General features: G+C 38.8%; 4 protein-coding genes and 1 long non-coding RNA gene across 7 annotated transcripts; 4 read left to right on the top strand and 1 right to left on the bottom strand.

The window, feature by feature from the left end:
- Positions 1 to 9451: 9451 nt before the first annotated feature.
- Positions 9452 to 10951, top strand: LOC130462957 (uncharacterized). The gene is made up of 2 exons (XM_056831955.1): positions 9452 to 10378; positions 10418 to 10951. The coding sequence occupies exons 1-2, from the start codon at positions 9452 to 9454 to the stop codon at positions 10949 to 10951; spliced, it is 1461 nt and encodes a 486-aa protein (XP_056687933.1).
- Positions 10952 to 12028: 1077 nt separating this feature from the next.
- LOC110800692 (putative lipid-binding protein AIR1B) lies at positions 12029 to 12397 on the top strand. The gene has a single exon (XM_022005998.2). It carries the CDS (start codon positions 12029 to 12031, stop codon positions 12395 to 12397), a length of 369 nt encoding a protein of 122 aa, XP_021861690.2.
- An 8816-nt stretch (positions 12398 to 21213) lies between these two features.
- LOC110805274 (cysteine-rich receptor-like protein kinase 29) lies at positions 21214 to 51866 on the top strand. Of its 2 annotated transcripts, none has more exons than XM_056833708.1 (7): positions 21214 to 22198; positions 48090 to 48218; positions 48343 to 48467; positions 49140 to 49350; positions 49869 to 50106; positions 50227 to 50377; positions 51005 to 51863. In XM_056833708.1, the coding sequence occupies exons 1-7, from the start codon at positions 21349 to 21351 to the stop codon at positions 51290 to 51292; spliced, it is 1992 nt and encodes a 663-aa protein (XP_056689686.1). In that variant the 5' UTR covers positions 21214 to 21348; the 3' UTR covers positions 51293 to 51863. The 2 variants fall into 2 exon arrangements, with proteins under 2 accessions (XP_056689686.1, XP_056689687.1); XM_056833709.1 differs by lacking the exon at positions 21214 to 22198 and adding an exon at positions 45803 to 46017 and having other exon boundaries at positions 51005 to 51866.
- LOC130464240 (uncharacterized) lies at positions 27327 to 34579 on the top strand. Its single transcript, XM_056833711.1, has 4 exons — positions 27327 to 27701; positions 33962 to 34080; positions 34192 to 34290; positions 34392 to 34579. Exons 2-4 carry the CDS (start codon positions 33973 to 33975, stop codon positions 34488 to 34490), a joined length of 306 nt encoding a protein of 101 aa, XP_056689689.1. The 5' UTR covers positions 27327 to 27701; positions 33962 to 33972; the 3' UTR covers positions 34491 to 34579.
- An 833-nt stretch (positions 51867 to 52699) lies between the features above and the next one.
- LOC110805267 (uncharacterized) lies at positions 52700 to 57188 on the bottom strand. 2 transcript variants are annotated; one of them, XR_002537965.2, is made up of 4 exons: positions 56897 to 57188; positions 55138 to 55282; positions 53666 to 53963; positions 52700 to 52913 (listed from the first exon to the last, which is right to left on the bottom strand). It is a non-coding gene; the product is annotated as an uncharacterized lncRNA (long non-coding RNA). The 2 variants fall into 2 exon arrangements; XR_002537964.2 differs by lacking the exon at positions 52700 to 52913 and having other exon boundaries at positions 53625 to 53963; positions 56897 to 57170.
- Between the last annotated feature and the right edge of the window lie 3760 nt (positions 57189 to 60948).

Below are 60948 nucleotides of genomic sequence, written 5' to 3' on the forward strand. Positions count from 1 at the left end.
AGATCTCACCTATCTGTGGCATTGTCGATTAGGCCATATAAACTTGAAACGCTTAGAAAGACTTCAAAGGGAAGGAATTCTAGAACCATTTGACTTAGAGGATTATGGTAAATGCGAATCATGTTTACTTGGCAAAATGACAAAGCAACCTTTCTCTAAAGTTGGAGAAAGAGCAAATGAACTATTGGGTTTAATCCATACAGATGTATGTGGACCAATGAGTACAAATGCTAGAGGTGGTTTCAGCTACTTTATCACTTTCACTGATGACTTCAGTAGGTATGGTTATGTCTACCTAATGAAGCATAAGTCTGAATCCTTTGACAAATTCAAGGAATTTCAGAGTGAAGTAGAGAATCAATTAGGCAAGAAGATCAAGGCACTGCGGTCTGATAGAGGCGGTGAATATCTGAGCTATGAATTTGATGACCATCTGAAAGAATGTGGAATTCTATCAGAATTGACTCCTCCTGGAACACCACAATGGAACGGTGTGTCAGAACGGAGGAACAGAACCTTGCTAGACATGGTCAGGTCAATGATGGGTCAGGCCGAACTTCCATTAGAATTTTGGGGACATGCACTAAATACAGCTGCACTCACTATAAATAGAGCTCCGTCTAAAGCTGTCGAAAAGACTCCATACGAATTATGGTTTGGAAAGCCTCCAAATGTGTCTTTTCTTAAGATTTGGGGATGTGAAGTATACGTCAAACGATTAATTTCAGACAAACTTCATCCAAAATCTGACAAATGTATCCTTGTGGGCTATCCAAAGGAAACAAAGGGGTATTACTTCTACAATACATCTGAGAACAAAGTGTTTGTTGCTCGAGATGGTGTCTTTTTGGAGAAGGATCATATTTCCAAAATGACAAGTGGGAGAAAAGTAGACCTCGAAGAAATTCGAGTCGAACAACAAACTCTAGAGAATGCTCAAGATGACATTCAGGATGAAACTCAGAGATCTTTAGAAGAATCTGGTGAGAATCATGGTCAATCTAGAAATGTTACCCCGCGTAGATCGCAAAGATATAGATCTCAACCGGAAAGGTACTTAGGTATTTTGACGAACGAGAGCTATGACGTTCTATTACTTGAAAGTGATGAACCTGCGACTTACAAGCAAGCTATGACGAGCCCTAGCTCCAAGCAATGGCAAGAAGCCATGCAATCTGAATTAGACTCCATGTCTGAAAACCAAGTATGGGATTTGGTCGATTTGCCAGATGGCTACCAAGCCATTGGAAGCAAATGGGTTTTCAAACTGAAAAAGGACAAGGATGGGAAACTTGAAGTTTTCAAAGCTAGATTGGTTGCAAAAGGTTACAGGCAAGTCCACGGTGTGGATTACGATGAAACCTTTTCACCAGTTGCAATGCTAAAGTCTATTCGAATAATGTTAGCAATCGCTGCATATTACGATTACGAAATATGGCAGATGGATGTCAAAACTGCTTTCTTAAACGGCGTTTTAACAGAAACTGTGTTTATGACACAGCCTGAAGGTTTTGAGGATCCAAAGAATGCTAAAAAGGTATGCAAGCTAAAGAAGTCAATCTACGGATTGAAGCAGGCATCCAGGAGCTGGAATATACGTTTTGATGAAGCAGTCAGTGACTTTGGTTTCATCAAGAACGCGGACGAATCTTGTGTATACAAGAAGGTCAGTGGGAGCAAAATTGCTTTCCTAGTATTATATGTCGACGACATATTGCTTATCGGAAATGACATTCCTATGTTGAACTCTGTCAAGATTTGGCTTGGGAAATGTTTTTCGATGAAGGATCTAGGAGAAGCACAGTACATATTGGGCATCAAGATTTACAGAGATAGATCTAAAAGGATGATTGGACTTAGTCAAAGCACTTATATCAATAGGGTGCTTGATAGGTTCAAAATGGCGGACTCCAAGCGAGGCTACCTACCCATGTCTCATGGAATGACTCTAAGCAAGACTCAGTGCCCAAAAACACTTGATGAGCGTAGACGAATGAATGGGATTCCATATGCATCATTGATTGGTTCAATAATGTATGCTATGATATGTACACGCCCGGATGTTGCGTACGCACTCAGTGCTACGAGCAGATACCAGTCAGACCCAGGAGAGGCGCATTGGACTGCTGCCAAGAACATTCTGAAGTACCTGAAAAGGCACAAAGATGACTTCCTGGTCTATGGTGGAGATGATGAATTAATTGTTAAAGGCTATACGGACGCAAGTTTCCAAACCGACAAAGATGATTTCAGATCACAGTCTGGGTTTGTCTTCTGCCTCAACGGAGGAGCAGTAAGCTGGAAAAGTGCTAAGCAAAGCACCATTGCGGATTCTACAACTGAAGCGGAGTACATTGCTGCACATGAAGCAGCAAAGGAAGCTATATGGCTAAGGAAGTTCATAGGAGAACTTGGTGTAGTCCCCTCCATTAAAGGACCAATAGCCCTGTATTGTGATAATAACGGAGCTATTGCACAGGCAAAAGAGCCTAGACACCACCAGAGAGTCAAGCATGTACTTCGTAGATTTCACCTTCTACGAGAGTTCGTTGAAAGAAAAGAAGTCGAGATAAGCAAAATTGGAACTGATGACAACATATCAGATCCATTAACTAAACCTCTGCCGCAAGCGAAGCACAACTCGCACACTGCAGCTATGGGAATCAAGCATATTGGAGAATGGCTTTGATGTCTCTGTTTAATGTTTTAAAGTTTTAGAGTTTAAATCTTTGTAAAACATTATTGGTTAATCATTCACAATAAATGAAAGGAATTCATTTTTCCATTTAATTTGTGGTTTATTAAATGATGAGTCCCTTCAACTTGACGATATATTCAAGATAGACTGTCAGGACCAGTCCTGTGACTAAGAAATGTCTATCAAGTGAACTTGAATGTCAAAGGTTGAAAATGGTCCCTAGTCGGAGTTTTCTATAAAATTGGACGCATAGAAAACGTTAGACGATTAGAATGCAAGATGACTAGTAGTTCTGTTTCTTGAACTATGTGGACATGGCAATGTCATAATCATTTGCATAGATACTTACTTTGGGAAGACTAGTATCGGACAAGACCTATGAAACTTTACTGTAAGAGATGAAAGTCTGTCATAAGTAAATTTCATTAAATTATTAGACACTAAATCCTCAATACCTGAGTGATTTGAGATTACTTGTTTGAGAACTGGTTGCTTTGACGTTGACCAACCGTCGCACCGTAAAAGGAGGCTATAAAGGCAACGCTCAGGTAATCACCTATCAAACGAAGTCTAATCTCAAGATCGCAAGATTGGGATTGTCCTCCCATAAATCGGGATGAGATGCTTAAAAGTTGTACAAGGCCACTCGGAGAGCTAGAAACTGTGAAATGCATGGCCGTGCTCGGATGAATCATAGGCTATGATTATCTGTTTATTTGATCAGTTGAACTCTGAAACCGAGGAACACCTCTGGACATAATAAGGATGACAACTCTTACCTTATGTTCAAGAGCAAGCATCGAGCGACAAAGGAATTAGGAAATGCACACTTGTCCCTAAGGACAAGTGGGAGACTGAAGGAAATAATGCCCTTGGTCCAAGTATGCATTCTATGTTAAGTCTAATAAATGCGGTTCAGTATTAATTAACAAGTTAATAATTCAGTGAGATCAAGTGAGCTGAATGCCTAGCTAGAGGCCGCTTCAGTTCAAGTGGAATTAATGATATTAATCCACAGCTTACTCTTGACTGAACCCGTAGGGTCACACAAATAGTACGTAAACGGATCAAGTATTTAATGGCATTAAATACTCCATCTATGAATATTCGGAACCGACGGATCTTGGTTTCAGTGGGAGCTAAGATCGTCACAGGCAAGAAATGAATACTCCGGAAACGATGATATTGCCGGAAACGGAAATATGGATCGTATCGGAAATATGAATATTATCCAAGTCGTAGATGTTGCCGGAAACGGAAACATGGTACGTATCGGAAAATATTGTTGGAAATGGAAATATTACCAGAATCGGAAATATTGCCGGAAACGGAAATATTGTCAGAATCGGAAATATTACCGGAATCCGAAAATAATTCCGGAAACGGAAATATTAAATATTTGTTCGAAACGGAAATTAATTCCGGAATCGGAAATATTGAATATTGTTCGTATCGGAAATAGATTCCGGAAATGGAATTTTAATCGGAAGCGTATCGTACGAATTAGCATCGGACGAGGCCTGCCGGACGAAGGCCCAGCACGAAGCCAGGCCATCGCCCAGCAAGCACGCACGCCACAGCCCAGCGCGCACAAAGCCACGCATGCGTGGGCCGCGCTGCGTGGGCTGCTGCTCGCATGCGTGGGCAGCCCTTGTGGCTGCCGTGTGTGTGTGAGTTTGAGCTCATGCGAGATTCCTGAATCTGCAAGAGTCAGTGTATGATTAAATGTCTATTCCTATTGGATAAATTGATTAAGTAGAATTCATGTAGAATTCTAATTCCAATTAATTCGCATCCTACTAGGATTACGATTCCTTTTCCATAACTCTATAAATAAAGGCCTAGGGGTCATAATTTATACACAAGTTTCAAAGTATTCAAAAGTGAGTTTTTGAGAGAAAATTCAAACACCCATCTTGCCCCAAAAGTGCCGAATTTTCTGAGTACCTTAAGGGCGATTCTAGTTGGTCAATCTTAAGGCGGATCCGGACGTGCTGTGGACTTTCTACGGAGGGACGACACTTGGAGTCCTAAAAGACTTGTTCTTGTTCGGTTCGGGCGCAGCTAGGGAAGGCACGCAACAAAGAGTATGCATCTAAACTATGCTAAATGATTATGTGTAAATAATATGTTTCCTGGGTTAATGGTTGTTTCCGCATGATCTATGTAATGTCATATGTATCATAACCTAACATGATCATGTACAACGAACCTTAGAATGGCTACAACCCCTCTCAAATTCTAAACACTACTTAGAATACATAAAGTCACCCCACTAACAAGGGTAACTGAAAATCGCGAGTCACCAAAACTCCGATCAAACTACTGCACATAACGCTCGCCCTACAAGCGCCCGTTACACAGTCTACCTCGTTCCAAAACAAAAGCGAAAGAAAAATCAAGGATAAGAACTGTCAAAATATACCCATAGATAATTTTCAATGCCCAGAGCTGGGCGCCGATATCTTTAACGCCCCAGCATGGGCGCTGATTCTTTCTGCTAGCCAAGTTTTGCCCAGATATAAAAACAAGAAATAAACATCTATGAATCCTCGCATCGAACGAAGTAATAAGCCGTGCAAACCCACGCAGAAGGTGCTACACTTGTTCGAGCACCTGAACAAGGCGTGATGAAATACTCCAATGAAAAAAATAATAATGATATCCCAACACCTGGAGGAATGTTCTAAGACACGCCGTTAGGCCACACAAGCCTACGTTGCACCATAAGTTCAACCGTCCCACAGTACAAGTCTAAAAAAGAGTAAGGCATATCGCACTAATGCGGGCACGACCAAGAGCATGTGTAAAAGAGGCAAAGACTACTTATCGCCCAAGTTCAAAATGCAAGCCACGTGACTTTTACATTAAGGATTAAAGGTAGCAAAATATTACCAACCACGGAAGGGATAGCTCGCACCTACACGAGCGGAACCCCAAGGCATCTTTCTCAAAAAACCTACAAAATCGTACGCCAAAAGGAAGCATCCCAACATGCATACTTATTCGCACACACATCAAGCAAACTGATTAATGGACCGCACACCACGGCCATTCTATGAACGCTCGTTCGCACACACATATCATCTTTTCTAAGTATCGAACATTTACGAACGCGTTCAAAAGAAAAAAAGGGAAAACGGACGAACAAGAGGCCGGCTGTGTCATCAAGAAACCTCGCCAGAAATTATTTTTAGCGCCCAGCGCTGGGCGCCGAAATCATTAACGCCCAGGCATGGGCGCCGAAAATGATTCCAGACCCAAAAAACAGCTCTGACTTCTATAGGGCCCTGCCATATTTATTCGACTTGAAAATTGCCGATTCCTTTACTGAAAGTCGCACCTCACGACTTTGTTAAGAGTAGCACACCATTACAAAGATCGCTCGCACTTACGAGCACAATCCCAAACACGATCAAGGACATTACAGAATGTGTATCCCCAAGGAACCTCTTTGACAAGAAATGACCGTCAAGCACGAATGCTTGGGGGCTCGAAAGAAAATATATATTTTGCAAAGTAAAAACAATATTCCCGGACTACGCTACACGCCGTCCCATGTTTGGACAATCTCAAAAGAACAGGTTCGACCTCAGAAAAGGGTCGTCATTGACATTTTTACATGGTCCTCTGATCAAAGACCAAGTAGTGGCAAAAATCGAGCCATAAAGACTAGCTCAAAACCACGAAAGCAGACGGTCACAAGACAAAGGTCCGTCCGAACACGTTGTCAGCCCACGTTCAGGTTACAACTAAATTCGAGCATCCCTCGTAAGAATTCGCTCTTGCAAGAATGAACAAAGGAAGTTCTCAAAAAAAAAGAGAAATCACAATGAACAAAAAATAAAGACTTGCCCACCTCAATCAGGCAAGATCGCGCCGCGAACCACGCAAGTTCCAAATCAAGGAAAAAAAACGAATTCAGGGATGTCCACCCTTAGCGGACAGGGCTCGCCCACCTTCAGCGGGCGGGGTCTGCGTCACTAGCCGCGCAGGTCCTCAGTTTTCCAAAAATGAAATTTTCAAAGTTCAAAATAAAACAGGCTCGCCATCTTCAGCCGGCGGGGTCTACGTCACAAGCCGCGTAGGTCCTTATTTTCAAATTTCAAAAACAAGATTCGTCCAGTTTCTCGGACGGGGTGTCCACCCTTAGCGGACAGGTTCGCCATCTTTAGCCGGCGGGGTCTACGTCACAAGCCGCGTGGGTCCTTATTTTCAAATTTCAAAAACAAGATTCGTCCACTTTTTCGGACGGGGCGTCCACCCTTAGCGGACAGGCTCGCCATCTTTAGCCGGCGGGGTCTACGTCACAAGCCGCGTAGGTCCTTACTCGCTGCAGCGATAACCTTTATCGGTTTTCCCTTTTTCCAAAAATTAAAGGATCGTTTTCCCTTTTTCCAAAAATTAAAGGATCGGTTTTCCCTTTTTCCAAAAATTAAAGGATCGGTTTTCCCTTTTTCCAAAAATTAAAGGATCGGTTTTCCTTTTTTCCAAAAATTAAAGGATCGGTTTTCCCTTTTTCCAAGAATTAAAGGATTGGTTTTCCCTTTTTTCCAAAAATTAAAGGATTGGTTTTCCGTTTTTCCAAAAAAGAACGATGAGATTGGTTTTCCCCTTTTTCCAAAAATTAAAGGATTGGTTTTCCGTTTTTCCAAAAAAGAACGATGTGCTGGATTTTCCTTCGTTTTACGTCCCATAAAAACAAAGGGGTTTTCTCGTTTAACTAGCCTTGAAAATGAGAATCTTTAAAAACATTTTTACCTCGTGGTTGGGCTTGGCCAGGCCCAATTACACTTTATAGCTTTGATTTCGAAAACATCTGTAGCTACTCCCAATGACAAAATGAGGGAGTTTCTACACTTCTTTAGATCCTTCCAATGACAAAGTGAGGAAGTTTCTATACTATCCGTTGACAAATCCCAATAACACGTGAGGGATATGTCGACACTCAAAGTGATGACCCTTAAGTCAAATGTTATCACTCGGGGGCTCGTGAGACCCTCGCAAAGACAGGTCGCCATGACTTGTGTGACGCACTCCGTCTAATACTTTGACCATCGTCTTACTCCAAGACTCAGTCAAAGTGGGGGCTAACTGTAGACACCTACTTTTGTCCCCATTCCCGAAAGGGAAGGTTCGATGATGAAAACGTAAATGTCCACATCACAAAGCATCTCCTATAAAATAACGAATCTCAATTCTCCTTTTCATTTCACTCGAAACCTGCTATTTATGGAAACCTGCTAAAAATAGTAACTGCCGTAATGGGTAGTTGTTAAAAGTGGCAAGTCATAAAAGATAGAAACCTGTCAGAATTAGGTGTTGCACTCCAACATAAATCCTAAATGAGATAGAAATTACGAGAGAATCCTATTCCTAATACGATTCAAAAATAAGAGTTACGTATTAATTAAAATCCTAACGAGCCTAGAGTTCGTAACGGGCCCAGACGCATCCCGTCACAAGTTTAATACGCACTAAAAGACTCAATTAAATCTCAAATACTCCGGATTCTAGGAATCCGAATCTGACAAAGAAACGGCCCAAACATCAATTTCAACGCCCAGCCCTGGGCGCTGAAATTGCATGGATCCTATTTTCAACGCCCAAAGCTGGGCGCCGAAATCTGTGACGCCCAGCCCTGGGCGCTGAAAATACCTGGTACGTGTTTTTTCCTAATTCCTCGTGGATTAGAGTTCTACAATTCTATCTTTCCACGAACTCTTTTCTATAAATAGGGCCTTAAGTTCGACGTGAAAAAAGGAACACACAACACACAATTATATTCTGAGTATTAACTCTAAACCCCTAAGCCTAAGCCTCACGCTGCAAAATCGATCACACGTTCTGTCGCAATCGATCCATAAATCGAACAGAACGTATCATGTCCCATAATTTGAGATTCGTTAAATAAAAAGGAGAAATAGCAAAGTCAAAGTGGTTAGTTTTCTGAGAACCGTGACGCACCTCTCAAGGGTGCGTCGTAATGTGTCCCTTTTCCATGGTTTAATTGCTTTCCTCGCCCTTTTATGAACTGTTAAACTAACTAAAATCTGATTGTTCTATCACGCTTAATAAATATGATATTTTTGGGAAATTGGATTATCATGCTAGGTCCCTTAAAACAATGTAAATAGGATAATCGCGCTCGATCTAGTACTATATGTTGCATATTGTTAAAACCAACTCAGATTAGTTTAATAGTTAACGCATGTCCCTTCAATTATTTATGCTGAGCTAGTAAGGATATCCTGCCTCTGGAGTTATCGAAGAGCGAGTACTCCTCTCGGTAGTTACAGTCCCCCGAACCCTCAATCTCTACCCTGCGGGTGTACGTTGAGCGATCCCCACCACCAGGGATCACAAGGGAACCTACGGCCATCGTGGTCAAACATAATTGCACTCCCTTTATGTCACGATAACCGGGTTTTGTCAGTTTTTCTCATTGTCGTTAAAAACTGAATGGTGACTCCTATATTACTAGTCAATTGGGTGTAAACTCACAGGAAATCCAATTACACTTGATTTGACAAAAAGAAGCGTCACACCCACGAGGGACGAGGTCACGCATTAGCCTCGTGCTTTTTCGACCCCCTCACAGGAGGAAATGGGTGAAGCCTAGCTGTTTGATGAAGATTGACCTTCGGATGGCTTATGATACTATTGATTGGGCTTTTCTAAAGGACATGTTGATTTATCTGGAATTCCCTACTCACTTTGTTAATCTAGTCATAGAGTGTGTTTACTACTCCAATGTTCTCTCTCATGCTTAATGGCTCAATGCATGGTTTCTTCAAATCTCAGAGGGGTCAGAGACAAGGGGATCTGATCTCTCCTCTCCTATTTGTTATCTGTATGGAGGACCTGTCAAGAGTCCTTCATAAAATGAGTGATATGAGTCAGCTTCAGTTTCATCGAAGGTGCAAAGAGCTTAGACTCACACATATGTGTTTTGCTGATGATCTGATCTTATGTTGCAAAGGTGACTTCCCTTCTTCTTATCTTATTCTTCAAGCTTTCAAATTGTATTCCACTACCTCTGGACTGAAGGCAAATCAGCAAAAATCTTCTATTTGCTGCCATGGAATGGATAATGATGTCATTCAGAGAATCATTGATGTTTCTGGTTTTACCATAAGTAATCTGCCTTTCAAATATCTTGGTGTTCCTATCTGTTCCAAGAGAATTTATGTTGCTCAATGTGATATGCTAGTGGATAAAATGACAGCTAGAATTAAGATTTGCAGCTCTAGGAATCTATCTTATGTTGTCAGAAACCAGCTTATCAATTTTGTGCTTTTGAGCTTGCACATGTATTGGGCTCAAATTTACATCCTCCCTAAGAATGTATTACAGGAGATCACTAAGATATGCAGGGCCTTTCTGTGGAGTGGGCATGCTTACAGCTCAAAGCCTAGTAGTGGAGCTTGGCACAAAACTTGCAGCAGTAAGCAAATAGGTGGTCTAGGTTTTAGAGATGTTGTTCTTTGGAACACTGCTAACATGGGTAAGTATGTGTGGGGTTTAGCCACTAAGCAAGACAATATTTGGGTTAAATGGGTCACCTCTGCTTACCTAAAGAATGGGGAATGGTGGGGATATCAGCCAAGCAATTCTGCAAGCCGGTATTGGAAGAAGATTTGTGAGATAAAAGGGCTTCTGAAACAAGCCTATTATGAGGTTGAATTCTGTAATATGCCTCACTAATCTGTGAAGCAGATATATGAGAAGTTAGCCGGGGATAAACCTAAAGTGCACTGGGATAGGCTAGTGTGGAATAGACTTAACACCCCAAAACCTAGATCCATTGCTTGGCTTGCAATTCAAGCTAGACTTCAAACTACAGCCAAACTTGCAAAAATAGGGATCAGTAACTCTGCTAGATGTCTGATTTGTGGCCAAGGTGATGAGGATCATGATCATTTATTTTTTTGGTGCCCTTATAACAGCAAATCCTTGTTGGAAATGAAGAATTGGATGGGTTTGCAGTGTTCTGGTAACAATCTGCATCATCTATTCAGGGGTATCAGTCAGAGTAGAAGTACTAAGTTCATAAAACAAGTGTTTTTTGAAGCATTGGTAGCTCTTGTGCACTTGATTTGGAAATGCAGAAATACAAGTTATTGGGATCAGACTATTCCCACTGTCAAAAGCACCATCAGTAACATGATGCAAGTTGTAAAGAGTAGAATAAAAGCAGTGTTGCCTAAGAATGTTAGCATGTCTGATAGCCATTGGTTTTTGGCTTTGTAGGTTGTATATTGATTGTGTGTTTGCCTGATGGCTAGATTGTTTCTGCTAGTTCCTTGGTGAAATGGCCCAACCTAGTTGGTTCGTTTCTCTTGGAGCTAGTTTAGCTTGTATTTGGTTTTGAGCTTAATAATATTATTCTCACTTGCTTAGCAAAAATAAAAAAAACGTTGAATAGAGTAATAGACCATCTTCCATATAAAAAAATTGGACTTTCATATAATTATTAAACGTTGAATAGAGTAATAGACCATCTTCCATATAAAAAAATTGGACTTTCATATAATTATTAAACGTTGAATAGAGAGTCTTCCACATAACGTTGAAACATTTAGCCTTTTTCTACTGGTTAGGTTGTCATTATATTCTTTATTTTATAAGTGTGGATGATATTTTAGTAATCCAAGAGGAACACCAAAAATAAATTTATTAAAATAACCTTAGCTTTTTACTTATATAATAGAGATTTGTAATCCGTGTACGTAAATGTTTGTTTATGGTCAAATGGAATATTCCAAACAAGATTAATCAAGATTTTTTTTTTTTATCGCAAGTAGGCATTGTGATAATTGTAAACCACCTAATACATACGCATAATATTTATTTTTATTTTGGTGAATACATACGCATAATATTACACGTACTTGAGAATTGAGATCTAATTAATTTAAGTAGATGATCGAGATAACATACGAATATACTATATTGTACAGACTAATAATACAAAAAAATGCTTACTTATTTGGTACTTGGGCAATATATGATCCAGTTGTTTTGAATTGAAATCGCCGGCGGTGTTATATAGTCCAATAACAACCATGTGCGCACAACCTTCCGACCCGTGATACGCTCAGAATTATTGTATCTTTCCATAATTTATAATCCTACAACTCAATTTGGTACTCCTCACAATATTCCCTCAATGATTATATAAACTAATTAATCCTAGAATTGTATCTATAAATAGCTTAATATTGATGTTAGTTTCATCATCCAAACACAAACTAGCTATTTATTACTTCTTTCTTTGAAGTTCGCATTTAAGAAGTAGAAGTATAAATATATAGTTTGTGAATCAAAATGGCTGCCTCAAAAAGCATATCCTCCATTGCTCTCTTTCTTGCATTGAACCTTGTTTTGTTCAACATAGCTTTCGCTAATTCATATGTTGCCCGACCTCTTAAGTCATGCCCTTTAGATACCCTTAAGTTAAACGTCTGTGCCGATGTACTAAATATAGTTCACCTTCGTGTTGGATCTCCTAAAAAGGCTGAATGTTGTAGCCTTGTTGGTAACCTAATTAACCTCAATGCTGCTGCTTGCCTTTGCACTGCTGTTCATGCTGATATTTTAGGACTTGTTCACCTCAACCTCAAAGTTGATCTTACAGCTCTTGTCAACTATTGTGATTGCAAGCTCCCTACTGATTTCATCTGCCCTTCCTACTGATCGAATGATCGATCTATTTTATCTTTTGTCTAATTTACTTCTGATCGATTTTTATATTTGTAATTTCTTCATGTGTGTTTTCCAACATATTTTGTTATTCTGTTTAACCGTACCATTCGATCTACTGTCATCCATTTTATTGGTTCATCATAGAAATCAAGGATACTTTTTGCTAAATTACGCAATTTGTATGTGATCTTGTATGATCAGTTAATAATAATAGGGCTTCTTTTATATCGTCTACTCTACTACCTTGTATATTTATTTTACGGTTTTTTCATGAAATGCCCCTGAGGTTTCACGAAATTCACCAAATACCCCTGCGCGTTTCAAAATACATAGTATACCCCTATTTTTTTCATACTGTTCACCAAATACCCCTATTATGACTTTCCGTTAGTCCTCCGTTAAGTCATGTTTATAATTCACCAAATGCACATATTTATAAACTTTTTGCATAATATACACTTATTTGTAAACTTGCTTGAACCAAATACCCAATCTGCTTTTAAACTGCAAAATTTGAATCTAACGGCTAGTTTACATATCTAATTTTCTTCGCAATGAAGTAGAGCAGTTTGTAAAAAAATTCCAGCAATAAACATAGATTATATTCCATCAATAAACAGGGATATTACAAAGTTAAGCCTCCTGTAAATTAAGAAATTGAGTATTGTATTCTTCCAAGATCACTTTAGATACATGACATTGCTTAAAAAGCTTTACAAAAATCTTCTTTAGGTTCGTTAACAAGATAAGTAAGACTAATGTTGGTGATAATCCAAGAACTTCTAGGCCTGCTGTCATGAAGACTGCAGCTTCCTCGACTGCCAAATTGTCTCTAAGGACTTCGAAAGTGGAGGTGAATAATCTTAAGGATCAAAAGCTGAGAAGCCAAGCTTTTTTCAAGAATCAGATAATAGCTAAAAGCTAAACTAGTGTTTCCTAACGATGACAAGGGTGAGGAAAAAACATTGCATAGAAGGAGGACTACTTATCAACTACCCCAAATGAAGGCCTCTTGGATCAATCGCTTTGGTCGCCAGAGTCACTCAATTTATCCTCCCAAACAAATTCTCTCTCTTTAACTTCTCATGGGTGAGATTCGGAGTACACGGACAGTGTGGCTGAGGTCTCGGTGTCCAACTACAGTAGTTCTGGTGATTCAAAAGCAGCCGATAGCTTAAACAAGGGAAAAGAATTGACCCACGCCTCTTTGGCAAACCACCACCACCTCGCAAACCTGGCCATCGACTTAACCTCGGCCCTCCCAGAATTTCCCAAAGCTGAAATAACCGAAATCAGCATGGCAGTTTTAGGACTCAACCCATTCCCTGAACCACACCTAAAACCCACAATGCCCTATCAACATCCCCTGATTTCAAAAACCCTATAACTAAATCATTCAAAAGCTGAAAAGATCTCAGCCAAGTTACAAATACCACCAAAGAAATCACCTCACTGCCATCTTCAGTGGGACTCGTTGGACCAGAGTTCATCTCCTTCTCTTCCCTCGAATTCTGTACAACATATGAGACAATTGTGCCAGAATTCATCCACAATTTAAAAGGAAGAGATGAAACTGAAGAAGAACTGGTGAACGAGCCGCCTCACAATACCCTCATTCGTCCACAATTTGGGCACCGATAATGCCATATCATCCCCCAATAATCCCTCATCTTCGCGGAAATACTCATCGGACGATTGATCAGAAGCCGTCAAATTAGCAGCAGCCGAAACAGGCGGAGATAATAAGAGGCTGAATGAGAGTGTAGCAGCAGCTATGGTAACACCAATTGAAGATTTTTGAGGCGATTCTTGATGACTGGAATTGAAATTAGGGTTGTAATTGTTGGTGTAGTTGTTGGATACTCCGTCATTTTTTGTTGTTGCCTTGTTGGTGATGATAATGGTGGTGTTGCAGGGGTAGGGTGAAATGAGAGAACAAAGGCTCATCTTTGGAAAGTTAGGAAGAAGCGACGGTAGCAGGGGAAGGTGGTGACGACGGTGAGGAGTGGTTTTGGTTCAGTGGGAGGAGAGAGAGAGAGTGTTTTGGTGGGTTGGGTGGGATGAGAGAGAAAGTTTGGGTGGGTAGAGCTGTTGAGTGGGGATTTAAGTAAAGAATTGTACCAAACAACACATAAGGGTAAAATGGTAAATTGCAACTAACGGAGGACTAACGTCCGTTAAGTCTAGGGGTATATTATGAACAATATGAGAAAATAGGGGTATACTATGTATTTTGAAACGCGCAGGGGTATTTGGTGAATTTCGTGAAACCTCAGGGGCATTTCATGAAAAAACCGTTATTTTTATCAAAGATGACGACATTATTTTGCCCTGTTTTCCCTTTTATACAAGGACGACTTTGTTTGCGCCTTTCCATTTACAAAATAATCGCCCTCGTTGATACTGATTCTTGTAGTGATACCCATCTCCTTATTCTCCTTATGTCCACCAGAAATCTCTTTGAACCCCAATTCCTCAGAGAGCACACTGAAAGGGTTATTAGGGGTCAAAGTTCTCATTTTAGAGAGACCTTTAGTCCTCCTAGTCACAATCTTCCAAGGATTTGGTTTAGGCACAACTGAACTAGTCATTACAGGGGGAGTGTGCACACCAGTAGGAAGATTATCTTGATGGCTCACTACTGGTTGCACTTTTTGAGTTGCTTTAGGAACCCACGCTCTTTTAGTTACTGGTTTTAGAACTGGTGGAGTAATCTTCTTATCACAATCATGCCCTGCAGTACAACATACCTTATAATATGTTGGTTTCCAATCATACCTCACAGGTTGCTTGAACACCCTTCCAGAGGAGTCCTCAATCCAGACATGGTCAGGTAAGGTGGTGGTGATGTTCATCTCAGTCAGAACTCTAGCAAATGAGACTCTATATTTCCTAGTTGTACATTCATCTGCAAACAAAGGAACTCCCAACAAACTGCTTATTCTACTGAGAGATTCACTCACCCAACAGTTAAGAGGTAGATTAGGAAACTTCACCCACAGGGGAATCACCTTAAGAACCTCCTCATAGAAATTGAAATCAGTTATCCAAGGCTTAATAATCACAGGTTTCCCATAGAATGTGTAAGGTCCTCCTGAGATTATCTGATTCCTATCCTCTATATTTAATCTGACTCCTATCCTCTATATTCTTAAACTTGATAATGAAGTGACCCTCATCATGGTAAAACACATGTGGTGGTGCAACTGAATTCCACACACCCTCTAGGAATCTCTTCACAAAACCAATGGTGGGAGATTCACCCACTACATACATCACCATTGAGGATTTCCAATTCTCAGTCAAATCCTCCAATTCATTATGTTTTAAATGAGAAATTTTCCTTCCCTCCTGGATTACAGGGGTAACAAACGACAATGAGGCCCTTTTGCAGCCATTTTGGAACCAGTGAACAAGTTCTTCCATGGTTCCTTACTAGAAACAGGCACCACTAATTCAAGTGTAACAAGTTTTTCAACATTGCTAACCACCACCCCCCCCCCATTACCCTGATTTTGTTTGGTATTTCCAATCACATGATCATTACCCACAAGCCCCAAATCACGATTCAACCGGAGAATAGTATTATGAAGTTTTCGCGAAATCATACCAGCCGTCGGGTGAACAAGAGGAGAGTGCATCAGTTCCTCGCCATCAGAATCGAAAACTAGAGCATTGTTATCTAGGTATGAGTTTTGGTCTCCATTTTGTTCGAAACTGGTATCTTGAATACGCGGAATCAATGGAGAAGCATTCATAGCAACTTTTGCAGTAACAATTTTAGGCGTAGCCTTCTTCTTCTTCGCCATCAATGGAGGGTGGCATATGTTAGTGAGAGCTCCTTAAAGTGCGCCCAAGCTCGAGAGAGAGAGAGAGAGAGAGAGAGAGAGAGAGAGAGAGAGAGAGAGAGAGAGAGAGAGAGAGAGAGAGAGAGAGAGAGAGAGAGAGAGAGAGAGAGAGAGAGAGAGAGGTTTTTTTTGTATATACAAATCTAGTTTTTATTTATGACAAATTTATTACTACAAAAAATACTTTTAAAAAATATATATTGCCAATCTAGCATCTTATTTTTGTTGATTGCGACAATCTATCATCCATAAAACAAGAAAAAGTATATGACCAAAGAAATTATGTTTTTTATAATTTTTTTAGTTAATTAATTATTTTTTAAACAATAATCATATTGCATTCTTAATGTTAAACCCAATATGGCAATGCGTTTCAGTTTTAGTATATTACTACATATTTATTTAGGAGATATATTATGTTATTGTATTCCTATTTTACGAGTTGTATTTTATGGATAGATTTGTTAGTATATTGGTTTCTCCTAAATTGTAATATTCTAGTAATATTGTGTTTCCTAATACTAGGGCTAGGGTTAGGAAGTTGAGGTATATAAATAGGGATTTATATACCATTATGATTGACATGATTGAAATCCTGAGCTTGAGCATAGTTTGAGAGAAACACTTGTGAGGTTGATTGATTGTATTGTTAATAACAGTTTTGATTAATAATACAAGTTGGGACGTGAGTATACCACGTTATTTATATTGTGTGTGCTTTGTCTAAATTGTTATCTCGTACTATTCCTAAAAAGTGGTATCAGAGCTAAGGTTTGTGATGGAGAAATTTGGTGGAAGGTTCGAGATTCAATTGTTCAATGGAAGGAACAATTTTGCCTTATGGCAGAGCACGGTGAAAGATCTCCTAATCCAGCAAGGGTTGTATGAAACCCTTGAAGACAAGAAGCCTACCGAAGTAGAAAAGGCAAAGTGGGAAGACATGAAGTTACGTGCAGCATCGACAATCCAGTTGGCCCTTGCACCGGAAATCAAGTATGATGTTCTTGAGGAAGATAGCCCTAAAAGTTTGTGGGAAAAGTTGACAAAGACATATCAGTCCAAGTCTTTGGCCAACAAGTTATTTCTCAAGAAATATTTGTTCGGACTCGAGATGGAAGAAGATGGAGATTTGAGAGATCATCTGAATCGTTTCAATGGCTTGATCAACCAACTAAATAATTTGGATGAAAAATTAAAGGATGAGGACAAAGCTATTCTTCTACTTGTGTCTCTACCAAAGAAGTATAATACTGTGATTACTTCTTTGTTGTTGGATTTGGAAGAGACTATTGTTGTTCTTCTAGAGAACGAAAAATTGATGAAGCAAGGATCGGGTGACTCATCAGATGGAGGAGCATTCGTGGTAGATGCACGTGACAAGAGAAATAAATTTGGTAAGAAATATAACCCAAATATTAAGTGTTTCTATCGTGGAGAGTTGGCATATACAAACTATGTGTCCCAAAGAAAAAGAAGACTTGAAGGAGTTGAGGAAAAATCGCGAGAAGGGACGTGTTTTGTATGCGGAAGAAGATGATGATGCTGTTGGTGATGCTCTTTTGGTTCAAGAAGATAAGGGACCAAAAGGACGGTTGGGTGCTTGACTCAGGAAGTTCTCATCACATATGTGCTAGGATGGAATGGTTCTCATCCGATGAAGAGTATGAAGGGAAGATGGTTACTTTACCGGATGATAAGAAGGTAAAAGTTGACGGTATTGGTAAGGTGGCGATCAAACTTTGCAATGGTCGTATTCAGAGGTTAGCTGAAGTGAGGTACGTACCAAAGCTAGAACGGAATCTAATTTCATTGGGTAGATTAGATGATTTGGGTTATACTGTTATGGCGAACTACAGTAGTTTGGAGGTCACTAAAAAGGTTTCGGTGATACTCAAAGGTCGAAAGAACAAAAGAAATCTATTTGTGTTAGATGGAGATGTTCTTATTCGAGGGGAGGCATTGTCGGATGGACGACGGTGTTTCAACTGTGACTGTTAAATCGGTTGTGGAACCATATTGGGTTGAAGGGGAAGAATTGTTAATATTAAACCCAATATGGCAATGAGTTTCAGTTTTGGTATATTACTATATATTTATTTAGGAGATATATTATGTAATTGTATTCCTATTTTACGAGTTGTATTTTAGGGATAGATTTGTTAGTATATTGGTTTCTTCTAAATTGTAATATTCTAGTAATATTGTGTTTCCTAATACTAGAGCTAGGGTTAGGAAGTTGGGGTATATAAATAGGGATTTATATACCATTATGATTGACATGCTTGAGATCCTGACCTTGAGCATAGTTTGAGAGAAACACCTGTGAGGTTGATTGATTGTATTGTTAATAACGGTTTTGGTTAATAATACAAGTTGGGACGTGGGTATACCACCTAATTTATATTGTGTGTGCTTTGTCTGGATTGTTATCTCGTACTATTCCTAACATGCATGAAGCATAATATATACCACTTTACCTCAAATAATTGTTAAAACTTTTATTTGACAATAAGTATCACTTATAATTGGATTGTAAGAATTTTTTAACTTTTTTGTTAACTTTTCTATTAGACATTTTTGATGAGATCTTGTAATGGGTATTAAACAATTGGTTTGCATGCATTCTAATTAATGTTGGTTTGCATGCATTCTAAAATTCAGGCACGCATCGCGTGTATAAAAGACTAGTATTTTATATTCAAAGACGTCAATAAGAAAGTATATGTGATACGTGGCCGACACTCTGCTTATGGGTCGTTCGTTCCATGTAATCTTCATATGCATAAAAAAAAAATATAAAACATGGTTTGCTTAAGGTTTGAACCCATGACCATGATTTCAAACAATAATTCTTTTACCACCAAGCTATTACATGTTATCATAGCTAACAAAAATATAAGTAAATGTGAATGTTATTAAAGTAGTAATTGGGGGCATCGCCCGTGCCAAAAAAACTAGTTGCATATTTATATTATGTTGTTAAATATGATTCAAATATTTAAAGAAGAAATAAATATATCCAATTCCCATATGTAATAAGGATGTATGGTGCATTTTAGGAGCTCGCACTATGAATAAGGGCCCCTTTATTAGTGATTCGCCCCGAGACCCTAAAATGTTAGGAACAACCCTGACTACAGGGTGTTTGGTTATAAGAGGTTTGAGATAAAAAGACCTATTTGGAGTGAATTAGAGGCTTGACTTTTAGAGAAAGCTAATTGAAAGTGTTTGGTTAAGAGAGGTTTGGAAGAGAGTTTAAGGGTGAAAAAGCTAATTTTGAAAAAGCTTAATATAAGAGTTTTTTATAATTAGAGGTTTGAGAAAGTGAATGAAAATGACTATTTTTTCCTACTATTGTCTATAATTACAACAACTACCAACCTTGATACTCCCTCTGTCCCTTAATACTTGCACCGTTTTCCTTTTCGGGTCATCCTTTAATACTCGCACCGCTTCTATAAATGAATTTTTTTTACCAATATTATATATATATTATTGCTCACACTTACCTATTAACCCACCTATACCCTTACTCAGGGGCGTGGCAAAGAAATTGGGGGCCTTGTGCGGTTTTATAAAATTGGGCCCTTTTTCACGATTCAACATACGTTAATAATATTTAGTTCAAAATAATACGGGAACAATTTCTTTGATTGTATTAGTACGTAGCACTAGGGAAAAAGATCAATCAATTGAAAAATAAAAATTATTATTTTAAAAAAAGAACTTAAAAAGAATAAAATATTTGCATTATTTACTACGAGACAGTGAATTCATATATAATGTTATCCCTCAAAAATAAAATTTATACATTGTTATGAAGTATTGAATTCTAGAAATTAGGATGGATATAAAAATATAGGAAAAAGAAACAAAACAGGAGGAAACATTAAGAGAAAAAAACCCCAAAATTAAAGAGAAAAGAGAAGGACAAAGTATTAATGGGCTCAATTGACTAATTGACTGCTTTTATTTCAAAAAAGCACGCCCAAACATGCTTAAGAGGGAATCGAACCCCGACCATTTGCGTGGTATCATTCAGCACCTACCACTAAGTCAAGTTAACTTCTGTTTGTTATATGCACCTTAATACTATATATACTTATTTTAGGGGGCCCTTTTTATCGGGGGGCCCTGTGCGATCGCCCCACTCGCACCCCTTCTCCGCCGCCCCTGCCCTTACTCCCTACAAAAAATCATTTAAAATTTCACACCCCCACTACCTCCTTACACATTTCCCACCAACTATATTAAAAGAATACCCCATCATCATGCAACTACCACCCAATAAATTAATAAGTCAATTCAAGTGTCTTAAACTCCGCACCGGTCAAACCAGTGCGAGTGTTAAGGGATAGAGGGAATACCATAGATTATTTTTCTCCTAAAAACATCACTCACAGATCTTCATTTCTCCCAATTTACTAGACTGCTTTTTTGTTGTATAAAATTTTATATTAGTACTTTAAAGTAATTGAAAGTTATTGCAATCACGTTCGTAATGTCTTTAATAATACTTATCTATTTGCAAATATTATATAATTTAAATTAAGAATAACTTTCTTTTAATAATATTATTTATTTATTTAATGTTTATTCAAAAAGTAAAAATAAAATAATTAACACAATAAACTTTTTCTACTATTAATATGAAACAAATTATGTCAATGTTCTTAATGATCATTTTACATATTAAACATCTAAAATTAACAACTAATTTAATTTCTAAAATTTTACACATGTAGCTAATTCAATCATCTAGTTATCCTAGCTACTAGAAATAGGTAATCATTAACAGCTAGTCAAATCAGCTACTAGCTCCAAACCAAACAGGGCCTACACGTATACACTTTTACAATATATTATAAGAAGTGTCATTGACTGCATAACACCTACCTACTACCACGCCAAATGAGTGATGACTATATACCACGCAATTATTAATTTTTAGTGTTTACACCTAAAATACATAAAATAAAATTTTCCTCCTAGATGCGAACGTGTTGAATAAATTTTCTTTAATTCCACCCTTTTTGGGTTGCATGTATAAATGATCCATAGCTCTTAATTAAAGTCTATCTTATCGTCTTTCAAATGGGTATGTTTAATGTTCAATATTTTTACATTTTAATCCAATTCCACTTGATTTCAATCACAATTTGCCAGCCAAATTTCTTAGTTAATTACTGTTCAGACACCTACGGTAACTATACAAACACAAGCACATACCAAGCCAATCTCAACACTTTGTTCTCATCGATATCATCCTACACCCAAACACAAGCCAATACCAGTCGTCAACCAATCAACTCCCGCTTCTATAACTTCCCAGTTGGCGAGGGGTCCAACCGTGTTTACGGGAGTGCGCTTTGCGGATGTGATATGACGTTCCAAGATTGTCATCGATGCCTCAATAACTCAATCAGTATGCTTCGACGACTTTGCCCAACACAAAGGGAAGCTGGTGGGTGGTACGACGACTGTATGCTAAATTATGCTAATAACACAATCGAGGTAGTCACAGACAGGCAACCTGCTTATTACTTACAAAGCACGGATGTAGTGACTGCTGATAATGTTGTTCAGTTTAATCAGGGGCTAGGATCATTATTGAGCAGGCTTCAGAATGAAACCGCTCGACTTAAGTATGCAACCGGAAATGATACGTACGGCGACTTTCAGAGTACTATTTATGCACTTGCTCAATGCTTACCGGATTTGTCGTATCGAAACTGCTTCAATTGTCTTGGGGATATTATAAGTAGTGTGTTTCCTTCTTGCTGCAATACCAGCGTAGGTGCACGGGTTGTTGGGTCAAGTTGCAGTATGAGATACGAGAGTTATGTGTTTTACAGCATAACTACTGCATCATCATCACCTCCGCCACCGTTGCCAGCGTCGGCATCTCCTCCACCTTTGCCAGCACCGTCTCCTCCTCGATCAGGTAAATACATACATACATACTCCCTATGATTAGACGAACTTGTGAAGCCTCAAACATGTGTTTTACAAAAAGGACTTTTTCATAATTATCACCTTAGTCTAGTTTTTCAAACTTATCCCCTTATAAACTTTTATTTAAAAATTAATCACCTTGAATTTTTCTAAATTTTTCAAATTACCACCGTTAAATTTTTTGTTACGTGGTAGTAATTTTAAAAGTTAAAACAAATTTAAGTGGTAATTTTGAAATAAATTTTTAAAATTACGACCTTAAATTTGTCTAAACTTTTACGGCTTAACTAATTATTTTCATTGTTTAACTAATTGATTTCAGTGCTTAACTAATTAGTTCAAGGGTTTAACTAAATGATATCATTGCTTAACTTATACGACATCAAGTTAGTCTTTTGTGTAAGACCGCCTTATATAAAAGTTTGTAAATTTTTTATTATTACCACCCTTAACCGAAAATTTAACGGTTTTGATTAGGTGGCGGTAATTTTTCAAATTTGGGTAAATTTAAAGTGTTAATTTTTAAATAAAAGTTTATAAGAGGATAAGTTTGGAAAAACGAAACTTTAAGAAAGGGTAATTATGAAAAAAATCTTTACAAAAAGGCCCAAACACCAAAAACTTACTGTCCAACTACACATACAAGAGAACAACTTTTGAAAATCCATCAAAACTTTGAATTATATTGGATAGTAGACTAGTAGTGGTTGTACACGTATTGTACACCGGTGGAGCAGTTATAAACACGTCATAATTGAAAAGCGTTTTGAAGTTATGCTAACTTGCTGATGGGGACAGTGTGATAGGAATTGTTTATTATTGGGCTGCATTTTTGGAATTTAGGCATTTATTTTAGCATTATTGCTATATCTAGTAATTCATTCGAGAGAACTTTTTTTTTTTTTATCAATTTGAAATATAATGGTCAGAGGATTGTTTCATGATGTTATTACTGCGTCAAAAAGAGTAATTTCACTTATCCTCTATCCCGAAATACTCAAAACGCTTTTTTTATAAGGTCTTCTCGGATTATTTGCAATGTTTCTAAAAATAGAAACTTTTATTAATGTTGTATCAATTTCTCACTTACTCAAGGACCCACCTACATCTCTACTACCTAGAAAAAAAACATTAAAAAATTCCACTATCCCCACCCTCACCCCCTCTCCCCTTTAAAAGTTTAACACACATCTCACTACCTATATTAAAAAATACACCACTACCAACTACCATCTAATTAAATAATAAGTCAATTTTAATGCATTAAGTTTTGTACCGGTCAAACCGTTTCGAGTATTTCGGGACGGAGGGAGTATTTCAGAAAAAATAAGTAAGATAAAATCAGAAAAATAACAGTATTCAAGTACAATTTATTAAAAAAAAAAATTCAATAAATTTTAAAAAAAAAGTGAAAAATCTGATGAATAGAGCACCCTCTTAATTTAATTTCGATTCATAAAGAGTACTAACAGGCAGCATGTACTCCATTCATTCCCAAAAAAGGCAAAAACTTTCCAATTTAACTTTATACAATACCAGTAAGTGCTAATGTATTGACAAGAGTTGGAGAAGAAGAAGTCTTCTGTGTTTTCTTATTTCTCATATGCACGGCTGCTATGTTATTATATACAAGCTAATTACGTTAGCCAAAATAACCTAGAAATATTAGGAAACTATTCTAATATACGCTAGACATATTACACAGTATATTCACAAACGCTAGTGTTTATGCCAAATTTCGTCTAGGGGCGATCTTTGGCTTAGGTCGACACTAACTAAGCGATAATCAAATAAGGGAAGACAAAGAGAGACACGACACAGAGAAGTGTTGACGCGGAAAACCCAGGAATAAGGTAAAAAACCGCGGATAGCTATGAGGCTATCAATCCACTAAGTTTCCTATATGATTGTTTGTATCTTATTCTAGAAATCAATGTAACAGAATATAAATAACGAATACAAGAATGATTTGAATGCTTTTATGGCTTGAGAATATGAGAGCTTTTCTGTCTTTCTTCCTTCGCTTGTCATCGTCTTCATGCTTTTATAAGATATTTCCAACGGTCTAGTTGGTTGAGAGAATCCCACAAAGATAGGGATATCTTCGTTACACGTCTCTTTAGTCTTCAACCACCTCCGCGCTTCTCGCGCATGTTTTGGACTCATTCCTGCTAGTGTGACGGCGCTGCCTATCATGGGCTTTAGGTTAACTTATCTTTACCAACCTGTTCCTTGAGGACGCGTCTCTGTTGCCTGTGCGTTGTCGCCCGTCCTTCGTCGTTTATGCCTCGTCGTACGATGCTACGTCGGACGTATCTCCCTGGAGCTGTGTTTACCTGCGACGCGACAGAACCTGGTTGACACGACATGATCAAACGTTAGAGAGGTTATGTCGTTAGTCCAAAAAGTGGGATAACAGTTTGCCCCCAATTGTGAATTTGCGGAGTCACACAGAGCAAAAGAAACAATTCAACTTTAAAAAGCAAAAACCGTCTTCAACTGCCCAGTTCGTGGGACAAAACCGTTCAGAATTCCAGAGTAATAAATATCAATTCACGACATGCAATAAAGTTCTTCACACCAAGATTTTTCAAAAAAAATTTAGATCCGAAAGCAGGAGAGAGAAGAGGGAGAAAGCGAAGTCGATTTTCGCACTGAGTTTGCTCGGTTTCAGGTAAAATTTGCTTTCTTTTTTCGATTTTCTTGTAGATTTTTGTAAGTGAGATGGGTAGATCTAAGTCGGTTGTAGCGAGAGGAAAGGGGGAGTCGGGATCCACTCGGGTTAAGTCCCTTAACCCGATATATTCTACTGTGGTGGATCCGGCGGCGTTTGTTGAACTTGCTGGTTTGCCGCCGTCGGCGGAAGTGAAGATTCCCGGCTCGGACGAGGAAGCCTTTGACTGTCCAGAGGGGTATGTGGTTATGTATGAGTATCCGTTCACAATTGGCTTCAAATTTCCTTTCACTCCTCTGGTTAGGTCCTTTATCGAGGTTTTCCATTTGAGCCCGGGTCAGTTGATGCCCCAGATATGGCGGGTTTTCACGGTGGTGCACGGAGTTACTGCAAACTGGCGTATGCCGTTTGACCTGTCTGACTTGATGTATACTTACGACCTAGCGCTGCAGAAGTGTTGTAGGTATACCTTGGTCACGAAGAAGGGGAAGACGAACTTAGGTGTTGGTTTAGGTGTGAACGACAGGGGTTGGCAGAGTCGTTTTGTCTTCGTAGGCAAAGATTCTCTGGGAGATAAAGGGCGGTTTCTGGTCGAGGGATGGACGACGGAAGGTAAATGTGTTGTTTTGTCTTTGTTTCTCGTCGTTTTACTGAACGTCGCCTTACTTGGTTTTGTTTTGCAGTTGTCAAGGCGTCGTCGTTGACTGAGTTGAACGTTGATTCTGAGGATAAGTATCGGAAATTCTTGGGTTATTCTGTCGAGGATAGGTCTTTTAGTCGCGACGGGGAGTTTTTAGACGAGCAGGAGGTGAACCGGTCACGCGACGTCGCCGAGGAGGAGGAAATAGACGAGGAATCAGGTCAACTGACTCGTCGTCAGAAAAGGTTGGATTTGCTTGAAGAGGTAGTGGCAAACTCATCGTCCGCCGAAGGTGAAGTAGGCGATATGGCTGACAACTCAGGTATTTGACGTTTGTTTATTTCGGGGTTTGTATATATTTTTGTTTTTGCTTTGGATAGTGTTTGACCTTGATCTTTTGTATTGGGTGTAGAGCACACTCTGTCGTCTAGGCCTGTGTCAAGGATGTCTCAGAGCGAGATTCAGGAGCGTGCGAGGAAGCGATTGAGGTCGTCCTCGACTTCTGGTGGACAAGGTATGACGGTCGTACCTCGGTTTTCTGCGATAGGTTCGTCGGCCGACGCCTGTCGTCATAGGAGCCGAAGGCTTTCATCCGATTGCTTCGTCATCGCCCCCACAGCCGTTCAAGGCGTCGTCTGCTGCTGTCGACATTAGTAAAGTGTCTACTTCGTCGGCCAAGAAGCGTCCTGCTGAGACGAATCCTGTCGAGGATACGGTTATCACTTTGCCCCCAGGCTTCTTGGGTGATGAAGAGGCGTCTGTTATATGGCCTTTCGCTGATCGCTTGATCTTGCCTACGACGTATCGACGATATCACGAGGTGGATCCTCTTCCTGTCGCGTCGGACGCCGCTGAACTTAGTCTGCGGGTGAGTTTTATTTAGTTTTTTCTTTTGTTTGCAAAAGATGTGTGTTGTGTAAATCTATTTTGGCATTGGTTTTGCGCAGGCGTCGCAGGCTGCCTTGGCTGTACGTAGGCAATGTTCGTTGCTGTGCGACGAGGTGACGAATGCGAGGCAGCTGACGGCGACGGCGAAGAAGGCGGCCGCGTCGTGGGAAGCGAAGTGGAAGGCTGCTGAGAAGAAGGTCGTGGACCTTGCTGCGGTGGTTAAGGCCAAGGGTGATCAATTGAAAGGTAAGGATAAGCAGTTAGCCGACGTGGCTAAAGATCTGGAGAAAGTGAAGGAAGAGCTGGCCTCGACAACGGAGGAGTTAGATGGATTGAGGAGCTTGTACGACGCCCTGCAGGAGGAGGCGAAGGACGTCGAGGCTCTCGCTATATGGAGGACGCGGGCGCAAATGATGTACTCCTGCTTGATTGGGGAGACTAGCCTTTGGCCGTATCAGAAGGAGGTGGACGACTATCTGGCTAATGGCGGTACCATGGCTGACCTGTCGTTGCCTGTGGTGGATTCGGAAGAGTTAGCGAAGACGGCTAACACCGCCAGTACTGAGGCGACAAAGGTGGATGCGGCCTTGTTGGTGGTGGATGCGCCTGTTCCGGACCAAGAGGGGGACACTAGTGGAAAAAGGCTTATTTGCATCCCCGCATTTGCCACGCCATTCTAAACATGTGACGCAAATGACAATTTTTAGCATAAAATTTAGTCATTTGCGTCGCAGCTTTGTTAAACTGCGACGCAAATGACTCTAGGATGCCCCCCAGAGTCATTTGCGTCGCAGATTAGTAAAACTGCGACGCAATTAACTCAATCAAGTGCGTCGCAGATTTACTAATCTGCGACGCAAATGACTCTGGGGGGCATCCTAGAGTCATTTGCGTCGCAGTTTAGTAATTCTGCGACGCAAATGATGTTTTGTATTTTTTCTAAAATGCGATATTCCACAGCGCGCGACCTAAATTGAAACCCAATTGCAAAAGCTTCACCCCTCACTGCTTCAATTCCTTCCTCCAACTTCCTCGGCCTTCCTCGTCCTCCGCCGTCAACCTCGTCCTCCGCCGTCAACCTCCGTCTTCCTCGACCTGCTGTTCGTCTTCCTGCCGCGTCAACCTCCTCTTCGCACAGCTCATTGTCCTCCAACTTCCTGCTCGTCGCCGCCCCCTGATCGTCGTTCAACCCCCGGCCTCTTCACAGGTCACTGTCGCCGCTGCTTGCTAACGCCGTCGGCTGCCACGCCGCTGGCCCTCCTCTCTTCAATTGCTCCATCGATTAATTAGGTACATTTAAATTTTATTTTGTGGATATTATTTAATTGAATTTTAATTGTGCATTTTAATTATAATTGTGGATATTATGTTTGAATTTTAATGGTACATTTTAGTTGAATTTTAAGATTGAATTTTAATTGTGGATATTATTTAATTGAATTTTAATTGTGCACATTTAAGATTTAGGTTTTGTTGAATTTTAATTGTAGTTTTTGGTGAATTGTAATAGTTGGTTTTGTTGAAATTATTTGTTTATTACAATTAGGTTTTGTTGAATTAAGGTTATGAAATGAATTTTTGGGTTTGTTTAGGTTTATGAGATGGTTTGTGTAGGTTATGAAATGATGTTTTGGGTTTGCTACAAAATTCGGGTTTGTGAATTTGTGATGTGAAATGAATTGTACTATGGGAACTTGTTATTAGTTATGGTAGGTTTTGTTGGAAGCCATGGATTTATAATGATATGAATAGCCTAGTTTATATTCTAACCTTTGACAAAATTTGGTCATATTGTTTTATCTTTAGTGGTTGAAAATGGATCGGAGTTGGATGTATGGTAGTAAACGATTTTCTACAAGGTTCTTACAAGGGATTCAAGAGTTCATTAAGGTTGCCTTGAAACATCAATCAGAACATGAATCAAGTTTAATTCTGTGTCCTTGTTGTGATTGCAATAATTCAAGGGGGTATCGGGATATTGATGATATTGTTGATCACATAGTTCGTCGCGGTTTTAAGGGTAACTACACGACGTGGACATGGCATGGTGAGAGCATAGATCATGGGGCAAGTTCTAGTATGCCGAGCTCGAGTCAGCATAATCATTGTGATAATGGTGATGATAATGAAATTGAGGATGATATTGGTGTTGAAAGTGAGGAAGAAGAGGAGAAAGATAGGATAGATGATATGATGCATGATGTGGAAGACCATCATTTCGTTGAGCGTCCCCATATGTATGATAGTATAATCAAAGCTTCCGCAACACCATTATATCCTGGTTCTACACAAACTGTACTTGGTGCCGTCATCGAATATTTCAACTTAAAGGTGGAAAACGGTTGGACCAACAAGAGTTTTTCACAGTTTTTGGAGGCCACGTCTGGTAATCTTCCTGAAGGAAACAAACTTCCAAGGTCTAACTATGAGGCCCAGAAGCTTATGTGTCCTTTGGGTATGGATTATGAGAAGATACACGCGTGTCCAAATGATTGCGTGTTGTATCGAAAGCAGTATGCAAATCTGCATGAGTGTCCAAGATGCGGATTGTCCCGTTACAAGATCGTGGAGAATGATGCAACATCAACTAAGAAGAAACCTTCTCCGGCTAAGGTGCTTTGGTATCTTCCAATTATACCAAGATTTAAGCGCCTTTTCTCAGAAGAGAAAACTGCAAAACTCTTGAGGTGGCATGCCGAGGGGAGGAAGAAAGATGGGTTAATGAGGCATCCTGCTGATTCTCCACAATGGAGGAACATTGATCGAAAGTACAAGGTCTTTAGGGAAGAAGTTCGGAATCTCAGGCTTGGTCTTTGCACGGATGGAATGAACCCATTTGGGACACTTAGTACCCAATATAGCACTTGGCCGGTTCTTCTCACCATATACAATTTGCCTCCTTGGTTATGCATGAAGCGTAGATACATCATGTTGTCGCTCTTAATCTCTGGGCCTAAACAACCCGGAAATGACATAGATGTGTATCTAGAGCCACTCATTGAAGATTTGAAATTGTTGTGGGATGAAGGGGTGTTGATGTTTGATGCATACACCAAAACCAATTTCACTTTACGTGCCATGATTTTTTGTACGATAAATGATTTCCCGGCTTATGGAAATTTGTCAGGGTATTCTGTAAAGGGAAAGAAGGCATGTCCAGTTTGTCATGATGATTTGGTCTCGAGGCGCCTAAAATTTTGTGGGAAAGATGTGTACATGGATTACCGGATGTATCTTCCTGAAGATCATCCATTTCGAAAAGAGAAGGAAGCTTTTAATGGAGAATTGGAGATGAGAGAAGCTCCTGCCCCCTTATGTGCGTGTGAGGTTTATGAACGGGTTAAAGACATTGAGACAGAGTTTGGTAAGCCTTATAAAGGTCAGCCAAGTGGTGGTTACAAGAAGAGGTCTATCTTTTGGGATCTCCCATATTGGAGAGATTTGGAAGTTAGGCATTGTTTGGATGTAATGCATATTGAGAAAAATGTTTGTGATGCCATTGTTGGGACATTGTTGAATATGCAAGGGAAAACGAAGGATGGGCCTAAAGTTAGACAAGATATGGCTGCTATGGGTCGCTCCGAGTTGGCACCTCAAGAAAGGGGAAAACGCTGGTACCTTCCCCCAGCTTGTTTCACCTTGTCTAAAAAGGAGAAAGTTAGCTTTTGTGAGTCTTTGCATGGCTTAAAGGTCCCTGCCGGTTACTCTTCAAATTTTCGTAGACTTGTGTCCATGTCTGACTTGAAATTAGTTGGAATGAAATCTCATGATTGTCACGTGTTGATGCAACAATTGCTGCCGGTTGCAATTCGAGGGATATTGCCGCCACAAGTGAGGTATACCATTACAAGATTGTGTTTCTTTTTCAACACAATTTGTAGCAAGGTGATCAATCCAACAATACTGGATGATTTGCAGGCTGATGTACTTGAGACCATGTGTCGGTTTGAAAAGTATTTTCCGCCATCATTCTTTGACATGATGCCTCATTTGATTATTCATCTTGTTCGTGAAATTAAGCTTTGTGGGCCAGTTTGTATGAGGTACATGTATCCCTTTGAACGGGAAATGGGTACCTTGAAAAATAGAGTGATGAATCCGGCCAAACCTGAAGCTAGTATTGTCCAACGAACCGTCGCGGAGGAAGTTGCTGCATGGGTTTCTCAATATATGGCACGTTTGAAAGAAGTCGGAGTACCAAAGTCTAGACATGATGGGAGACTTGGGGGTCAAGGTACAATTGGCAAGAAAAGGATATCAATCAGTTCTGAAATGATGTGTAAGGTTGAGCTGTTTGTGGTGCAAAGTCTTAGTGAAGTCCATCCATACGTGGCTGAGCACATGAACTTTCTTAGAGAGCAATATCCTTCAAAAAATGGTCCTCAACTGATAAAAGAGCATAATCGTTCATTCCTCACATGGTTCAAGCGTCGAGTGATGGATCAATTTTCCGACACGCCTAATGAGGTATCTGACATGGTGAGATGGTTGGCATATGGTCCTAAATGTCAAGTCATATCTTATGAGGGGTACGACATCAATGGCTATTCTTTTTACACGAAGCGACAAGATGACAAAACGACGATGCAAAATAGTGGTGTTACGGCAATATGTTTGTCTTCAGAGTATGCTAGTGTAAAAGATAGAACACTTGTAGATAAGACGAACTCTTACTATGGAGTCATTGAAGAAATATTAGAGTTGGAATATAAGTATTTTAAGATTCCTCTATTCCGGTGCAAGTGGGTTGATATTAGTCGCGGTGTCAAAAAGGATGAACATGGGTACCTGACACTTGTAAACTTTAGTCGAGTTGGGCATCTTGCAGATCCTTTCATATTAGCATCACAGGCAAAACAAATCTTTTACATGGTTGACCCTGCCGATCGTAGTTGGTCAGTTGTTCTGGAAGGCAAAAGAAGAATACTTGGCGTTGAGGATGTAGATGATGAAGAAGAGTATGATGAGCAGTTTAATGAGATTCCACCTTCCTCCTGGCATATCCCTCAAATGATTGACGATGTTGACATGAGTTATACACGCCGAGATCATGATGAAGGATTTTATGTTGAAAAAGAGAAATAGTGAGATAGGTACTATTTTGGCAACTATTTTTTCACCAAGTTAATTTGTAGATTAGTTAAAAGTTGGGTTCGAAAATGTCATTTTTGCCTAAATATGTACTATAACGACCCAATTACCCTTAAATGTGGAATAATAGATTATTACGAGGCTTAGAAAGTTATAACTATGCATATGAGACATGTAATAAGTTTGAAAACATTCCTTAGGTTCTTTGGTTCAAAGTTGGGTTCGAAAATGTCATTTTTGCCTAAATATGTACTATAACGACCCAATTACCCTTAAATGTGGAATAATAGATTATTACGAGGCTTAGAAAGTTATAACTATGCATATGAGACATGTAATAAGTTTGAAAACATTCCTTAGGTTCTTTGGTTCAAAGTTGGGTTCGAAAATGTCATTTTTGCCTAAATATGTACTATAACGACCCAATTACCCTTAAATGTGGAATAATAGATTAGTACGAGGCTTAGAAAGTTATAACTATGCATATGAGACATGTAATAAGTTTGAAAACATTCCTTAGGTTCTTTGGTTCAAAGTTGGGTTCGAAAATGTCATTTTTGCCTAAATATGTACTATAACGACCCAATTACCCTTAAATGTGGAATAATAGATTATTACGAGGCTTAGAAAGTTATAACTATGCATATGAGACATGTAATAAGTTTGAAAACATTCCTTAGGTTCTTTGGTTCAAAGTTGGGTTCGAAAACGTCATTTTTGCCTAAATATGTACTATAACGACCCAATTACCCTTAAATGTGGAATAATAGATTATTACGAGGCTTAGAAAGTTATAACTATGCATATGAGACATGTAATAAGTTTGAAAACATTCCTTAGGTTCTTTGGTTAAAAGTTGGGTTCGAAAATGTCATTTTTGCCTAAATATGTACTATAACGACCCAATTACCCTTAAATGTGGAATAATAGATTAGTACGAGGCTTAGAAAGTTATAACTATGCATATGAGACATGTAATAAGTTTGAAAACATTCCTTAGGTTCTTTGGTTCAAAGTTGGGTTCGAAAATGTCATTTTTGCCTAAATATGTACTATAACGACCCAATTACCCTTAAATGTGGAATAATAGATTATTACGAGGCTTAGAAAGTTATAACTATGCATATGAGACATGTAATAAGTTTGAAAACATTCCTTAGGTTCTTTGGTTCAAAGTTGGGTTCGAAAACGTCATTTTTGCCTAAATATGTACTATAACGACCCAATTACCCTTAAATGTGGAATAATAGATTATTACGAGGCTTAGAAAGTTATAACTATGCATATGAGACATGTAATAAGTTTGAAAACATTCCTTAGGTTCTTTGGTTCAAAGTTGGGTTCGAAAATGTCATTTTTGCCTAAATATGTACTATAACGACCCAATTACCCTTAAATGTGGAATAATAGATTAGTACGAGGCTTAGAAAGTTATAACTATGCATATGAGACATGTAATAAGTTTGAAAACATTCCTTAGGTTCTTTGGTTCAAAGTTGGGTTCGAAAATGTCATTTTTGCCTAAATATGTACTATAACGACCCAATTACCCTTAAATGTGGAATAATAGATTATTACGAGGCTTAGAAAGTTATAACTATGCATATGAGACATGTAATAAGTTTGAAAACATTCCTTAGGTTCTTTGGTTCAAAGTTGGGTTCGAAAACGTCATTTCAGGAGCTTGGTTGTGCTTTCTTTGTTGCTTAATCTTTAAAGAACAGTCTGTTTTTGGGTGGGTTTGTGGACCAAAATTTTGCATATTCAAATTCATTCCCCAGCATTTGTACAGAACTGATCAGAACTGACCAGTTCTATGCACTGATCTGCACAGCTCAGATCAGAACTGTGCAGATCAGTGCACAGAACTGGTCAGAACTGATCAGTTCTGTGCACTGATCTGCATAGTTCTGATCTGAGCTGTGCAGATCAGTGCACAGAACTGGTCAGCTCTGATCAGTTCTGTGCACTGATCTGCACAGCTCAGATCAGAACTGTGCAGATCAGTGCACAGAACTGATCAGAACTGACCAGTTCTGTGCACTGATCTGCACAGTTCTGATCTGAGCTGTGCAGATCAGTGCACAGAACTGATCAGCTCTGATCAGTTCTGTGCACTGATCTGCACAGTTCTGATCTGAGCTGTGCAGATCAGTGCACAGAACTGGTCAGCTCTGATCAGTTCTGTGCACTGATCTGCACAGTTCTGATCTGAGCTGTGCAGATCAGTGCACAGAACTGGTCAGCTCTGATCAGTTCTGTGCACTGATCTGCACAGTTCTGATCTGAGCTGTGCAGATCAGTGCACAGAACTGATCAGTTCTGACCAGTTCTGTGCACTGATCTGCACAGTTCTGATCTGAGCTGTGCAGATCAGTGCACAGAACTGATCAGAACTTTATTTTTATTTTAAAATCCTGCTTTTGAAGGTATGTAATTTTAATGATTTTCCAATGCAGTAGCGTCAGGCATGGATGAAGATCAACACGCAAATTCAGGTCCTTCTAACAAATCACCAAATCAAGTGCCCCAAAAGCAAAAAAAGAAGCCAAGAGGCCCTACAAAAAAAGAAGCACAGGTATATATATATATAATTAGTTTATTATTTACCTAAGAAATAAGTTTTTCAAAATTATAACATACAATGTGATAGAAATTTTACTTGTGTTATTTATTTTAATGCATTTAGTGTGCTCAACAACCGGGATCACTAGATTGTGGCTACTACGTCATGCGTTTTATGTACGACATAATAATGAATCATGGTAATAGTCAAGATCTTACTAAGGTATGTTCTCATAAACTACGTACTTTATATAATAAATTGAAGTACACAAAACTATTATATTGATCAATCGTTGATAAATTGAATTATTTACACTTTTTTAGGATTTTTCAAGAACATTGCCCTATTCACCGGAGGAGATTAATGAGGTGAAAGATTTTTGGGCAGATTACTTCATGAACAATGTCGAATTTTTAGCTTAATTTGTAATATGAACTTGATCTCTAGCTAGCTACGTACCTTTGTTGTAATAATTTTATGTTTGTTGTAACATGTTGGTTGATCGATCTATGACGAATTTAATTGCCTTTTATTGGGAACGTTAATTACGTTGTAAACTTTAGTGACAGGTATTAATTATAAATGTATTCCCGGTATTGGGAATGAAGCGTCTAATTTCAAAGACGATCATGTCGGAATTTCCAACTAAAATATTAAAAAACGAATATTTTTTTAAAAAAAATAAGTCATTTGCAACGCACGTTAGCTCAATGTGCGAGGCAAATGACTTAATTTTTTGGCGCTAAAATTGTCATTTGCAACGCACATTTAGCTAATGTGCGTTGCAAATGACTTTTCAGCACCATGCCTAAAAAGCTATTTGCGTCGCACATTTAGCTAATGTGCGACGCAAATAACTTTTCAGGCATGGTGCTGAAAAGTCATTTGCAACGCACATTAGCTAAATGTGCGTTGCAAATGAACCTTATTTGCGTCGCACATTTAGCTAATGTGCGTTGCAAATGACTTTTCAGCACCATGCCTGAAAAGTTATTTGCGTCGCACATTAGCTAAATGTGCGACGCAAATAAGGTTCATTTGCGTCGCACAAATGTGCGACGCAAATGACTTTTAGTCATTTGCGTCGAGAGCTTTTGCCACGCACGATGTGCGACGCAAATGTGCTTAAAAGTGCGATGCAAATGACCCTTTTTCCACTAGTGGGAGGTGTTAGCTGTTGGGTGCGAAGAGGAGGCTCTTGTCGTCGTTTCTCAAGACGAGACGTTGGACGTGGCGTCGCTGGAGGTGTCAGTCGTGACTGACGCCGTCGTGCCCCCAGAGCAGGAGTCGGAGCAGGAGGTCGTGGCCTCTACACAGGAAGAAGGGATGTAATAGTTTGTAGTTTTCAAATTTCTGTTGGTTTTTGTGTTTTGGATGTTTTTATTCGTCGTCGGTGGCGGCGGCGAGGTGTTTGGATAATGCTTTGTGTTTGAATTTCGGAAGTCGTGGCCTTAGGGGTCGCGCAATTTGTATTTTGCTATATTAGTGTGTTCCTCTTTTTTCTTATTTGCGTGTGTTCTTTGTGACTCTTATGTTTTGAAGCTTTCGTCGTGCGTCGTGTGGCATGTGTCTTACGGGTAACAAATATTGAAATGGTGGCATTATATGTATGTAAAACCGTACCTGTATTGGTTGCTCGTCGTTAATCACTTTGGGATTCATTTTCTGTCATGCGTCGTGTGTTATCTTCTGCAAAAGAAAACATGGGCTGCTAGGAGGATTGGCCGTTGGGGATGCCAACGGCCCTCCGATGCCTAAGTCAGTAATAATTCCAAACAAATAAAGCGATAAAAAATAAGGAAGAAGGTAGGAACGATGGTACGACAACTGATAAAATTGGCTACGACGGATATTTTAAAAGTGATAGAGTTTAAGATGTGTAGCGTTCCAGCTTCGGGGGACCGACTTGCCGTCTTTGGTGACGAGCCTGTATGCCCCTTTCCGACGATTTTATCGATCAAGTATGGTCCTTCCCAAGCTGGCGCGAGTTTACCTGCGTTTAATTCTTTTGTGTTTTGGAACACTTTGCGCAACACCCAGTCGCCCTCCTTGAACATTTTTACTTTGACGTTTTTGTTGAAGCATTTTGCCACAATCTGCTGTTGCGACGCCATTCTTATCAACGCTGCTTCTCTGAAGTCTTCTGTGTTGTCGAGGTTTTCAATAAGTTCGACGTCGTTCTGCTCTGGCGTCATGAGTCCATATCGTGCACTGGGTAGCGTCACTTCGGGGGGTAGTACTGCTTCGCACCCGTAAACGAGTGAGAAGGGAGTCTGTCCCGTCGCCGTCCTAGGCGTCGTCCTGTTGGCCCATAGGATGGATGGCAGCTCTTCTGCCCATCGTCCCTTCTTATCGTCTAGCCGCTTTTTTAGCGATGCGATGATCGTTTTGTTGCTGGATTCCGCCTGTCCGTTTGCTTGGGGGTATCTTGGCGTTAACGTCTTTAGCTCAATGTTCCACGTCTTGCAGAAAGCCCTAGTTTTGTCGCTGATGAATTGGGATCCGTTGTCGCATATGATTTCTGATGGCACTCCGAATCTGCATATAATGTTAGTCCATATGAACGAACATACCTCTTTGTCTCTTACCTGTTGGAACGCACCTGCTTCTATCCACTTAGAAAAATAATCTGTTAGAGCGAGCATGAAGACCTTTTGTCCTGGGGCGACGGGTAGTTTACCGACGATGTCCATTCCCCATTTCATGAAAGGCCACGGAGTTAAGGTGGGGTGTAAAAATTCAGATGGTTTATGTGTCATACCTGCGTGTCGTTGACATTTGTCGCACTTAGCTACGTACCTCATTGCGTCCTTGAGCATCGTTGGCCAATAGTATCCGTTTCTTTTGATTCTGGTTGACAGGCTTCGTCCTCCTTCATGTCCGCCACATTCTCCTTCGTGGTATTGCTTTTGTAGTCTTTCCCATTCTGTTTTTTCTGCGCATCGCATCAACATTCCGTTCGCTGATCTTTTAAATAATATGCCCTGCAAAATGACATATCGTGAAGCTTTGAAAAGTATCTTCCTGGCTTCGAGCTTGTCGTCGGGTAGGGTTTCATGTGTTAGGTAGTCGAGGATGGGCTTGGTCCAGCTGTCGGTGTTTGTGGTTGATAGGACGAGGCTGGCATCTTGTGGTATGTCTTTTTCAATAGCGGGTGACAATAGGTGTACTAGAGGTATGGTCGAGAATGACGACTTTCTGAGTGCGGATCCTAGGTTGGCAAGGGCGTCGGCTTGCGTGTTTAGGTCTCGTGGAACTTGTTTAATGGAGAGGGGTTTGAATTTGGAGGCTAGTTTTTTTGCTTTTTCGAGGTACAAGGTCATTTTCAGGTCTTTAGCCTCGTAGTCGCCGTTGATCTGGTTGACGATTAATTGTGAGTCGCTAAAGATGTTGAGTCCACTTGCTCCCAATTTTTCAGCTAGCGTCAACCCGGCGATTAATGCCTCGTATTCTGCTTCGTTGTTTGTCGCTTTGAAGTCGCAGCATATGGCTTGTGCTATCATGTCCCCTTGTGGTGACTTTAGCACGACGCCTAGACCTGCACCGCGAAAGTTAGACGAGCCGTCGACGAAGAGCGTCCATACCTCTTCTACGTTATTGATGAGTTTGACTTCGTCGTCCGCTATTTTCTCCAGGTCGGGGCTAAAATCTGCCACAAAGTCTGCTAGTGCCTGCGATTTCACCGCCGTTCTTGGTTGGTATTTGATGTCGAAGCTTCCTAGCGCCATCGTCCATTTCTCCATTCGACCTGTTAGTTCTGGTCTACGCATCACAGACTTGATTGGATAATTAGTCATCACCACTATTTGGTGAGTTTCGAAATAATGCCTTAGTTTTCTAGCTGCAGTAACGAGTGCTAAAACGAGTTTTTTGAGGGAGGAATACCTGGTTTCCGCTTCTAGTAGCGACTTACTTATGTAGTAAATAGGTAGCTGTTGCGTTTCGTCTTCTCGGGCTAGGACCGCGCTGACTGCTGTGGAGCTGACGGCTAGGTACAGTTGTAGGACTTCGCCTTCTTTGGGTTTGGACAGGAGGGGTGGCGACATCATGTATTTTTTGAGGTTTTGCAAGGCTGCTTCGTGGTCGTCGGACCAGTCAAAACCTTTATTTTTACGCAAGACGTCGTAGAATAGACGACACTTGCCCGACGACCGCGAGATAAAACGATTTAGCGCCGCCACTCTTCCTGTCAAGCGCTGTACCTCTTTTATGTTCCTGGGGGATTGAATGTTGATGATTGCGCGCACCTGGTCGGGGCTAGCCTCGATTCCTCTTTGGGTGACGATGTAACCTAAAAATTTCCCTGCAGACACTCCGAAAGAACATTTAGTTGGGTTGAGTTTCATACCGTATTTTCTCAATATGTCGAAGGATTGTCGTAGGTGTTCGACATGGTCGTCGGCCTTCCTTGATTTTACTAGCATGTCGTCGATGTAGACCTCCATCGTGTCTCCAAGTTGGTCTTTGAACATTTTGTTGACCAATCGCTGGTACGTTGCACCTGCATTTTTAAGACCAAAAGGCATGACTTTATAACAATAAATACCTCTGTCTGTTACAAAAGATGTTTTCTCCTGGTCGTCTGGGTGCATAAGGATCTGGTTGTATCCGGAGTAGGCGTCCATAAATGTTAGTAGCTCGTGTCCAGCAGTGGCGTCGACCAGGGCGTCGATGTGCGGCAGCGGGAATGGGTCTTTAGGGCATGCTTTGTTGATGTATGTGAAGTCGATACAGACTCTCCACTTTCCATTCTTTTTACTGACGACAACGACATTTGCTAACCAATCTGGATACTTGACTTCTCTGATTTTCCCGGAGTCTATCAGTTTTTGGACTTCTTCGTCTATGATTTTATTTCTCCCAGGCGCGAATTTTCGCCGTTTCTGTTTCACTGGTTTGAAGTTGGGGTCGACATTGAGTTTGTGGGTGATGATGTCTGAACTGATTCCTGTCATGTCCTCGTGCGACCAAGCGAAGCAGTCCGAGTTTTCTCTTAGGAATGACACTATCTGACTTCTGATATTGTCAGGCAGCGACGCTCCGATCCTTACTACTTGGTCTGGCTTTGCCTGATCTAGCGTAATTTCGTCGATCTGTTGGTCGTCGGGGTCGTCTACCGTCGACCCTGGCTGTAATTGCTAGATGGATGACTTTGATGGTTTCAGCGCCGTTTCATAACATTTCTTTGCGTCCCTTTGCTGTCCTTTGATTTCCATGACTCCCCATTTGGTTGGGAACTTAATTGACTGGTGGTATGTCGACGGCACCGCCTTCATTTTGTGGATCCATGGTCGTCCCAAAATGACGTTGTATGCTGATGGGCAGTCGACGACGTTGAACTTGGTCATCACATTAACACCTTCTGCGTACGTCGGCAGCGATATCTCTCCTACTGTTCGTAGCGATTCTCCACTAAATCCTACTAGGACTGTCGACCTTCTGATTATACTCTTTTCGTCTAGTCCCATTTCCTGCAGAGCCTCTAGGAACAATACGTTTGCTGAACTGCCGTTGTCGATCAATATCCTTTTGATGAGAGCGTTGCGTATTGGGAGCGATATGACTAGCCCGTCATGATGTTCCTGTATTGTGTCGGTTGAATCTGAGTCGTCGAAGGTTATTATCATCGCCGCTAATGACTTGTCGAGTGCTACTTCGTCTTCGGTCTGCCCCTCTTTGACGGCTTCAGATTCGCCCCTGTTGATTTTTTTAGCTGCAGAAGAAGTTAGTCCACATATATCTGAACCACCAGAAATAACGTTTACCACTTTTTCGAACGTGGGCGGGGCTGGTCGGTCGCCGCTTGGTGCTGGGTTGGGTTGGGAGCTGCTATCCTTGTTGTACGTCTCCTTTCCTTTATCGCTCAGTAGGTCCTTCAGGTGGCCTCTTTTCAATAGATACGCCACCTCCTTTTTGAGGGAGATGCATTCGTCGGTTGTGTGGCCATTGTCGCGGTGGAAGTCGCACCACCTGCTCATGTCCTTCATAGAGTCTGGTCTGTCACTCTTCTTAGGCCATCTGACGGTACCACCTACATTTTGAAGGGCGTTTACCACGCCACCGATGTCGACGTTGAAGCCATACTCGGAGATGGGGGGATAAACGACCCGTTCATTCCTGTAAACATTGTTAGTATCATCATATTGATTGACATTTTGTACCTGACCCTGGCGGTTGTATGGTTGGTGTCTCCAGCCGTTGTTCCTTGGGGTGTACGACCTCCTGTCGCTGCTGCCCCCTGCTGGTCGCTGAGAAACCATTCGTGTAATCTCGTCGTCTTCAATCCGCATCTGGGCCGTAGCCCTCGATCTGACTTCTTCGAAGTTTGCACAGGGATATTTGGTTAGTTCCCGGTATAGCTCTGAGTTGGGGACGAGACCTCTCTTGAATGCTTCGATGGCGACTCGGTAGGTCCTTGGACCAACCGATAGAGGTCACTTGTTTGTTTCTCCAACTGGCGACTGCTGGCGAATTGTTGGTAGAAGGCGTTGATGAGGTCGGACAGGCAGAAGATAGATCCAGGTGTTATGTTCATGAGCCATTCCAGGGCTGCTCCGTCGAGGGTTCCTCCGAAGGATTTGCACATGACGGGCTCGACCAGGTCGTAGGGGATGCCGATCTGCCACATTCGCTGCTTGTAGAAGTTGACGTGTCTGTATGGATCAGACGTTCCGTCATACAGGGTGGTCCAGGTAGGGAGTCGGAGCTGGTGTGGTACCGTCACCCTAGCGATCGCTTCACAGAACGGCGATGCTGCATACCCGTCGGTCGGTTCGGTCTCCACGGGCGTGGGTGCCCCCGGCAGTTTGGTCATCAGCTTCATCATCAACGAGCATCGCTTCTTCATGTGATTTTCCATCTTATTTAGGCGCTTGGTGACGGGGTCCGGTATTGCTTCATCCTTTTCCTCATGTGGCTCCTCGCCGTCGGACAGGTCTTCAGAGTCGCCAGTCATCTCGAATATCAACTTCTTCGGTTTTGCACCTGGCTTGTAACGCGATTGATGCTTGTTACTTTTCACGGATTCGAGCTCCTTCTGGAGGTTTTCAATGGAGGCCCTTTCTTGGGCCAGCTCTGCTTGGGCCTTCTCGTAGGCCGCTTTCATCTCTGCGAGCGTCATCTCTTCAGTAGTCATGGTGTGTAGGGTGATTTTGCGTGAAACCTAGTTAATGTCCCCACAGACGGCGCCAAACTGTTTATGCCAAATTTGGTCTAGGGGCGATCTTTGGCTTAGGTCGACACTAACTAAGCGATAATCAAATAAGGGAAGACAAAGAGAGACACGACACAGAGAAGTGTTGACGCGGAAAACCCAGGAATAAGGTAAAAAACCGCGGATAGCTATGAGGCTATCAATCCACTAAGTTTCCTATATGATTGTTTGTATCTTATTCTAGAAATCAATGTAACAGAATATAAATAACGAATACAAGAATGATTTGAATGCTTTTATGGCTTGAGAATATGAGAGCTTTTCTGTCTTTCTTCCTTCGCTTGTCATCGTCTTCATGCTTTTATAAGATATTTCCAACGGTCTAGTTGGTTGAGAGAATCCCACAAAGATAGGGATATCTTCGTTACACGTCTCTTTAGTCTTCAACCACCTCCGCCCTTCTCGCGCATGTCTTGGCCTCATTCCTGCTAGTGTGACGGCGCTGCCTATCATGGGCTTTAGGTTAACTTATCTTTACCAACCTGTTCCTTGAGGACGCGTCTCTGTTGCCTGTGCGTTGTCGCCCGTCCTTCGTCGTTTATGCCTCGTCGTACGATTCTACGTCGGACGTATCTCCCTGGAGCTGTGTTTACCTGCGACGCGACAGAACCTGGTTGACACGACATGATCAAACGTTAGAGCGGTTATGTCGTTAGTCCAAAAAGTGGGATAACAGCTAGTTTCCTATATACAATAGTATTCCTCTAATACTCCCCCTCAAGTTGGAGCATGAAGGTCTCGAATGCCCAATTTGCGAAGAAGAGTAAAAAAACTGTGGCTTACCTAAAGCCTTTGTAAAAATATCCGCTAACTGATTTCCCGTACGTATATGAGCCGTGACTATGTTGCCAGATTGGATTTCATCTTGTACAAAATGACAATCCATCTCAATGTGTTTCGTACGTTCATGGAAAATCGGATTCGCCGCTATATGTAGAGCCGCTTGACTATCGCAATATAATCTCATAGGTCATTCGTGTCGAACACCTAAACACCGCAAGATTGACTTCAACCACTTCAACTCACACGTAGTAGTAGCCATCGATCGATACTCCGCCTCTGCCGAAGAGCGTGATACTGTTGGTTGCTTTTTAGTCTTCCAAGAAATTGGAGAGGACCCAAACATAACAAAATAACCTGTCAAAGATCTTCTGGTCATAGGACAACTTGCCCAATCACTGTCACAAAATTCATATATTTGCAGATTGCAATCTCTACGTAACAAGATACCCTGACCCGGACAACCTTTGAGATATCGAATAACGCGGAGCGCGGCTTCCCAATGATCAACCATGGGAGCACCCATGAATTGAGCCAAAATATGTACGGAGTAACTTAATTCGGGCCGAGTAATAGTCAAATAAATCAGGCGGCCTATAAGTCGCCAATACTTTTCCGGTTCAGAAAATAACTCCCCTTTGCAACGAGCCAACTGATGATTTTGCTCCATAGGTGTTGTTGCAGGCTTAGCTCCCAATAGACCTGCTTCACTAATAATATCGAGTGTGTATTTCCGTTGACATAAAAATAAACCTTTATTTCCACGGGCCACCTCAAGACCAAGGAAGTATTTAAGAGCCCCTAAATCCTTCATGTAAAAACAGTCACTGAGGTACTTCTTGAGTTTCACCACTTCTGCATTAGAGGAGCCTGCAATTATCAAATCATCAACATATACTAATACATGGAGAGACACATTCCCTTTAGTATAACAAAACAGTGAATAATCAGCATAAGATTGCTTAAATCCAAAGTGCTTCAAGGCCGTTGAAAGTTTCGCGAACCATTGTCGAGGGGCTTGACGAAGTCCATACAAAGACTTACGTAGCAGACACACCTTGCCAGGAGTAGGAGAATCAAAACCCGGGGGAAGCTACATGTAAACCTCCTCCTCAAGATCACCATGGAGAAAGACATTGTGAACATCCATTTGATGGAGCTCCCAATCACGTGCAACTGCAAGAAACGTTCACACCGTTACCATTTTTGCCACAGGTGCAAACGTCTCGTTGAAATCGATGCCCTCTATTTGCCGATTTCCAAAAACAACAAGTCTACCCTTTAACCGCTCAACTGTTGCATCATCTTTGAATTTGATCTTGTATACCCATTTGCAACCAAGGGCCGTCTTTCCAGGAGGCAATTCCTCTAAGGTCCAAGTGCCATTTCGTTCGAGTGCATCAATCTCCTCCTTCATGGCTAAGCGCCATTCCGGGATTTTATTAGCTTCTTTAAAATAAACCGGCTCATCACCTGCTGTTATAGCTGCCAAAAATTGTTTGTGTTTCGCAGAGAATTTATCACAATTTATAAAATAAGCTATATTAAATTGTGTACCTGAGGACCGCTTCGGAGGAGGTGAATCAAGGGGAGTGACTGGGTTTCGAGATTGGACAGTGTTAGTTATATATTCTTTGAGTCATGACGGAGGCTTACGAACTCGATATCCTTTACCAAGTTTTTCAGTAGTTGGTTGCGTCTTGTCGGTCAATGATGGAGCTAAATCATGGGAAGAGACTACAGGAACAACTGATGTACCTGGACACGGCTTTGGTGCGAGTGGGGCTGCTGTACCACACCCTTCTTGAAGATCTTGCTGCCAAATTGTAGTATCTGTGACAATTTCCTCTTCTAAAGATGTCTCCCCTACCCCAACATTGTCTATTTCCTTTTCTAAGGATGTTCCCCCTCTGCCAACATTGTCCACCTCATTATTGGTTCCTTGTGTTGGATCAATAATGTCAACATCAATAAATTGATCACCTTGATTCTCAAACATACGCATATCAACAACATTGTCATTTGTGGCTAACGCTAGAAAATGGAAATTTATTTTCGAAAAAAATCACATCTCGTGACACAAAATACACCTTCTTATCTAGATCATATAATCTCCATCCTTTTTGACCAAAAGGAAACCCTACAAATATGCATTTTCGTGATCGGGGACCGAATTTATCCTTTACACGAGGACGATTATTTGCATAACATAGGCATCCAAACACCCGTATAAGAGAATAATTTGGAGACTTTCCAAACAGAATATCATAAGGTGATTTATTTCCAAGAAGAGTTGTTGGAGTCCTATTTATAACATATGCCGCCGTAATAAAACACTCACCCCAAAAACTAATAGGTAGGTTAGCTTGAAAACGTAAGGCCCGCGCCACATTAAGAATATGTTGATGTTTTCACTATTTGCAAAAAAAGGTAAAAGATAAACGACTTTCCGAGAGGGGTGTCCAAGTCGTTGATGCCACAATTCATGCTTGTCTAACACTGTCATTTGATAAGCTTGAGTACGTTGCGACGGCTTGAACCAGTAAACCCCGTCACTTTGTTCACCCGCTCCAATCAGGGTCCTCGAATTGCAGTCCTGAATAACACAAAGCTTATTAGTAAACGTGACAATAAACTCAGAATTAGCAAGCATTTGCGAAACAGAAATCAAATTGCAAGTTAAATCCGGAACGTATAACACATCATGTAGTGTCAAATTGTCGCTCAATACGACAGTCCCTTCTTGGGTTGCTATCACTTGTTTACCGTTCGGCAAACCGACTGGAGAATAAATTGTATCAGTCAAAGTAGTAAACAAGCTTTTATTACCACTCATGTGATTCGAGCATCCAAAGTCGATTAGCCATCTAGTAGAAAGACTCTTACCATCAAGCTTGGCCGTTAAGGAATTTGCAGTAGTAGATGAACTTGCAGCAAGTTTATTGATCATTGAGAACAAAGTTTGCCATTGTTCATTATTCACAGGGGGTCTCACCAAATGACTGCACTGGGACAATACCTCCAGACCCATGACCAGTGGCTGCATTAGGAACAACATTTCCACGGCCACGGCTGCTCCCTGCACGCCCACCGCGACTGCTGCCTCTACCTTTCCCTCGTGTTGCAGCCCGATTTTCAGAGTACCACCAGTCTGGGTAACCAAGTAACTCAAAGCAGTTGTCTTGGTCATGCCCAAATTTCCCACAATGTGAACAAGTTGAGTTTGTTCGTGGACGATCAATTCCTCGGCTGACATTAGCACCACGACCTCGTGAAGCACCAGGCATAGCAAAGCCCACAGCTTCAGTGCGCTTCTCCGTCGTACGGGTAACAGAATCCTTTCTTTCTTGTGTCAATGCTTTTGAGAAGACTGAGTTCAAAGACGGGAGAGGGTCCTGCATTAAAACATTAGATTGGACATTACCATAGAGAGTTGAGTCCAAGCCAATGAGAAATTGGTGAACTTTTTCATCTTCCCGTTCCTTTGTAAGGGCAGCCTTTGAACCACAACTGCAGGTGCACGAGCATGGTGGAGTCAAGTAGGCTGCCAATTCGTCCCATAGCTTTCGAAGGCGACCGTAATAAGTCACCACCGAGTCTCCTTGCTGGTCACAGCTAGCAATTTGATGCCTGAGTTCGTTGATTCGTGGCCCGTTTGCAATCGAGAAACGATCCTTGATGTCATCCCACATATCCTTCACGTTGTCGGTGAGAGGAACAGTTGATCGGATAGCCGCGTCGAGGGTGTTATGAATCCACGCACCGAGCGTAGAATTAACCTTCACCCATTGAGCCAATTCTACAGGAGTTGTTGGTGGCTTAATCGACCCATCAATAAAACCTGTTTTGTTGTTTGCTTTGAAGGCGTTGTAGACCGATCGAGCCCACTCGCCATAGTTTTCATCTCGCAAGACCACAGGGGAAATAACAAGGGCCGTATTCGATGCGGGATGAAGGTAATACGGGGAAGTAATATCAACAGCTTTGTTTGTGTCATCTCCCATGATTATTATGAAGATGAAGGAGAATGAAAATCAATTAACAAAGTAAAAAAAATTCAGAGAAAACGTTTGAAATTTAATAACCTGCTCTTGATACCATGCAATTGTATTGACAAGAGTTGGAGAAGAAGAAGTCTTCTGTGTTTTCTTATTTCTCATATACACGGCTGCTATGTTATTATATACAAGCTAATTAGGTTAACCAAAAGGAAGACTTTTCAATAGCTACAACAAAATAGTAGCCACCAAAATTATATTAAATCTCAACTGTTTAAAACGAGAATTTAATCTTATCCGTTTATTTGTTTGACCACAATATTTCAAGAATTTAAAAGAAAAAGAAATTAAATATAAAAAACGGTAGTAGCCACCAAAATATTAACCAAAAGGAAGACTTTTCAATAGCTACAACAAAATAGTAGCCACCAAAATTATATTAAATCTCAACTGTTTAAAACGAGAATTTAATCTTATCCGTTTATTTGTTTGACCACAATATTTCAAGAATTTAAAAGAAAAAGAAATTAAATATAAAAAACGGTTTTATTAATAAAAAAAACTGTAGCATAATTCGTTCTTTTCTCATGGAAAATCATCAGATATACAAGTATACAACCCACCAAACAATCATCAGCTTCTTGATTGAAACAATCCGGATATAAATACGGAGTACTCTGAAAACTATAGACTCCCTACTCTGCACACTGTTGAAATTATTTTTTGAGTTATACTGTATATTGTTTTGCTTATTCTTCTTTCTACTACTCCGTATGTTCTTATTTTATTTATTATTGAACGAATCCCATGGGGTTCTACTCAGCATAGTATCCAATTTTGTTAAACGATATATAAAAAAACCGTATGCACAAGTTAACACTTGCGGATAGAGGAAAAAGAAAGACATAGATCGATGATAATCTCGTAGACGAATAGAGGAGAGGAAAAGAAAAGAAAATAATTTTTTCATTTTAATCTATATTTTAATTAATTAGTTTCTTTTGTAAAGAAAAATAAATCATTTTAAAAGTTTAAGTCAATAGAAAATAAATGGTGTAGATTTGACACATCTAAATAAAAGGTCAAGATTAAAAGTTTATAGTGGCTACAAAATTGATGTAGCCATTGCAAAATCATCCTAACCAAAATAACCTAGAAATATTAGGAAACTATTCTAATATACGCTAGACATATTACACAGTATATTCACAAACGCTAGTCTATTACTACATACTAAAAGAGACACCAGGAATGACACGTGTCATTTCCTGGTGCGATTTTTTCCCGCCAAAATGTTTTTTACTTTTTTTAATTTAAAATAAATAAATTACATTACGTTTTTTAGGAAACTAAGATACAAATATATTTTAATTACCATAGATACTGCATAATATATTATTGGAGGAAAGCTAAATCAATATTATTTTTTCCTTTATGATATAATTTAATTTATGTATTATTATAACTTTTTAATCAGATAAGAAATTTAAAAAATATTGATAAATGAACTTCTAATGTTAGTCTACTATTAATAATATAATACATGGTAACTGGTAAGAAAGAATGTTAATTCAAATAATAATACATGGTAAGTAGACTAACATATAAGTTTATTTATCAATATTTTACTCAATTCAAAATATGTTGTATTTGACTAACTCGGTTATGCTCGGGTCTTTTCGAAAATTAGTCTTGAGTCATTCGGATTTGGTTAACGTTGTTAGATCGTTCTACATACAAGTAAACGACTATAATTTTTAACACTTTGTATAGTAATATGCAAATTTAGTTCATTTGAATATTTTTTTACACAACTTTGAATTTATACTTTTTCATATATCATTTTTACTTTCATGTTTTCCTAATATTACAAGTCTTTTAGTTACTATTAAAATAATAAATTATTTTAGTAGAAGCCGTGCGTTGCACGGTCCCTAAATTAGTTTCCTATATACAATAGTATTCCTCTAATATGATGTATGACTTGTACAGTTGTACTTAAGCTGCTTTTCAACTTCTATCATCTACAGGAAATGGAAGTAGCACAGCAAAGGTTGCCATCCCAATCGTTGTTTCAACGGCTATATTAGTTGTTCTCGTAGGTGGATTCATTTACTTGCGTAAAAGAAGAAGGACAAAGAAAAAGTTTGAAAACTCAAGTAAGCAAAATAAATAAAAATAGATTCTCAGTTTATGATGATCTATTCTCAAGTTGATAAATGATTATATCTGGCTTATTATTATGCTAATTCCTTCTACATTGTTAACCTTCAATCAAGCTAGATGAACAAGATGAAAGCCTAAATTTTGAGAATCTGCACTATGGTTTCGATACCATTAGAGTGGCAACAGACAACTTCTCAGAAGCTAATACACTTGGCCGAGGAGGATTTGGTATAGTTTACAAGGTACTAATTTATAAGCTACGTGGAAGAAAAAATTATCAATTACTATCTCCATTACTATTTGCAAAAACATTTATCAAGTACTATTTCCATTACTATTTGAACAAATTTTAAGACAACTAAAAAAAGTTGGTTGAATATAATAAAATATGGATAATGTAAGATAAATGTGTAAAAATATGTGTGGGTGTAAGAAAAAAATGAATAAAACTAAAAGAAAGTAAGCGAAAAACTGTGAAAATTATGGGGTAAGAAAGATAGAGTAGTAAATTTTAATGTTCAAAAATAGAATAAAGTAAAGTGTAAAGAATATTACAGTAAAACTGAATGAGATTATTCTTGCGTGGACTTGGTCCACAATAATATTAGTATGAACCTAAACCTAATAATTTTCTCTAATATTTTTTTTTAGTAACCATTTTTGTATCATAGTAACCTATGTTTTTAAAAGTTAATTGTTACTTAACATGTATCAATGACACCAATTTGATATTTTTTTCATACTAATCTTAATAAAAATGTCAAAATAAATTAAGAACACGTTTTTTTACTTTCTTTTAGGCATGATTCACAATAAATTTAGTGTGAACCAAGTCCATTTAAAAATTGGTGAACATTAAAGACATTTTAAAACGGTGGTAATGTTAGTATTCAACTAAATGTTTGCTAAAACAGGGAACATTATCAGATGGACAAGAGATCGCAGTGAAGAGACTCTCAAGGGATTCGGGACAAGGTGATGACGAGTTTAAGACAGAAGTTTTGTTAGTTGCTAATCTTCAACACAGGAATCTTGTTAGGTTGCTTGGCTTCTGCTTAGAACAAGATGAAAGACTTCTCATTTATGAGTTTGTTCTTAACAGTAGCCTCGATCACTTCTTGTTCGGTATGGTTCAATTTCTCTTTTAAATATATACGGAGTACTTCTTTTGTTTTCCTAAATCTACTCACCTCTATTTTGCGTGGCTTTTAATACACTACTTTGGCTTATTTAAATATGTATTAGCAAATTATAAAATGTTAATATTTTAAAAATATGAAATGAAACAAATCTAATGAAACATTTTATGATAGATTTTTTCTTATAGGTAGTACATAAATAAAGAGACATGGTCAGAGTTTCTTAAATTTGACCCATGAATTGTAAAGTGGGTAGAGCAGAGGATAACGAATGAAGAAATAAATAGGGAAATTTGCTAACAACTACTAATACTACTTTTTACTTTTGAGTTTGTAAATGACTAGATTAAACTAAGATATCTCTTTCGTTTTTGAACCATTTGAAATGATTTAAAAGCACATTTTGTAAGATGAACTGTAAAAAATGTGAAAATGGATTAACATTTTTTTCAACATTACAAGACTAATATTCCTAGCTACTTACTCTTAATATTTTATGTTCAGATGAAAGCAAGCGATCAAATTTGGACTGGGAAACGCGCTACAAAATTATAACAGGGATAGCTCGAGGGCTCCTTTACCTACATGAAGATTCTCGACTTCGAATTATCCATCGTGATCTTAAAGTGAGCAACATACTTCTAGATGCTGAAATGAATCCCAAGATTGCTGATTTTGGCACGGCGAGGTTGTTTGGTGTTGATCAAACTCAAGGAGATACTAAAAGAATTGTCGGTACCTAGTAAGTCTATCATACTACTCCATACACTCTACTTTGGTTTGAATGATCGTATATATGGATGAGTAAATACATTAAATATCTCAAAACATAACTTAAATATAACACTATTTTTTATGTTAGTGGATATATGGCACCAGAATATGTATATCATGGATTCTTCTCCGTAAAATCAGATGTATACAGCTTTGGTGTGCTAGTTCTGGAAATCATCACGGGTCAGAAGAATTCTAGTATTCGTAACAAGGAATACACAGACGACCTAATAAGCTATGTAAGTATTTAAGCATGATCTCTAATTTATTTTTCTATATAAGTACTTCTTCCGTTTCATTATGTTTCTCGTGTTTATTATTTATATAGTCAAAGTTTTAAAACTTTTAATTAGTAGTATAAATAATACAAAATATGGTTTATGCATCCAGGTGCACAATGCTCACTGTGCACCCTGTTTTTAAATGAACATATAGCTCAAATACAAAGAACATATTGTTCATACCCAAAGAACATATAACCAATGAACATATAGTTCAAATCCATAGAACATATATTTTAAATATTTCACTAGTACATGTACATTGAAATCATTCTCATTGTTCATTAGATTTTCAATAAATGTTCAATAGGGTGCACCATGAGCACTGTGAACCCGGATGTATAATCCAAATTGCGTAAATAATAATAATAAAAAAATACTCCGTATAACTTATGGGATCTCATTGGATTCCGTTTAATGTAAATATTTTAAATATAATTTATACTAATTGAATTTAGAACTATTAAGTCAAAATAGTGTATTGGAGTTGCACATCAAGAAAAAATGAATTTTTTTTTTGGAATTAGGGAGTATGTAATTAATGTAATGCAACTCATTGCTGAAATGTTGCATAATGTGTTACAGGTATGGAGAAATTGGAGAGAGGATACAGCTTTATCTGTAATCGATCCAACATTATCAACAGGGTCAAGAATTGAGATAATAAGATGCATACACATGGGTTTGTTATGTGTTCAAGGAAACGCGGAGGATCGACCAACAATGTCTTCAGCAATGTTGATGCTTAGTAGTCATTCTATAACACTTCCGGTCCCTTCTCATCCTGCATTTGTCATTGCTATTGTCGATAACAACACTAAAGAGAATACGTCAACAAATGAGATTTCCATTACCGATCTCTTACCACGATAATATATACTCCATCCGTCGCTCTCTTTTTGTTCTTTACGTTTTCCTTTTTGGTGTCCCAAAATTTTATGTACATTTACTTTTATACTCACTACTAGAATTTTCGTGGTATGGGGACGCGTTTTTCAGCTTATTTGCTATGCCAAAAAGCGTCGAGAAAACTGGCCTCGACGCCTGCTATTATCGTCGAGAAAACCTTAGTCGAGAATTCTTGACGCGTTATGGCGTCGAGAGTTGTGACGCCATCTGCTGTCAAGGTAAAATACGACGTCGAGAGTCACTACGCCTTCCTGCGTCTTGAGTTTTAGTTAAGTTTCGATAATGGTGACGCCGCCATTCAATGTCCAGAAAATGGGAGATGCGTCGAGATTCTAGACGCCTTCTAGAGTCGTAATTTTGTTCTAAGCCGCCGACAAACATCAAATTAAACCTGGATTGAAAAAGTTTATCGACGCCTTTTTGCTCCTTATTCTAGACATCATTTGTCGTCCACATTATTCTCGAGGCTTTTCCGCGACATCACAAAGAATTATAGCGGAAAATTCAAATAAGGCATCCAAATTTTTTTGTAAGCTTGTTTTTCACCTGTATATATAAAATACAATAGTTCATTCATATATATAATATATTATACATTCAAATTAAAACAACAATGAAACGTGAATCTTGATAACCCATAAAAAAAAAATTTGGCAAATAATAATGTTTTATTAATCACGAATAAGTAAGTAGTTAAAATCCATAGTTACATACATGTTACTAATTAACTAGGATCATGGATCTAATAATAAGTACATGCGGTACAAATTCATATTACGTACTAATTAACTAGGATCAAGGTATATATTTATAGACGATGGCCCGTAGTAGGTAAATGAAACTAAAGCCTAGAAAGCTCAAAACCATAGTAAAAGAAACTAAAGCCTAAAAAACTAATTTCCATAGTTAAAAAAAGTAAAGCCTAGATAAACTAGAATTCATAGTAAAAGAAACTAAAGCCTATACTACATAAACGAGCTAATGCAACGTCTAAAAACCGGTGCAATAGGACTAAAACCGTTGCCATATGCCTATTGCAACGGTTCAAGAACCGTTGCAGTTGCGGCCGTTGCATTAGGCCTAATGCAACGGTTTTTATCCCTATTGTAACGGTCCTTTGTCATCTATACCAACCGTCGCATTAGGGACCTAAGGCAACGGTTGGTAAGACTTTTGCAAGGGTCCTTCATATCTAAAGAAACCGTTGTACTAGGTTCTACTGCAGCGGTTTTACAAAGCTATTGCGACAACTTTGCCTTCAAGGTTAACCGTTGCATTAGGTTTAATGCAATGCTGAAATGGATCTAATGAGAATAATCTACAACTATTTCTATAACATTTCACCAATTTGGCAAAATTAAAATCACAATTTGAGAGACTATACGATTTTCAATTATATTAAAAAATATCCACAAATATGTAATATACATTGTCAACAATTTACAAAAGAAGTACAACTTGAGTAGTACTTGTACAAGTAATACTTTTACTTCAAACCTAAAAGGCTAAATAATTCCAATTATGTAGCATTTGCAACTGGATCAAGTGATCAACCACCAAAAAGTTCAATTTATAAGTTGTAGACCTGCAGATTCAAACGTTTAAGAAATTATCAATGAACCATTTAGCTAACTTTGGATAAATATTAACAAAGTATTGTGAACAAAGTAAATTTAAAAAACACAAAGTAAACGCTATTTTAAATACGAATTGCATACTTAATCTGATGTGCATGAATTCAACTACATGAGAAGAGGATATAGTGTACGAGGAGCTATGGGGACTATATTCATTTTCCAAGTCTCGGTTTCATTTTGTTTTTTTATTGATCTTCCTGCTTCTCCCATATGCAATTTATATTGCTACAATGGCTCATTCGCAGCAAAAGTCAGCTTATTATAGAAAACTAATCAATTTTAACCCAGTAATTCTCAGTTTCATTTTGGATACAGATATTGGTCTGGGTCACATTCCGGGTCGGGTAATTCGGGTAATGTCAATTTTGCAAGTTCTATCCATTGTATAACAGTAATAACCGACAAAGATCAGACTATATAGAAAGACATGACTTCAATGGTAAAATTGCAGAGTTTGTCTTGTAATTCAGATTCATTAATACACAAATTAATCATTTTTGTATTTTTTTCCGGGCAAATACTCGGCTTCAAACTCAAAATTACAACTAGGTTCATCTTCAGCCATAAAAGGATACGGTCGGCTGCATGAACCAAGAGTCTATCTTTCGCGGCCACCCACATAAAAGAACAACAAATGCAGAATATATAAAACAGTCACAGAACAATCAAATGGAATGAGATAATAAGTTGATAATCATACCAGTATCAGTAACAAGCTGAACATAAATCTTCTTCGTCGAAAAATCGAGAGCTAAAAGTTACGAGTCACATCATAACAATTGAAAATAATACAGTAAAACAATTTCTACTCATTAGAAGCAGAACGATCAGACACAGTCTTCTTCTTCTGTAAGATTACAGTACCGTGAATGATCAGTTTACCAGCAGTGTCTGCAGTTTCTTCACTGTACTTAGCAGAAGCTTTGCTGTCGAATGCATTGATTAGGCAACGGCAATGCATATTCAACTTACTGTGAGACCGTCTTACTGGTTTCCCCCTTGATTTTCACGGCAAAGATTTTAGAGTTAGAAAAAAAACTGAGTTTTCTGTCAAGAAATAGAGAAACTGATGGGGCTGGTTTTTTTGTGACAGAGAATGAGTAATGTTGTTTTTTTGTGTAAGGTGAAAAAAGGGGAATAAATTTTACTGCCTTGTTATTATAGTTTTGCATTTGATTCTGTCAATAACATGTGTTAAAAGAACTTGTACTAAAAGGTCTTTTTCTCTTATGTTTTTTTTTTGACGCAACTCTTTGACGTACCCCATCCATCTTGAAACGTGCTTCACACTTTTTTATATGTCCAATGAAACGCAGCAAATTATATAGAAGTATAAAGTTTTCTAAAACAAATTCAAACACCATAAAATTCAGCTATTAAAGCGAATGAAACAGAATGACAAATCATGCATGATTTACACTCCTTGAGAAGCTTCTAAAATTTGTTTATTTGAGTCTTATCAGTAATCATAATGCAACTAGACAACGAAAAATCACTCTCTGAGATTCAAGTTTTTAACTTTTAAGCTTGATTCCATGGTAAGTTTTTGAAACTTTGGGAATGTCTAGTGGAATTTTTGAATTTTCTTGGTCATATGAGGGGAAGTTATAGAGTAAAAAGACTGAGAGATTAGACTCCAAACAATACTCCTTACTCGCAAGGGTGGTAACATGCAAAGAGTCATGGGAATAATTTAGATGATGGTACAAGCTAAGCTAGTGGAATTCAGACTAAATTTTTAGTTTTGGGTCTCGAAATCTTTAGCTACAAGATAAAACACATACCTTAATTAGACCTTGAGGTTTTATCAACGATACATATACTAGTGTAATGCCCGCATATTGCTACTCTGGTAAGTGGTTTAATGTTTGAAAATATATGATTCATATTGTTACTCCAGTAAGTGGTTTAATGTTTGAAAATGATTGATTTTCACTCCATATAGAAACAAACTAACCAAATTTATTTTTACCGTTGAACTAATAATTCCATGTTGTAATCTTTAGTTCAAAATAAACATACACTAGTTATAATAGACTATGAGAAACATAGAGAGAGGAAAGTTGACAGATGATCTATAAACTAATGAAGTTTTCTAAGAATTAACTACTATAATCACACTCTAAATACATAGGCATAGAAAAATAAACTTAATAAGTATGTGCAGGTTACCTCAGAAACCAGAATGTAAGCTGCTAAAGTACTGATAGTCCGATAGAGAAGCCAGAAATAAGCAATGTAAACTTTGGGAGAGAAATACAATGGACTGAATCAACTTATATGTTTGGGAGAGAAAAGTCACTGCCTCCATTTACATCTGCAAAAAGAAGTTAACCCATGGAAACATGATTGCCATGCCAAAGAATAAGGTACACAATCTATGTAGTCTAAGAACCAAAAGAACGAGCAAAGAAAGAGAAGCAATTACAATTACAGTAGCTTGTCTACAATAGCATCACCACTTTATAAAGGAGGGTATAAACCATAGCCAAAATTCCAAATCAAGTGATTTTTTAGTCCCAGTTCAATAACTATAAAAGAGTAACACACTCATAAAGAGGCTATAAGCTGAAACCGACTACAGGGTGACCAAAAAGGAGAAATACCATGTTAGAAACTACAACATAAATCTTATTCCACTGCATGTTTTGAGCTTCAGGATGCAGATTACCCTTTTCCAACCAAGAAAAGTTGTCAAGATTAACTAGACATGAATGATGACAAAGATCCATAAGTTGCTGATATCTGTGAAGTTTAAACCATGGGAGTGAGTTGATAGTACTATCAGTCATAATAACAAGAGGCAATTTATACAGGTTTTACATGAGTTAACTGGTGGGGGCATACGGCATAAGGTTCTCTTACATCTAGCAGCATCAGTCAGTCTTGGTTTTATGAGAAGCATCCTCTTTTTCAGTAGAAAATAATGTTTGGACTAGACTGCTTTTTTCTTGAAAGAAAAAGAAGAAGATATTCTATTGACATCATCTAGATACTAATAACATTCACAACTAGCATAAGAAACTAAAATGACCATCATAAGAAACTAAAATGACCATGATACGATAATTTCAAAGAATGACACACTACTAAAATTAAGGAGCATCAACCACAAAAGACCAACACACTAGAAATAATACAGGTCCAAAAGAGGACCATCTTCAACAATGCAAAAACAATTATACCCAGGAAGCAATAATACGAGCTTCTCGGTTTCGTCTCTCCTGCATTCATCCTCCAAAGATGACATCCCTTACAAATAGTTAACTACAATCCATCCATTCACTATGATATTATTAATTTTCTTACTAGGCTGCGTGTCTTCCTTTTTTCTTTATCATGTGATATTCCTTCATTCATGTGTACAAGGGGTTAAAAAGGGGCTAGCCTTAGTATTTTTGGTTCTAATAATACACTATAAGCAATAACATGCTACAATCTAAAGTTACTTTTGTACAAAATGTAAGAAAAAACTCCATAGTATCTGATCCCCCTAACATAGACACACCATTGTACTCAAAATTTAGCTAGGCATTTTATCAAACAGGTTGTGAACACCCCTCAATTTATTCTAAATCAGAAACTAGTGAAAATAAGTAAGTGATTTGCAGGCAATTTAAAGTCAAATTCAGCTGATTTTCAATACAACATACAGATTAATTGCAGAGCTTTGTGCGATTTACTCACTAATTGCTGAATGAGAACATATAAAGACAATAAAATTCCAATTACAGTAAAGTCTGCTAGTCTTCGAACCCTAATAAAAGTATAAATAAGTGCGAAGAATCAAATAAAATAAATTTTTAACCAAAAATTGATTCCATAAAACCTTAATTGGAAACAAAAGATGAAAGATCCCTCATTCATAAAATTTGATAATACTTTGGGGGTTTTCAACCAAAATTTTAAAGTTGAAGGTTGATAGGAATACCTAAGTGAAAGAGAAGCCCTCGTTGATGGTGGTCACCGGTGTTTTTGCGACAACTATCTTGCCTCTGTTGCCTCAACGCCGCAAGAGAGAGACGCACCCATGGTTCCTATATTCTGGATTTATGGGAATTTGTTATGAGTATTCAAGAAGATAGGGAAAGAGAGTCGCACCAGATCGAGCTCAAGAAGAAAGAACCTCTTTTACTGAAAATTTAGGGTTTTGGAAAAGTTAGGGAAGGGATTTGAACTTCAGGAAATTTCGAGAATGTTATAGGGAACCTCATATATAAAAAAAATAAAGTGCCCCTTACAGTAAAGTCATAGCATCGTTGCTAGATTAAAAATTCATTGGAATTAAACCTGACAATTGCAATAGCCCTAAAAACTGTTGCATTTGAATTCCTAATGCAACGGTTAAGAAAAATTGTTGCAAAAACCGTTGCATTACCTTTTGTCGTTGTAAAAACCGTTGCATTACCATATGTCGTTGTAATAAACCGTTGCTATAGCTTTAGGTGTTGCATTAGACCCTTGCATATGCTCGTTTATGTAGTAGTGCTAGAATAACCAACTAGGATCTAGATGATTGTTTGTAGTAGCTAATATGAAGCTTGAGTGTCCCGGACTGCTTCATTCTCTCGTTGCACCTTCATCACGTTGGACGACCTTCAAAGAAAAATGCAAAATGTAATAAGTGCAAATAAAATGTAACAAGTACACAAGGTAAAGAAAAGAGGTAGAATAATATAGGTAAAACAAAATGTAACAAGTACAAAGAGAAGTTGCAGTTTAGAACTGAATAAATTGACTAATTGAATTGGCTGACAAGTGAGCAGCTTGTTGTGCCTCACTAGTTTTCATAAATGTGTCCACGAGTGGGGTCAGGCCGATCTGTGTACTAGCAGCCTGGAACATTCAATAAACCTTAGACACTAAGAAGTAATTTTCTAATTAGGAGACTGTGCTAGTATATATTGTAGCATTATCACTTATCAACTAAGGCACTTCTGTAGCATTACCAGCTAAGGGATTGAGTTACAATTTCACTAACTATCCTTCATATCGATCTGAAAATAGTTTGTTAAAGGTATCATTAAGTGTACTGCAACAAACATTTTGTGACTGAATGTACTCTGGATAAAAATAACAATGTATCTTTATGATGTATTGGGACAGTTGTGGTCTAATTAGAAGAGCAACTAAAGAATATAGAGGAAAAGAAGATGCTTCAAAGGCTAAATAATTGACTAATTGAGCTGGCTGACAAGGGAGGAGCTCGTTCTGTTTTACACTGGTTTTCATAAATGTGGCCAGGAGTGGGGTCAGGGCGATCTGTGTGCTGGCAGCATGGCACATTCAATAAACACTAAGATATATTGGGACAAATGCAGATGATAGGCTACGACATTAGCTTATTCTGCAGGACAGATGCAGATGAACGCAGATGTAGGAAAATGTAACAAGTGCAAATAGCAGTCTGCTGTAAACCCCTTAGGTGTTTTTATAAATTCATATCAGACTGTATAAGTGCTCCTCCTAACATTCACCAACTCGGTTTTATGTCTATTATTGCAACTACATCCTTTCTAGCAACAGATAATCAACAACATGTAAAAAGGACCAGAGAACCAAAATGGCAACCCCTAATCAAGAAATCTAATTCCTAAACATCCGAGAGTAAAAGTGTTGTGGGCAAAATTACCGTGCCTTCGTGTACCAATGAGGATGTGACACCTGGCACGTATTGCGCCCCCTAAGCAGAAATCATACGAAGTCTACTCCGGGGCATGAGTATTAATCTAGGTATCTACAATGTATGTATTTAAGTGTGTATAAATGTACGTATAAAACCTATACCTGGAAAAGGGCTTAATTAGTATGTATCCCAAGTGAATGACTAAGCACAATAGGCCCAAATAGCCCACTATTGCCAAAAGGGACCAGAGAATTGTAAGGAGAAAGGACACGTGTCCTCCTCCCATTCCCCAGCCAATCATGTAAGGGGAATATTAGGTCATTCCCACAAAAACCTAGTACTATAAATATTCCCACTTCCCTAGAAAAAGGGGTCACAATCAATACATTCAAGAGCAATTGCTGCTCTGCCTTCTCTCTACTTTCTCTCTCTATAAAAATACAATCTTGTTAAATCCTTAAACGTTACCGGGAATCCTCCAAGGTATCTCACCGGAAAAACCCCACAACAAAAAGAAAACATATAAGTCCATTTGTAAGAAGTATTAAAGAAAATCTGAAAAGATATATATGATTCATATATTTAACCAACACAAAATCCATGAGTAAAAGAAAGCATATAAATCTATTTGTACCCCTTCACCCCATTTTGGTAGTGCACCTGTGTAAATAGCGTTGATAAAATAAAACAATTCACGATTTATACTCAGAAAGTTTTCATTTGTTCCCATTCTCCAAGGACCAAAAGGAAAAAAAAAGAATGAACTATAGGAAATCAATTATCGACTTTCAGTTTGAAAATGTACCCGTAAAATATTAGAACAAATCATCTACAATCCTTTAATCTTGACCATTAGGCCAAGACATTAAATGGTGTATTTGGATAATTCACTAAGGTTTTGTGAAGTCAATTAAATTTGATCAAGGAATTTGCACCAATTGGACTGAAGTTACAAGTATAAATAGTACTTGGAGCTCGAGAGTACGGTCTGTCAATACTACGAAAAAGGAGCATACGGTTTAAGGTAACATCTATTGCTAACACCTACAATCCCCTAAAGAAATGTGTTTTATGAGATTATGAAATGTGTTTATAGTGATATGTTTTTTTATTGGATTATGGGATCTGAAATGTATTTATAAAGTGTGTTTTATGCATGATGATATTCAAATACGTTTATGAATGATTTTATAAAGAATGATGTTTATGAGTTATGAATAAGATACGAAACATGATAAATAAAAGTGTAACAGGTTCTGGCAGTTAGTGGGGTTACTATTTCTAGGTCGTGCACGTACCGCCGTACTGCGGGACACCCAACAAGGTAGAGTGCTCCTTGAGGGTTAGCGCAAGCTAAAAAAAAGAAACTAATTAGGTACGGGCGTATGTCCAACAAGGGAGAGTGCTCCTTGAGGACTATCGCAAGGCTAACTTGTCAGTTACCAAGTAAAATGAAAGTTTATGAAAGATAATGGGAACTATTAAAGTGTCAAGTTATAAATAATGTTTTATTATAATGCTTTTATGAAAGTGATTTACTATATTCTATTCTCCCTCGTAGCAAATTAAATAAAATGAATTGAAATGAATTTACGTTGTTAGGGTAGTATGTTACTGGGCCTCGGCTCACGATGTTGCTTTTTATGTTTTAGGTACAATGAAGACTCCGGGATGCCTTAGTGTGAGGATGTGACAGTCAAGTCAATGTTTGACACATAGTAAGAGTAGTATCTCACTAGTAATAACGGATGTATTAAACTCTAGTTTAATTCTGAGAATTGAATTAGTTTATAATATTAAGGTTTAATCAAAGTTAAGAATATTTGTTGTTACTCACATTGTTTAGTAAATTAAGTAATATTATGTCGCCTTGTACTACCCGGGGGAGGTACGGCATGTGACGCTCCGACTAAGCTAGGGTTTTCCGCTGCTAATTAAAGATAATTAACCTAATTAATGGTGTCTAGAAGTCGGGGCGTTACAGTTTGGTATCAGAGCAAAGGTTCTGGACCATAAGTGCTAAACCTTACGGGTTTTGCACGTAATAGAATTCAATAGGTTTTAAGCAAAGAGTTTTAAGGAATAAGTTAAAAAGAATATGTTAAAATCATGTTAAGATAAAATGAAATGAGTGTGAGTGATAGGAACGGGGAACGTAACGGGAATGTTTTCTTTATTATGATTTGCAAAAATTTCTTAGTCTAGTTTTTATGAAGAACGAATTATCTTAAGCATTGTATCCTTGCGATTAGATTGATGATGAATTCAAGTGGAAATATTCCTATTGACGACGCTGGGAACGATAACAATGTTAACGATCGAAATGATAATCACAAATCAACACCATCGCTGGAAGA

Source organism: Spinacia oleracea, chromosome 6, assembly GCF_020520425.1.
Source record: "Spinacia oleracea cultivar Varoflay chromosome 6, BTI_SOV_V1, whole genome shotgun sequence".
Classification (NCBI taxonomy): Eukaryota; Viridiplantae; Streptophyta; class Magnoliopsida; order Caryophyllales; family Amaranthaceae; genus Spinacia; species Spinacia oleracea.

What these genes read in the sequence shown, in the direction of transcription:
- LOC110805274 (XM_056833708.1), top strand. Translation starts at nt 21,349, where the DNA reads ATGGGTATGTTTAATGTTCAATATTTTTACATTTTAATCCAATTCCAC. An exon ending in GATTTGGTATAGTTTACAAG is followed by an intron (nt 48,468 to 49,139) that starts GTACTAATTTAT and finishes TTGCTAAAACAG; the next exon opens with GGAACATTATCAGATGGACA. An exon ending in AAAAGAATTGTCGGTACCTA is followed by an intron (nt 50,107 to 50,226) that starts GTAAGTCTATCA and finishes TTTTTATGTTAG; the next exon opens with TGGATATATGGCACCAGAAT.
- LOC130464240 (XM_056833711.1), top strand. Translation starts at nt 33,973, where the DNA reads ATGGATGAAGATCAACACGCAAATTCAGGTCCTTCTAACAAATCACCA. An exon ending in CTACAAAAAAAGAAGCACAG is followed by an intron (nt 34,081 to 34,191) that starts GTATATATATAT and finishes TAATGCATTTAG; the next exon opens with TGTGCTCAACAACCGGGATC. An exon ending in ATAGTCAAGATCTTACTAAG is followed by an intron (nt 34,291 to 34,391) that starts GTATGTTCTCAT and finishes ACACTTTTTTAG; the next exon opens with GATTTTTCAAGAACATTGCC.
- LOC110800692 (XM_022005998.2), top strand. Translation starts at nt 12,029, where the DNA reads ATGGCTGCCTCAAAAAGCATATCCTCCATTGCTCTCTTTCTTGCATTG.
- LOC130462957 (XM_056831955.1), top strand. Translation starts at nt 9,452, where the DNA reads ATGTTCTCTCTCATGCTTAATGGCTCAATGCATGGTTTCTTCAAATCT. An exon ending in TGAAACAAGCCTATTATGAG is followed by an intron (nt 10,379 to 10,417) that starts GTTGAATTCTGT and finishes TCTGTGAAGCAG; the next exon opens with ATATATGAGAAGTTAGCCGG.